Source organism: Bufo gargarizans, chromosome 3 (assembly GCF_014858855.1).
Source record: "Bufo gargarizans isolate SCDJY-AF-19 chromosome 3, ASM1485885v1, whole genome shotgun sequence".
In the NCBI taxonomy this organism is placed as follows: Eukaryota; Metazoa; Chordata; class Amphibia; order Anura; family Bufonidae; genus Bufo; species Bufo gargarizans.
This window is the reverse complement of record NC_058082.1, coordinates 45,101,191-45,168,179: the sequence shown is the minus strand read 5'-3', so window position 1 is coordinate 45,168,179 and position 66,989 is coordinate 45,101,191. Positions and strand designations below refer to the sequence as shown.

At 46.9% G+C, this 66,989-nt stretch overlaps 2 protein-coding genes across 3 annotated transcripts; one reads left to right on the top strand and one right to left on the bottom strand.

The window, feature by feature from the left end:
• Positions 1 to 15,697: 15,697 nt before the first annotated feature.
• MRPL48 (mitochondrial ribosomal protein L48) lies at positions 15,698 to 23,673 on the bottom strand. Its single transcript, XM_044285418.1, has 7 exons — positions 23,578 to 23,673; positions 23,432 to 23,484; positions 19,049 to 19,086; positions 17,906 to 17,991; positions 17,479 to 17,648; positions 16,020 to 16,212; positions 15,698 to 15,919 (listed from the first exon to the last, which is right to left on the bottom strand). The coding sequence occupies exons 1-7, from the start codon at positions 23,671 to 23,673 to the stop codon at positions 15,845 to 15,847; spliced, it is 711 nt and encodes a 236-aa protein (XP_044141353.1). The 3' UTR covers positions 15,698 to 15,844.
• Positions 23,674 to 29,648: 5,975 nt separating this feature from the next.
• RAB6A (RAB6A, member RAS oncogene family) lies at positions 29,649 to 55,687 on the top strand. Of its 2 annotated transcripts, none has more exons than XM_044285999.1 (8): positions 29,649 to 29,861; positions 44,558 to 44,616; positions 49,357 to 49,410; positions 49,859 to 49,964; positions 52,687 to 52,798; positions 52,922 to 53,015; positions 53,335 to 53,401; positions 54,978 to 55,687. In XM_044285999.1, exons 1-8 carry the CDS (start codon positions 29,792 to 29,794, stop codon positions 55,040 to 55,042), a joined length of 627 nt encoding a protein of 208 aa, XP_044141934.1. In that variant the 5' UTR covers positions 29,649 to 29,791; the 3' UTR covers positions 55,043 to 55,687. The 2 variants fall into 2 exon arrangements, with proteins under 2 accessions (XP_044141934.1, XP_044141933.1); XM_044285998.1 differs by lacking the exon at positions 49,859 to 49,964 and adding an exon at positions 50,060 to 50,165 and having other exon boundaries at positions 29,650 to 29,861.
• Positions 55,688 to 66,989: the final 11,302 nt, after the last annotated feature.

Sequence of the window (66,989 nt, the reverse complement as noted above, 5' to 3'; positions counted from 1 at the left end):
CTGGGGAATAACGCGCATAGCAAAGTTTAACATGCCTAACAACGACTGTAACTCAACCTTGGTGGTGACCCTCCTGGTGACAAAACTGCGAATGACTGCCTGGACCCTAGCCAACCTGTCTTCTGGCAACTTGGCTGACATGCTCTGCGTGTCCAGCACGATGCCCAGGAAAGTGATGGTGGTTGCCGGACCATCCACCTTGTTGGAGGAAACGGGGACCCCTAGTTGGGCGAAACATGCCAACAAGCTCTGAAGATCATTGGCCGAGCCCTGTGGAGATTCGATCAACAAAAAGTCGTCCAGGTAATGTATGACATGTTCGCAACAAAACCTGTTCTCTAGTATCCAGTGCAAGGCTTTCGCCAGTTGATCGAAAATCCACGGGCTGCTGCGGGATCCGAAAGTCAACTTAGTTGCAAAATAGTAAAGAGAATTCCACTTAATCCCGTGCCACCGCCAAAGTTCTGGCCTGATTGGCATCAACTTGAAGGCGTCTGATATGTCCGCTTTGGACAAGATCGCCCCAGGGCCTGTGGCAAGGATGAGTGCAATGGCTTGATCGATGGAGGCGTACACCATGCTGACCTCCTCCGCTGGAATGAGAGAATTCACGCTGGGGGTGGATAACCCGTGTGGCGCTGACAAGTCGAATATCAACCTCTCTTTGCGGCTGAACTTCCCCGTAACCACCCCTATGGGGCTGACCCTCCAGCGTTCAAATGGGGATGACAAGAAGGGGCCGATGACGTACCCCTTGTCTAGCTCTGCCTGGAGAAGTCTATCTATGGACCCGGGGTTGAGGGATGCTGACTGCAAGTTCCTACACTCATGGGTGTGTTCCGGTAATGCCACCAGACCTGTGTGGAAACCATGGGTGAAACCTGACACCAGGAAGTCGCAGAAGGAGGCGTCCTCGTGCCCCTGTAAGTATGACTCCAAGAGTTCTACATTTACCACGCTCATGCAATGTTTATCGGTTTTTAATGAGCAGGCGACTTTCGGATGGGCTCGGAAACAGTTTGCGCAAATGTGCAACAACCGACACTGACTATAATTGCAAGTGGCAAAATTGTAGTTGTTGCAGATCTGTGATCTGCCCAGATACTTGATCGGCCGGCCGAGTTTGTCGACCGCCGAATTCTGCTGGATGCCAGCTGACGGACCAGGAATAGGAGGAGAAGGATTGGACCTCGGGGCACTCGCGGCATTATGACACCATTCTCCAGTATGATAGATAGACTGGCATGAAGAGCAAGCCGGTGCTTTCAGCCCCGCGAAATGCCTGCAGAATATCTCAGTGTCAATGTTGGCCCAGTTAGTAGTAAACTGGAATTGACTGAGCGCAGCTGCCGCGTTGGCAGAAAAGGAGCAATGGTAGTCATAGAAGCCGAAGCCTCCGTACTTGTAGCCCAACTCCGTGACCCTGAAGAGATACAGGTCCAACTCTTCCCTCCTATCTGATCGTACCGAACAGATGACATCTCGGTAAAGACTAAAGGCAAGCACAAACTCTGGAATCGTCAACTTTCTACTGAGCCTAAGATCGCGTCCCTTCAGTACAACAGAAACATCGCCGCACGCAATGACCCTATTGTCCGACAAGTCACGAGTAGCAATCAGGAGGGAGGCCAGGTTCACATCTCTACCATCGAGGATGTCCTTCTTGATGTTGGCCGGAATGAAATGAGCTGGAGTGACGTTGGGTACCGTGACAAAGTTACCTGAAGTACTGGCAACGGGTGCCGCTACGACTGGCAACGGAGTGGCGGGTGAGGACAAGCCAGCGACCCTGGCCTCCACCGAGTCCAATCTGGATTGTACCCCGGACACGGAGGAGGTAAGGCTGTTCAGCATGACATGGAGCTGAGTTAGTGAGGTTTGAACTGTGGCCATGGAGACCTCTTGCTGAGACGGTTCTGCGGGGTTGGACACCAATAGCCTATACAACTCTGCTTTCCGGGCCCCAGCCGGGAAAGGAACGCCTCTCTTGGCTAACTCAGACATGAGTTTAGGCACAGTCCAACTACGCAGAGAAGGAATACTGCCGGATTCCGATGCCCTAGAACCCAGATCTTCGCCAGAGGCATCCACGATGTCTGAGCCGTGAGACATGATCGGACTGTGAAATAAGCAAAATGACGGACCGTCACTAACACTAATAGGTGCCAAGATAGACTAACACCCGTGCTCCGACCACCACCGCCACTGCAGAAATCAACATGCAAGAAAATTGACCCTGGTGACCACCTGAAGTAAGAAAAAGAGGGAGGACGTATGATAGTGGATGAATTAGGAGCAAAAACCTTACCAAACCAGACAAGACGCTGTTATGAGAAGAACGCAAGGGATCGACCGTAGAAGTAAACCTGTACGTATGAATGAACAAAATACGATTTTTTTTAATTTTTTTTCTTCCCGCCAGTATACAGATGACCCAGACTGGGCGGCGAGGCACGACTGCCTGCTTGCTGAGGTAAACGCGGGGTTGGCCGAATGGCTGACGAGCCTGTGCCAGAAACGTGGGGCTGGCAAAAACGCGAATACCAGCACCTGAAAACTGCCCAGCTGTGGTGGAACCATGCGTATGATGCCATGCAATGTGCCGGGTCTGGCGTGCCCCGTTTATTGAATGCTTGTAACCGGGGGTGTGTGCCCCCAACAACTCCTCACCACCACACTGCATGGCATAGACCCCCCCCCCTTTTTTTTTTTTTTTTTATTTAAACCCCTGCCTAACTGACAGCACGGCGGCCCGTGCCAGACTTTAACCCCCCCAAAACCATGTTTTGTTTTTTTTTCACAACCAGGCCCAAGATGCTACGATGACAGCCCCCTGGAGATGGCTACGTACAGGTGAAAACCTGTGGTGCTTTGCGATTCCCACCGGACACCATACTACACCTGCCCTGGCCTTTGTCAAACTATACACCAGCGCCACAACAGGGTATATGCACCCAAAGCAAGTGCAAGCAAGTCACATGATACAATTGGTAAAACACATGGTACAAAAGGTGCTCTGTCATGTGACACCACAATCATTATAATGAATCCATTTGTCACATGTGCAACATCACTGAATACAGTGCAGACAGAAGTGTTACGGATAAGCATTGCCAGTGCCTCACTAAACACATGAGCCGGCTGAAAAAGCTCCCGACTGCGACATGCTATGCTCACATCCCCCCCCCCCCCCCTCCACCCCTCTCCCGTGCCGTCGGTCACTTATACTCAGAACCACAACCAGACCTGGAAGGAAAGAAAACCCTGGAAACGAAATCGGAGTCTCGCTGACTCCTGCAACCTAAGTGCAAGTCACGTGGGAGCGGGGCGTGCTGCCAGACTGCCGCTCCGGTGTGGGGATGTCCCTCTCTTACCTCAGAGGGACCGACCGGACTGATCGAACCGATGCTGCGCTGAGGCAGCAGCTACTCACCCGCCGCACCAGGACGCAGGACCGCCGGAGGGAGCGCGAACCGGAAGTGACGTCGTGCTGCCTAGGAAACGCTGATGCTGTCCGCTGTAACCAGGAATATCGCTGCCTTCTGGTGCCACCTGAGGAGCTGTGAGACAGATATAGGCCAGGACGCCCCTCCCACAAATACAGGCCAATAAATCGGCCTTGCTACTAATACTGTTCCTATGTATAAGAATATAACTACTATAATACTGTTCCTATGTATAAGAATATAACTACTATAATACTGCCTCCTATGTACAAGAATATAACTACTATAATACCGCTCCTATGTACAAGACTATAACTACTATAATACTGCTTCTATGTACAAGAATATAACTACTATAATACTGCTCCTCTGTACAAGAATATAACTACTATAATACTGCTTCTATGTACAAGAATATAACTACTATAATACTGCTTCTATGTACAAGAATATAACTACTATAATACTGCTCCTATGTACAAGAATATAACTACTATAATACTGATCCTACATACAAGAATATAACTACTATAATACTGCTCCTATGTACAAGAATATAACTACTATAATACTGCTCCTATGTACAAGAATATAACTACTATAATACTGCTCCTATGTACAGGAATATAACTACTATAATACTGCTCCTATGTACAAGAATATAACTACTATAATACTGCCTCCTATGTACAAGAATATAACTACTATAATACTGCCTCCTATGTACAAGAATATAACTACTATAATACTGCCCCTATGTACAAGAATATAACTACTATAATACTGCTCCTATGTACAAGAATATAACTACTATAATACTGCTCCTATGTACAAGAATATAACTACTATAATACTGCTCCTCTGTACAAGAATATAACTACTATAATACTGCTCCTCTGTACAAGAATATAACTACTATAATACTGCCCCTATGTACAAGAATATAACTACTATAATACTGCTTCTATGTACAAGAATATAACTACTATAATACTGCTCCTATGTACAAGAATATAACTACTATAATACTGCCCCTATGTACAAGAATATAACTACTATAATACTGCTCCTCTGTACAAGAATATAACTACTATAATACTGCTCCTATGTACAAGAATATAACTACTATAATACTGCTCCTATGTACAGGAATATAACTACTATAATACTGCCTCCTATGTACAAGAATATAACTACTATAATACTGCCCCTATGTACAAGAATATAACTACTATAATACTGCCCCTATGTACAAGAATATAACTACTATAATGCTGCCTCCTATGTACAAGAATATAACTACTATAATACTGCCTCCTATGTACAAGAATATAACTACTATAATGCTGCCTCCTATGTACAGGAATATAACTACTATAATACTGCTCCTCTGTACAAGAATATAACTACTATAATACTGCTCCTATGTACAAGAATATAACTACTATAATACTGCTCCTCTGTACAAGAATATAACTACTATAATACTGCTCCTATGTACAAGAATATAACTACTATAATACTGATCCTATATACAAGAATATAACTACTATAATACTGCTCCTATGTACAAGAATATAACTACTATAATACTGCTCCTATGTACAAGAATATAACTACTATAATACTGCTCCTATGTACAAGACTATAACTACTATAATACTGCCTACTATGTACAAGAATATAACTACTATAATACTGCTCCTATGTACAAGACTATAACTACTATAATACTGCTCCTATGTACAAGACTATAACTACTATAATACTGCCTACTATGTACAAGACTATAACTACTATAATACTGCTCCTATGTACAAGACTATAACTACTATAATACAGGCTTCTATGTACAAGAATATAACTACTATAATACTGCCTACTATGTACAAGAATATAACTACTATAATACTGCTCCTATGTACAAGAATATAACTACTATAATATGCCAAGAATATAACTACTATAATACTGCTCCTAGTACAAGAATATAACTACTATAATACTGCTCCTATGTACAAGAATATAACTACAATAATACTGCCTACTATGTACAAGACTATAACTACTATAATACTGCTCCTCTGTACAAGAATATAACTACTATAATACTGCCTACTATGTACAAGACTATAACTACTATAATACTGCTCCTATGTACAAGAATATAACTACTATAATACTGCTCCTATGTACAAGAATATAACTACTATAATACTGCTCCTATATACAAGAATATAACTACTATAATACTGCTCCTATGTACAGGACTATAACTACTATAATACTGCTCTATGTACAAGAATATAACTACTATAATACTGCTCCTATGTACAGACTATAACTACTATAATACTGCCTCCTATGTACAAGAATATAACTACTATAATACTGCTCCTATGTACAAGAATATAACTACTATAATACTGCTCCTATGTACAAGGAATATAAACTACTATAATACTGCTCCTATGTACAAGATATAACTACTATAATACTGCTCCTATGTACAAGAATATAACTACTATAATACTGCTCCTATGTACAAGAATATAACTACTATAATGCTGCTTCCTATGTACAGAATATAACTACTATAATACTGCTTCTATGTACAAGAATATAACTACTATAATACTGCCTCCTCTGTGCAAGAATATAACTACTATAATACTGCTCCTATGTACAGGAATATAACTACTATAATACTGCTCCTATGTACAAGAATATAACTACTATAATACTGCCTCCTCTGTGCAAGAATATAACTACTATAATACTGCCCTCTATGTACAAGAATATAACTACTATAATACTGCTCCTATGTACAAGACTATAACTACTATAATACTGCCTCCTATGTACAAGAATATAACTACTATAATACCGCCTCCTATATACAAGAATATAACTACTATAATACCGCCTCCTATATACAAGAATATAACTACTATAATACCTGCCTCCTATATACAAGAATATAACTACTATAATACTGCTCCTATATACAAGAATATAACTACTATAATACTGCTCCTATGTACAAGAATATAGCTACTATAATACTGCTCCTATGTACAAGAATATAACTACTATAATACTGCTCCTATGTACAAGAATATAACTACTATAATACTGCTCCTATGTACAAGAATATAACTACTATAATACTGCTCCTATGTACAAGAATATAACTACTATAATACTGCCTCCTATGTACAAGAATATAACTACTATAATACTGCTCCTATGTACAAGAGTATAACTACTATAATACTGCTCTTATGTACAAGAGTATAACTACTATAATACTGCCTCCTCTGTACAAGAATATAACTACTATAATACTGCCTCCTATGTACAAGAATATAACTACTATAATACTGCTCCTATGTACAAGAATATAACTACTATAATACTGCTCCTATGTACAAGAATATAACTACTATAATACTGCTCCTATGTACAGAATATAACTACTATAATACTGCCTCCTATGTACAAGAATATAACTACTATAATACTGCCTCCTAATGTACATGAATATAACTACTATAATACTGCTCCTATGTACAAGAATATAACTACTATAATACTGCTCCTGTATACAAGAATATAACTACTATAATACTGCTCCTGTATACAAGAATATAACTACTATAATACTGCTCCTGTATACAAGAATATAACTACTATAATACTGCCTCCTAAGTACATGAATATAACTACTATAATACTGCTCCTATGTACAAGAATATAACTACTATAATACTGCTCCTATGTACAAGAATATAACTACTATAATACTGCTCCTATTACAAGAATATAACTACTATAATACTGCCTCCTATGTACAAGAATATAACTACTATAATACTGCTCCTATGTACAAGAGTATAACTACTATAATACTGCTCTTATGTACAAGAGTATAACTACTATAATACTGCCTCCTCTGTACAAGAATATAACTACTATAATACTGCCTCCTATGTACAAGAATATAACTACTATAATACTGCTCCTATGTACAAGAATATAACTACTATAATACTGCTCCTATGTACAAGAATATAACTACTATAATACTGCTCCTATGTACAAGAATATAACTACTATAATACTGCTCCTATGTACAAGAATATAACTACTATAATACTGCTCCTATGTACAATAATATAACTACTATAATACTGCCTCCTATGTACAAGAATATAACTACTATAATACTGCTCCTATGTACAAGAATATAACTACTATAATACTGCCCTCTATGTACAAGAATATAACTACTATAATACTGCTCCTATGTACAAGACTATAACTACTATAATACTGCCCTCTATGTACAAGAATATAACTACTATAATACTGCTCCTATGTACAAGACTATAACTACTATAATACTGCTCCTATGTACAAGAATATCACTACTATAATACCGCCTCCTATATACAAGAATATAACTACTATAATACCGCCTCCTATATACAAGAATATAACTACTATAATACTGCCTCCTATGTACAAGAATATAACTACTATAATACTGCTCCTATGTACAAGAATATAACTACTATAATACTGCTCCTATGTACAAGAATATAACTACTATAATACTGCCCTCTATGTACAAGAATATAACTACTATAATACTGCTCCTATGTACAAGAATATAACTACTATAATACTGCCTCCTATGTACAAGAATATAACTACTATAATACTGCTCCTATGTACAAGAATATAACTACTATAATACTGCCCTCTATGTACAAGAATATAACTACTATAATACTGCTCCTATGTACAAGACTATAACTACTATAATACTGCCTCCTATGTACAAGAATATAACTACTATAATACCGCCTCCTATATACAAGAATATAACTACTATAATACCGCCTCCTATATACAAGAATATAACTACTATAATACTGCCTCCTATATACAAGAATATAACTACTATAATACTGCTCCTATGTACAAGAATATAGCTACTATAATACTGCTCCTATGTACAAGAATATAACTACTATAATACTGCTCCTATGTACAAGAATATAACTACTATAATACTGCTCCTATGTACAAGAATATAACTACTATAATACTGCTCCTATGTACAAGAATATAACTACTATAATACTGCCTCCTATGTACAAGAATATAACTACTATAATACTGCTCCTATGTACAAGAGTATAACTACTATAATACTGCTCTTATGTACAAGAGTATAACTACTATAATACTGCCTCCTCTGTACAAGAATATAACTACTATAATACTGCCTCCTATGTACAAGAATATAACTACTATAATACTGCTCCTATGTACAAGAATATAACTACTATAATACTGCTCCTATGTACAAGAATATAACTACTATAATACTGCTCCTATGTACAAGAATATAACTACTATAATACTGCCTCCTAAGTACATGAATATAACTACTATAATACTGCTCCTATGTACAAGAATATAACTACTATAATACTGCTCCTATGTACAAGAATATAACTACTATAATACTGCTCCTGTATACAAGAATATAACTACTATAATACTGCTCCTGTATACAAGAATATAACTACTATAATACTGCTCCTGTATACAAGAATATAACTACTATAATACTGCCTCCTAAGTACATGAATATAACTACTATAATACTGCTCCTATGTACAAGAATATAACTACTATAATACTGCTCCTATGTACAAGAATATAACTACTATAATACTGCTCCTGTATACAAGAATATAACTACTATAATACTGCCTCCTATGTACAAGAATATAACTACTATAATACTGCTCCTATGTACAAGAGTATAACTACTATAATACTGCTCTTATGTACAAGAGTATAACTACTATAATACTGCCTCCTCTGTACAAGAATATAACTACTATAATACTGCCTCCTATGTACAAGAATATAACTACTATAATACTGCTCCTATGTGCAAGAATATAACTACTATAATACTGCTCCTATGTACAAGAATATAACTACTATAATACTGCTTCTATGTACAAGAATATAACTACTATAATACTGCTCCTATGTACAAGAATATAACTACTATAATACTGCCTCCTATGTACAAGAATATAACTACTATAATACTGCTCCTATGTACAAGAATATAACTACTATAATACTGCCTCCTATGTACAAGAATATAACTACTATAATACTGCTCCTATGTACAAGGATATAACTACTATAATACTGCTCCTATGTACAAGAATATAACTACTATAATACTGCTTCCTATGTACAAGAATATAACTACTATAATACTGCTCCTATGTACAAGAATATAACTACTATAATACTGCTCCTATGTACAAGAATATACAAGTGAAGGGGGGGCGGAGCCTGGCTGCCTAGCTGAATGGCTGTGTGTCGCTGAGCTCCTCAACCTTTGCCGGAGTTTAACCCCTATATTACGCTTTTAGCACCGCTCTGATGGGCAAAGCGGACAAGGACCGATCCAAGGCACAAGTGGAGTCTACTCCTACAAGATCCAGACAGCCTGACATGGACAAATTTGTAAAAAAGCAACCGAAGCTGCGGCTGACCGAGACCCCTAAGATGGCGGCCGCTCAGGCCCTAGCGTCCGACATGGAGGACGACACTGATGGCGGGAGTGTTTCGGACGCCTCCACTTACAAATCAAAGAGGCATGGAGGGTCGTTCACCAAAGCGGCACTCCTGGAGGTACTGAACTCGGCACTAGCTCCTATTAAGAGCGATCTATCCGAAATCAAAGAGGACCTCCGGAATATGGGGCACCGTGTGGCGGACCTGGAGGGCGCGCAGGAGGCGGCACTCCGGAGAGAAGAGAGGACATACAATGCGGTCAGCTCTCACACTGACCTGATCAATGACGCTCTCCTGAGGATTGAGGATCAGGAAAACCGCAGCCGCCGGAGGAATCTTCGGATCCGCGGGCTCCCAGAATCGTTCGCTAGTGAAGCGCTTGAGAAAGTGGCGCGCGAGCTGTTTGCCAGTCTTCTGGGGCCTGAAAGAGCGGACCGGATTGTTATAGAGAGAATTCATCGAGTGCTCAGGCCGAAGCCCAAGAACAACGAACCTCCACGGGATGTCGTATGCGGTCTCCTTAGTTACCTGGACACCGCTGCACTCATGAGGGCCGGCAGGGAACAGGAGCAGCTGCAATACGGAGGTACGCCGATTATGTTCTTTCAGGACCTGGCACCGTCCACACTTGCTAAACGGCGCATCCTCAGGCCGCTACTAGATGCCCTTAAAGCTGCGGATACCCCATTTCGGTGGTTGTATCCGTTTGGGATCGCGGTCCTCAGGAATGGGCGCCAGATTACCATCCGCTCGCTGAGGGATTTGAGAGCTAGTTGGGCCCAGTTGGGGCTAACCCCATTAGAGATCCCCTCATGGATGCCGGCGGACATGGCAGACCCACTCCTCCCGCCGCCTCAGGCGGCTGAATGGCGGCCGGCCTATACTAAAAAGTCACCCAAAGCTAGAGGAGAGAAGTCCGTTCATCCTCCAACCTGAGCTCCGGAATTCTCACAAGTAATTCTACATTCTGTTCCATGTTTCACCTGAAATGTTCGGGACTTTGTGTTTTTGGAGTCAGAAGATCTGAAGCCTCTTTGTTCCCTGAGGATGACAAGCATGACTCCAGGACAGTCCCGTCCGCCTGTTGAGGTGAAGACGGTTCTAATGTTCAGATGAGGTTCAACTGTTTCCAGAATTTTTCCTGGTTCATTTATAGTCCTAGTCCTTGCCTGCTCCCTGCTCTTTTCTTATTAGCAGGGGTTACCCCGGCGTTACCCACGGGTTATCCCTTTCTTCTGTTTGATGGCCAATTATTGGCCCTCCATAGCTCTGCGGGACCCCCCACCTGACAGACCCCGGCTGGTAGCCGAAATGAGAAAGGGTCGTGTAGTCGGGTGCTCAGTAGAGCTTTATATGCAGAATTTATTTACGCTATTGTTCAATGTCTTATTTGTTTGTCTCCCCACCTTACCTTTTGTGTCTCCCCTCCCCCCCCCCCTCATCCACCATCAGATGTCATATATGTCATGTTTTGCATATTCAATTGCTGATTGTCCGCTTTCTATTTTAGAATGTCGTCTATTGTGATATCTTCCTTTAACGCCCGGGGAATGAACAAGCCTTGCAAGCGGTCCCAAATCCTGGCCCTTTTACAGAGGGATAAAGTGTCTATAGCATTCTTCCAGGAAACCCACTTCCGAGAGGGTAAGACCCCCAAATTGCCCCCCAAACGGTTTTCTCAGTGGTTCCACAGCACGTATAGTTCGGCTAGCAGGGGTGTCAGCATAGCAATCCACAAGCAGCTCCCCTTTAAGCATTCTGCCGTATCTGCAGACCCTGAGGGTCGATACCTGTTTGTTAAGGGCACTATTGCTGACACTCCTGTTACCCTGGCAACTGTATATGCCCCCAACAGAGGGCAGGTTGCTTGGCTCGTTCAGACCCTTGGCCTACTATCCTCCTTTAAGGAGGGAATGGTTATTCTAGGAGGCGATTTTAATGCTACCCTTGATCCAGCATTAGACTCTTCTAATGGGAAGTCTGCCATTACACATGCCCGTTTGCGGCGCCTTAAGCTGGCCCTGCAGAGGTTGGGAGTTCTAGATATCTGGCGCACCACTAACCCTACTGGTAGGGATTTTTCCTTTTATTCAGCTGCTAAACTATCTTACCATAGATTAGACTATTTATTCTTATCCAAATCCTGGGCTAACAGAGTCATTAATTCCCGCATAGGGAACATCACCCTGTCTGACCATGCTCCGGTATTTCTGAACATGTCCCTGCAGGACCTCCCGAAGAGGGAATGGAATTGGCGTATTAATGAGACTATTATCTCGGACCCCTCCCACGCTGCTAAATTATCTTCTATCATAAAGGATTTCTTCACATCTAATACTACAGGCCCTGACGCTCCCTCCCCTGCTATTATTTGGGAAACCCATAAGGCGGTCCTGAGAGGCGAATTGATAGCTTTAGGTGCTCATATCAAAAGACAACGGAATCAGGCTGTGGCGACACTTCTCTCCCAGATTCAGGCTCTAGAGCTAACGCACAAATCCTCCCAGGCCCTTAGCTGTGCCTCAGAGCTTTCAGAAGCCCGTACTAAGCTCAAGAACCTGCTAAACGTCACCTCAGCTAAGCTTTTACTTAGAGCTAAATTCCGTTCGTACGCGCACGGAGATAAAGGGAATAGACTAATGTCCGCTTTAGTGAAGAAACAAAGAACTGACTCCTCTATTGCGGCAGTTAAAGATGACAGAGGCGTCCTTCATAAAGGGACCCCAGATATAGCTAAGACCTTCTGCGCCTTTTATAGGGACCTATACAACCTTAAGACACCAGATCACATGTCACCAGCTCAATTAGGTGAAGCGACAGAGAAATTCCTCTCCTCCCTCCAGTTACCTACTATTACCCCAGCTCAGTCGGCCCAGCTCCTGTCTCCTATCACAGACGATGAAATTTGTAAAGTTCTCTCCTCCATACCCTCGGGGAAAAGCCCAGGCCCTGATGGTTTTACCATCTTTTACTACAAATCCTTTAAGCAGACCCTAATTCCCCATTTTAATACCTTATGTAACTACTTACTCCAAGGGGGTTCCCTCCCTCCCCAATCGCTTTCAGCCCATATCACGGTAATCCACAAGGAAAATAAGGATCCCCTAAATTGCGGGAGTTACCGCCCTATTTCGCTCCTAAACACAGATGTGAAATGGTGGGCCAAAATCTTGGCTCAACGTATTCAGGCGGTTCTCCCTGGCATTATCAACGAGGAGCAGGTGGGGTTCGTCTCTGGCAGGCAGGGAAGCGAAAATACGGTCCGTGTCATACAATTGATCACGCATGCTCGTCAGCAATCAATACCCTTAGCTCTTCTCAGCACAGATGCAGAGAAGGCCTTTGACAGGATCAGTTGGCAATTCATGTCTCGGGCACTGTTGAAGTTTGGCCTTCCGGACCAGTTCATTCAATCCATTTTCTCACTCTATTCGCTCCCCTCTGCCAGAATACGGATTAATGGAACACTCTCCCCAGCTTTTCCCATTACTAATGGGACGAGGCAGGGGTGCCCACTCTCACCTGCCCTCTTTGTTATTGTCATGGAGACCCTGCTGGCCAGGATCCGGCAAGATCCAGACATTAGGGGGATCACCTTGGGGTCGCATACTCACCTGACGGCCGCTTTTGCAGACGACCTTTTGGTCATAACGTCCAACCCTCTAACTTCCTTCCCCAGACTTCAGGCCCTTTTTGAGGAATATGGAGCAGTCTCAAATTTTAAGATCAATTATACTAAGTCACAAGCCCTGAATATTTCTTGCCCTTCCGCTACCGTGGATACGCTTAAAGGTATCGCTGCTTTTTCATGGGCCGCTAAGTCAATCCCTTTTCTGGGCACACATATCTCAGCAAAACCGGAAGACCTTTTCGAGTTAAATTATGTGCCTCTGCTGAAATCCATTAGATCACACTTACAAGCTTTGAAGCTTCCGTTTATCTCTTGGATTGGGCGGAAGAACTTCATTAAAGCTTTTATTGTCCCCAGACTGCTGTACCTCATCCAAACACTCCCTATCTGGCTACCCCATTCCTTCTTTGTGGAGGTCCGCAGGGTCATCTCAACCTTTGTTTGGTCTGGAGGGTCCCCTAGACTGGCTTATGCCACTCTCACTCGGGAGAGGAGGTTGGGAGGCTTCGGCCTACCTGACATATACCTTTACTACAAAGCATCGATGCTGAACAGAGCTTTGAGCCTCATCGCCTGGTGCCCTCTCGGCCTTGTCTCCCGACTGGAGTGTTATCTGCTCTCATATAGGGACAAGTTAGTTCTTTGGGGCTTACGCAAATGTACGGCTAATAATAAGTTTACCTCGCCACTATGGAAGGGTCTGTTATTGGAATGGACCAAACTATATGGGTCCTCTACCCTTAGGTTCCCAAGCTTGAATCTCCCCTTAGATCTGCTGCAGGCGTATGTACACCCGGCCACCTCTGATGCGACAGGAATTTGGGCTATACTAGGCAACCTTAAACTGAAAGACATCATAACTGTATCAGGTGCCTTCAATTGGAGTAAGATATATGAAATCCCGAGGGTTCAAGGAGCCTCTTTCCTATCGCTTATGGCGTTTAAGAAAGACTTGGCGCTTTTGAAATCTCTGCCCAGGCCCACGGTTGATCCCTCTTGGTTGGAGGGGAAAATCGCTAACACCCTTCGCCCCAAGAAACCTCTCTCCACGTTCTACAGGGAGTTACTCTCCTCCGCACCTCCAGATCTGTGGTTCCTTGCAGCGTGGGAAAAGGAACTGTCTCTGACTTTGTCAGAACCTGAAAAGGCGTTCATCCTCACACACTCACATGGTTTCAACCGTTGTATTAAAATCCAGGCAAACTCTTATAAATTACTTACAAGATGGTATAAGACGCCGGAATTCCTTCACAAGCTCAATCCCGCTATCCCAAACGGCTGCTGGAGGTGTGGAGGAGACATTGGCTCTTTGTCTCATATTTGGTGGAGCTGCGAGAAAATCAAACCGTTCTGGGTTGAAGTAGGGGCAGCTATAAACAGGATATGTAACATCCAGATTACCTTAGACGCAAAACTCCTGCTGCTCTGGTGCCCAAATAGCACGCTCACTCCCTCAAAGTATAACCTACCAACCATGCTTATTACAGCAGCTCGACTGCTGATCCCTCTTTTATGGAAAAATGAATCAGCCCCTTCGTTCTTGATGTGGACGGAAAAAATTGACCAATTATATCGGTTCGAAGAATTAGCCCACTGGGAAAATGACTCTAGAGCAGTTTTTGTAAAAATATGGTCTCCTTGGAAGCTATATCGCAATTTCTAAGTTTAGACATGTCTTGACTTAAGATGTTGATTGACATCCAACTCTCCCCCTCCCCTCTATCCCCCCCTGTTTCACCTTCCTTTGTCTTGTTATAATCCCCCCTCGTCAGATATTTGTTCATTTTTGTCACTTTATTATTTGAAGTCGTGTATGCCATCATTTTGCACATAGTGTGCTTGCTGATTATGCACTTTTCCAGCTGCGTCTGGACACAAGATGTATGTTTCTCTACGTGACTGTGTATATCTCTCAAATAAAAAGAAATTTGATAAAGAATATACAAGTGAATTGATTATAAATGTTGCTTAGGACACAAATCATCTAAGGATTTTTTGGAAAAAAAAGGATATTTTATTTTAAATACTGGCATTTCTATTATTTTTGCTATCCTGCGGTCACACGACGTGTGGATTCGGTGGTGACACGTGGAGATGATTATACAGTCTCTACTGTTGAGCAGATGGAGGACGACCTCTCGACGTCTCAGGTCATGGAAGCTCTCAGGTTGTCCAGATCGGGCCGGGCCTTGAATCTCTCCAGGTAGTCCACCTCCGTGTGCTGCAGAGAGAAGAGACCGTGACATGAGAAGGCACATTCTGTGGACAGGCTCCGTATCGCCCCCGGGCGCTGTCACTCTTATCAATCAGCCATTTCTTACCGTTTTAACCAGTAGGCTGACCCCTACCGGTTGATTCAAGGTCAACACTTCGATGATAATCGGAGCCAGAGTGGCGCTGAGACCACTGACCTGGACCACCCTCTCATGGACCGTCAGCACAGAGTCCACAAACATCTTGTTCCCCACGTCCGGCATCAGCAGCACTTCTTTGGTTTTGGTGGGTTTAGCGTAACTACAAAGACACAGACACCCTAAAGTCAGCAGCGATAAATATACACTGATATATTAGGGACCTACAGAGCTGTATTCATAATTCTGCAGACTTCAGAGCTGAAATCTACCAGTATTCCCCGCTGGATTAATTCCTGCACAGAAATAATGTATGTACACAGTGACTGCACCAGCAGAATAGTGAGTGCAGCTCTGGAGTATAATACGGGATGTAACTCAGGATCAGTACAGGATAAGTAATATATGTACACAGTGACTGCACCAGCAGAATAGTGAGTGCAGCTCTGGGGTATAATACAGGATGTAACTCAGGATCAGTACAGGATAAGTAATGTATGTACACAGTGACTGCACCAGCAGAATAGTGAGTGCAGCTCTGGAGTATAATACGGGATGTAACTCAGGATCAGTACAGGATAAGTAATGTATGTACACAGTGACTGCACCAGCAGAATAGTGAGTGCAGCTCTGGAGTATAATACAGGATGTAACTCAGGATCAGTACAGGATAAGTAATGTAATGTATGTACACAGTGACTGCACCAGCAGAATAGTGAGTGCAGCTCTGGAGTATAATGCAGGATGTAATTCAGGATCAGTACAGGATAAGTAATGTATGTACACAGTGACTCTACCAGCAGAATAGTGAGTGCAGCTCTGGGGTATAATACAGGATGTAACTCAGGATCAGTACAGGATAAGTAATGTAATGTATGTACACAGTGACTGCACCAGCAGAATAGTGAGTGCAGCTCTGGAGTATAATACAGGATGTAACTGAGGATCAGTACAGGATAAGTAATGCAATGTATGTACACAGTGACTGGAGCAGCAGAATAGTGAGTGCAGCTCTGGAGTATAATGCAGGATGTAACTCAGGATCAGTACAGGATAAGTAATGTATGTACACAGTGACTGCACCAGCAGAATAGTGAGTGCAGCTCTGGAGTATAATGCAGGATGTAACTCAGGATCAGTACAGGATAAGTAATGTATGTACACAGTGACTGCACCAGCAGAATAGTGAGTGCAGCTCTGGAGTATGATGCAGGATGTAACTCAGGATCAGTACAGGATAAGTAATGTATGTACACAGTGACTGCACCAGCAGAATAGTGAGTGCAGCTCTGGAGTATAATACAGGATGTAACTCAGGATCAGTACAGGATAAGTAATGTATGTACACAGTGACTGCACCAGCAGAATAGTGAGTGCAGCTCTGGAGTATAATACAGGATGTAACTATAATGTAATATACAGCTCTCACCTTTCCTCCACTTTAATGGACATCTGGTTGAAGAGGTTATGCATGTACTGAGCAAAGTGTTCCACGTAGAGCATGTTGTGCCCTGACACTTGGATGTTTAAGGTTCCGTATTCATACTCTGTACCTGCTTTGATCTCCTTTTTTAGTAACTTGCCTTTTTTCTTTTGTTCCTATAGAGTAAAAAATAAAGTTACAGTATATAATTAAAAGGAAAAGGACGTCCATTACGAAGCTGGACGGCCTGATGACCCTGAGAGCAGAGCTCTGGGGGGCCCTCTCACTACAGACGTCTATAGGGGGTCTGTTGGCACAGTGTAATTCTTCCTTCCAGTACAAGGACACTGCGCTGAGACATCTGCTCTTCACATGGAGGTGTCGGCTGTGACTATCAGTACAATATAATCTGCCATATAGGACACGTCCTCACCACTTCTGGGGGTAACAGGAACTTGTAGCGGCCGATGCTATGAGTGGGTTTTGTCCTGTGGGTTCTTCTGTTTTCTATCAGGAAACCTGCGGGACAAGAGGAGAATAATCGGTGAGTGGAAACAGTCAGCGAGCTGAGCTCCTGCAATGCAGAGGGGGCAGGCGACACAGTTCTTGAGTACAGTGTATAGCAAATCGCCTCCGATTTGTAGGGCAGAATCCGCACCACAAATCCCCGGCAGTTCCGCCACCAATGAGGCCAGGTGAGGCGATTGCCTCAGGCAGCACCAGGTGCGGGCAGGAGGGGGGCAGCGGAAGGGCCATGGGCAATTTCATTGTGGAAACGCTCATCTCTACATATTCAACTGCATCTCTGTACTCAGGACAGCAATACAGTTCAATGCCACGACGGGGCACTGGCGCGATGTCTACCTGGCCCACCGTTTCCCTTAATAGGCTTTAGTCCTAGTTCCTGTAGCCTATCAGAGGCCGGTGTCATCGCGCTGCCTGAGCCGGGCTGCATAGAGCTCAGGGCACAGACTAGAAGAGGTCCGTGTCCTACACCGCATCGCCGACAGCAGAATGGAGGTAAGCATGAGTTTATTATTTTTACTTGGCAGCATGCTGTTGGGCCACAATGGGGTGGGGGTTGGAGAACGAAGCGGGGACAGCTCTGGCTGGAGGTCCCCGGATTTTCAGAGGTCTGTCAACCACCAAGCACTGCTCCCATAGAAGTTAATAGGAGCGCACCGCGCATACGCAGCCCATGCTTCCATTCATTTCTATGGGGCCAGCGCTCGGCTATTTTCGGCGGCCCCATAGAAATGCATGGAGTTGCGCAGTGCGCCCTCTGTTCATTTTCCCACTCCGTTCTCATTGTAGGTGCGGGTCCCAGCGCGGGACTCGCACCTATCAGACAATGGGGGCATACCCTAGCGATATGCCCCCATTGTCTGAGATGGGATAACGCCTTTCACAGTGGGGCTGAAGGGAAGGGGTTAGGTTAAGAATTTGGCCGCTTCAGTTTTCTCCTCAGGCAGCAGAAAGGCTAGGTGCCCCCTGGTTCCACCAGGTCTGAATGTGACCTAATGGTATCGGAGGGTAAATCTTCTCTTCCATGGGGCACATTTACAGCTTTACTCACCATTATCTCTGCTCAGGAAGCCGTTGCGTCCTGCAATCCTGGAAAACAAGACATTACACCACAAAGTCATAAAAGCAAGGAGTTATCTGGTAGTTCAAGATGTCATGCTTCACTTCTCCTGCGGAGGCGCTGCGGGGAAATGGAACACAGAATCCACCATAGATTACTGCGGTTTCCAGCAATGAGAAACCTTGGGATCAGAGGAACTTTCTAACAAAAAGTGAATTACATCCATAAAGATGCTGCATTTAAAGGGGTTAAGGAAGATCCCCAAAAATTTTGGTAAAGAGGTAAAGGCAGGGAGTGTGATATAAAAGCAAAAGAAGCTTTAAAACAATTATTTTGGAGAACCCCCCCCCCCCCCCGGGATCGGATATCTGTTATACTGAACTCCCAGAATAATTTTTCATTTTCATTTTTCACCCCCTGCCTTCCCAGAGCCATAACTTTTTTATTTTTCAGTTCAATTTGTTCTGTTTTTTTGCACGACAAGTTGTGCTTTCTAATGGCACCATTTAATATTGCACTATGACTGTAGTGGGAAGCTGTAAGAAAATTTCAGAATGAGACTCAATGGCACCATAGTTTTATGTTTTTTTGTTTTTATGGCGTTCCCTATCCAGTAAAACTGTCCGCTTCCCCATATTCTCCAGGTCAGTATGATCACAGTGATACCACACTGATACATCTTGTTTTGTGTTTTAATACAGAAAAAATAAATAAATAAATATTTGGAAAAGAAAAAAGTAAAAAATTTCAAGCTTACCATCACTGGAATATTCCAATACAGGCCAGCAGGTGGCAGCACTGTACTGGTATAAAGTAAAGGGTGTGTTCTGTGATGGATAACTACCCATGACAGAACACAATTGGCAATCTAACGATTGCTTTTTATAGTCACCTATGGTAACGGGGGGGGGGGGGAAAGAAAAGAAAAGAAAAAAAAAAAGTTTTTAAAAATATAAAAGTTCAAATCATCCCCTTTCTCCAAAATGACAATAAAAATACATAAACAATAAAAAAATAAACATCATGAGCATTGCCGCGTGTGAAACCGCGTGTGAAACCGCTAAACGGAAAAAAAAGTTAAAAAGGCAGATTCGCTGTTGTTTTGTTTCTTCACCAGCCACAATTTTTTTTTTATAAATCGTGATCAAAAAGTCACACACACCCCAAAATGATACCAATGAAAAGTACAGATTGCCCCGCATAAAATGAGCCCTGACACAGCTCCATACATATAACTCCGAAAAAGTTATAGGGGTCAGAATATGGAGATAAAAAAGAAGAAAAAACAACAACTTATTTTTAATTTTATTCAATACTAGCTGAAGGACCTGCCTCGCTCGGGTATATTTCATCTTTCATTTAATGTTTCTGTGTGTCGTTAAAAGATATCAACAGTATTCCCCATAACAGTGACCTCTACAGCACCCCGCCCGCTCCTACAATGACCCATATCCTTAAAATGGGACCTCCACAGCAGCCCGCCCCTTTAACAGCAAGTTCCCCAGCACTCCACCTCCTTGACAGTGACCTCCACAGGGTCCCACCCCCTTAGCAGTGACCTCTACAGCACCCGCCCCTTAACAGAGACCTCCACAGCGACTGCCCCTTTAACAGTGACCTCACAGTACCCCGCTGCCCCTTTAATAGTGGCCTCCACAGTCCCCTACTCCCTTAACAGTGACCTCCACAGTGCCCGCCCCTTTAACAGCAACATCCACAGCACCCGCCCCTTTAACAGTGACCTCCACAGTACCCCGTCTTCTTAAGGCCTAGTTCACACAAACTTTTTTTTTTGCGGGTGTACGGGCCGTTTTTTTGTGTTCCGTATACGGAACCATTCATTTCAATGGTTCCGCAAAAAAACGGAATGTGTACCGTATGCATTCCGTTTCCGTATTTCCGTTCCGTTGAAAGATAGAGCTTGTCCTATATTTGGCCGTAAATCACGGGTCGTGGCTCCATTCAAGTCAATGGGTCCGCAAAAAAAACGGAACACATACGGAAATGCATCCGTATGTCTTCCGTTTCCGTTTTTTCTGAACCATCTATTGAAAATGTTATGCCCAGCCCAATTTTTTCTATGTAATTACTGTATATGCCATACGGAAAAACGGAACGGAAAAACGGAAACACAACGGATCCGTGAAAAACGGACTGCAAAAAACTATAAAAGCCATACGTTCGTGTGAACTAGGCCTAACAGTGATTTCCACAACACCCCGCCCCCTTAACAGTGGTCTCTACAGCAATCTTCCCCTTAACACTGACCTCCATAGTGGACTGTCCCCTTAACTGTGACCTCCACAGCAGCCTGCCCCTAGGGTGGCCAGAGGTCCGGTTTTAGGCCGGACAGTCCAGCTTTCAGACTCCCTGATCTCCGTCTGGCGCAGTGCCTGGACGGACACAGGGATGTCCTTTTGAACAGCTCACTCTCAGACTGCAGCACTGTGCTGTCTGAGCGTGAGCTGGAGAAAGTCACCCTCCCTCCCCTGCAGCTGACAGAAGTTGATTTTTACCTTCATTTTTTCAATCCCAGTCAGCTGCAAAGTGGGAGGGGGCGTGGCTTAATGGGACCTGGGGGCGGGTTTTAAGCCCGTCTTTTGAGGGTGGCCTGAATGGTCACCTTACCTGTCCCTGCCCCTGTGACCTCCACAGCACTCCGCTCCCTTAATAGTGCCATCCACAGCGCCCTCCCCTTTAAAGCTGACCTACAGCAGTGAAGAAAAATGGCTGGGTTGTTATGGAAACCTGGAGTAAAACTGTGTATGTGAAGACTAAGGGCCTGCGAGCTTCTATTGGCTGATAATTGGTTACGTGACCAAGCTTCTATTGGCGAATGCATTTTTTGGGAATATCTCAGGAACGCTATGTCCTAGAGAGCTATGTCCCGGACACCTGTGTGCCAAATTTCGTTATTGTAAATGCGACGGTGCAGATTCCTTTAGCGCACATACAGCTTTATATATTAGATTAAAACACAAATGAACGTGACGTCACTGGCCTACGAAAAGCAGAGAGAAGGCCGCGGTGTTCCTCGGGTGCACAAAGAAAAACTATACATACGTGGTATCACTGTAATTGTACTGACCCGGAGAATGAGGGGAATCAGTCAGCTTTACCGCAAAGGGAATGCCATAGAAACAAAGCCCATAAAACGGTGGCGGAATGGTTTTTTTTTTTGTTTGTTTTTTCCCCCCAATTTCACCCCATTCGGATTTTTTCCTGCTACATCATATGTAATATTAAATGGTGTCATAAGAAAGTACAACTTGTCCCGCAATGTAACAACTTGAACGGAAAAAAAAAAAGTTATGGCTCTGGGAAGGTGGGGAGTTATAAACGAAAACGGAAAATCGCAGGGTCCTCTAAGGGTTAATACAGTAGTATATGGTAAATTCAGTCAGCGCTGCCACCTGCAGAGGAATATAGCTGTGATAGGCTGGAGCCTGTGGGAGGCTACCAGGCCTATCACCATCAATGATCAGTTTTCCCTATATCAGCATGGGGAAGCCGTTCAGAGCCGTGCACCCGAGGAACACCGCGGCCTTCTCTCTGCTTTTCGTAGGCCAGTGACGTCACGTTCATCGGTCACGTGGCCTAGGAGCAGCTCAGCCCCCTAGAAGTGAACGGGACGGAGGTGCAATACCAATCAGAGCCACTATACGAGGTACAGAGCTGTGCTTGGTGAGCAGGAGAAGGCTGCGGTGCGCGCAGGGGGTGTCGGTGCCTTCTCAAACAGCTGATTGGCGGGGGTCCCAGGTGTAGGACCCCCACTGATCAGATACTGATGACCTATACTGAGAATAGCTTATCAGTAAAAAAAAAAAAAAAAAAACATCTTGCAAAAACCTTTTAAAGGGACTGTCCAGTAATATGAGATAACTGGAATCGTCCTGCAATACAGGACAGGTGAGTACTTACCTGGCAGATACCACGTCATCGCTCCAGCTCTTCCGGCCCGGCTGCCGCACTGACGTCACAAACTGGTACAACCCCTTTAAAGTTTAGGGGTCCTAAATAACCCCTTTAAAACCGGCAGCCTAGCAGGACCTTGCACGAGGCTCTTCGTGGCCACCTACAGTCACAGGCGAATGGCTGGATCCATAGAAATCTCACGGCGACCTCCATTATTCTCTATGGGGTTCATAGGTCCACAGGGATGACAGAAGCCACGCTATGAGCCGCCACGCTGCGGTCAGATCATGATTAATAAACTGCACTGTGTGAACGCAGCCTTAGAGATCGGTCGCACATTGGGCAGAACTCTGTGTGATTGGGGGGGGGGGGGGCGATTATAATTTGGGAGCAAAGCTGTAATACCTGTGCACACTGCCTGTCCCACAGCAGCACAGAGGCAATGGCCGGGGCACTTACCTGCAGAGGGCTGCGGTGGATCTGAGCAGGGCGCCTCCCCTGACAGGCAGCATCTGGAGGGGGACACAAAGACAGAGGTGACAACCTGCGACCCCCCAATATCACCGGACACCCTCCCTGCGCCCCTGTACAGTATTCCCAGTCACCTTCTCACCACATGGGGGGCAGTACTGGCAGAGCACGGAATGTGCCACACGGAAAAGCTTCCCCGCAGAGTGAAAGGAAGGTTCCGCTGTAACCATGGAGACAGGAAGTCGTCCTCTCAGATAACTCCTTGTTGTCATATCTGCTTGGGGGCTTATCAGGTGTTGCAAAAACTACAACTCTCAGCATGCTCCAAGTTGTAAAGGCGTGCTGGTGGTTGTAGTTTTAAAACAGATGAGGAGTTATTTACATAGACTTAAAGGGGTTTTCCAGTAAGAATATGTTTTAAAAATAAAGTAATAAAAATCCACAGAGCGGGCGTCAACAGCGCAGCAAAGATTTTATTAACGCTAAACCAATCCTCCGCTAGTGTGTTTGCATTTTTCAGCGCAGAATCGGCATGGTTTTCGGCACCGAATCCGCACTGAAATCTTAAAAAAAAAAAAACATACCCTTACAAACAGAAATATGCACAGATTTCATTGTGTTTCCACAGCAAATTGCACCAAAAACCGCATGCGTTATCTGCTGTTTTTGGTGCAGACTTGCTGCAGATATCACACGTGCATTGCGAAGAGTGAAATCCGCACAAAAAAATCGCCAAGGGTGCAGACAATCGACAGGGTGCAGATTTCAAAATCCACACAGAAAAAATAGCTTTTCTGGTCCTATATCATGTTGTGTTTTTTCCTCATGAAAATGCACACAGAAAAAGCATCAATTAGGGCTCATGTACGTGACCGTTTTTGTTTTGCGATCCACAAAACGCTTGATACCGGCCGTGTGCCTTCTGCATTTTGTGGAACAGAACGGTCTGCCCGTAATCGAACAGTCCTATCCTTGTCCGTAATGCAGACAATGATAGGACATGTCTTATTTTTTGCGGAATGGACATGCAGACGCGGAACACACACGGAGTACTTTTGTGTACTTCAGCCCTACAACCGTGCCGTTTTTCGCGGTCTGCCTGTGTGCCTTCCGCAATTTGTGGAACGGAACAGGAGGCCCATTATAGAAATGCCTATTCTTGTCCGCAAAATAGACAAGAATAGGACAGGACTCATAATTTTTGCGGGGGCCACGGAACGGAGCAACAGATGCGGACAGCACGCGGAGCGCTGTCCGCATCTTTTGCGGACCCATTGAAATGAATGGTTCCGTATACGGACCGTATGCGGAATGCAGAAAACGGCCCGTATACGGAACGCAAAATACGTTTGTGTGAATGAGCCCTAAGGCTGAGTTCACATCACTGTTATTTTACCATTCTTCTGATCCGTCAGAAGAACAGAAAAAAAAAAGAAAAAAAACGATCCTGAGCGTCAGTTATGCACATTTCATTCTAAAAAAACGGATGTCGGACAGAAATGGCTCAAACTGATGCCAAATGTGTAACTAATGCTTTAGGATCCGTTTTTTTTCTTTATTTGTATGTTCTTCTGACGGATCAGAAGAATGAAAAATAACAGCGATGTGAACTCAACGTTATACGTGCTGTGTGCAGCTAGCCTAATAGCCCCCATCTCAGAGTAAGGATACCCCCTTAGTGCCTCCTCACAGTAGTAATATCCCTTTTAGTGCCCCTCAGACAGTAGTGAAGTACTCTACGTGCACTACACAGAATGTCCCCATAAGTTCCCTGCATACATTACAATGCCCCCATAAGTGCCCACCCAGTACAATGCCCCCCATAACGTAGGAGAACCCAGTGATGCCCCCTTATTAACTGAATGCTCACCTACCCCACATTCCCGTGGCGAGCGGTGCAGAAGAGCTCTGGTCTCCGGTCTGCGGCGATGACATCACTGTATCACACCTGCAGCAGAGGGCTCGCTGCTTTACCAATGTCTTCAACTGTATCTGCATCCTCAGGTCACAACTACAGTTGAAATCAGGACATGTGGCAACATAGGACAGAACATGGGACAGATGATGAAATTAGGGACTTTCCTGCTGGATCAGGGACACATGGGAGACATGATCACTGCCCGTAGCCGTCATCCACCTCAGCCCTTCCTGGTATTTCCATTGTACTGAACAGGGATCAGGAAGTGGGAAGCAGCGGGGACCCCATAAGCGTCAGGTTCACACAGGGGACTCACATTGTAAATGGGCGAAAAACGGTCTTCGTGGACTCCACCCCTTTTTATCTTCCTCTCTCACCATCCCAGCGAACCTACATTTACTACTTTCAGGATGGCGTGCTGCTCCAGGCCCTGTTTTTGCAGGCACTAGTTGTACTTCCTTTTGTCATCATCGTTGGGTGCAATTATGTTTCTGGGCCCCATTCTTGAGACAGTAGAGGGTCCCAGAAGTATGGACCGGCCCCCATCGGACCTGCTACGATATATCCTATAGATCTGTCCTAAATGTCAGACCACCCCTTTAAGGCATTATAACATACAGAGGGGAAGGGTTTCAGTGCTGGCACATCCTGGGCTCTGCCAGTACTGTGCCCATGTAATCCCTGTGGAAAGCCCACCTGGGATTGGAAGCCAGACCCCTATTAGTGAAGCCTCTGTTTAACCCCTTAGATTCCTCTGTCCATAGTGATGGGGCATCTAAGTGGTTAAACATAGGCGCTCTCTCTCACCACATCCCACCCTCTGTAATGCGACCACAGGCGGTAAGCAGCCTCATGAAGGCCCCAGACCTGAAATCTTTGTTCTCCTATTAGAGCGGGGTCCTCGTGAATATCAGGACTCATCTGCTCAGTACACACCGCCATTGCAGTTTTTGACGTCCGCCACCGGGACCACCGCCGAGTACTAGAATGGGGGCCCCGCGTTCCTCAGTTAGATTGGTGTGGCGGTCACGCATGTGCGCTGCTGCTCCATTCACGCCTTTGTGTCAGCACGGGCCCCTGTTCTTCTGATCGACAGGGCCCCATCAGCCAAACCTCTGCAGATAGGGGGTAAGTTGTCGTAGAGGGACAACCCCTTAAAAAAATTGCGGAATTCTGGAGTTTTTACAATTTGCCACCTCACACGGCATAATTGTCCATGTTGGAAGCACCCCTTTAAAAAGGCTTTGTCACTAGGATCAACCCTGTTTAACCAGGCATATAGTCCGGTAGGGTTGATCCAGCTGAGTTCAACGATACCTGTATTTTTTTTGTAGGCGTCAGGAGAAATGTAGACTTTTATTTTTATGCAGATGAGTCCTCTTGGTGCTCCAATGGCTCATTTGCATAAAAATAAAAATTTCTCCACAACGCCAACAATTACAAACAAATAATACAGGTATGGTTTTACTCAGCTGGATCAACCCTACCAGGATATACGCCTGGTTTAATAGGGTTGATCCTGGTAACAGAGCTGCTTTGACCCTTTCCTATAGTCCCCAGAGGTACCAAGCCATGTTTACACCCCTTTGATGTGGGGGCCACGGGTTGGGGCCCCTCCTCTAGCCTCATGGTTGTAGGTTTCCCCTCCTGCTGCAATATTCTCCACAGTTTTGACGTCAGACGACCAAAGACTCTGATGACGTCACAGACATTTCGTCCCCTTGAAGAAAATGAATGACAAACGCAGTCACTAAATTAACTATTTATTATAATATGTAAAAATAAACCACACACACACATCCTACACTGCGGAACTACAAGCTCCAGCATGCACCTGTCAGGACAAGGCAGCCACATTCCACAACAACCACCCAAATATCACATGACCCTGCCCCGCCCACTGCTGATGATGGCAGCTCACAGAGCAAAGATCTCCGGTGACATCACCCGGAAGTGACAGCAAGTAACGTGGCGTCCGCACTGCTCACTGCAACCTAACAAGCTCCTACACCCGGAGACCACGCCCTACCCTGCTGCCCGAGAAGGAGGGGCCGAGAAACCAATAGCTGGCGTCCTGTGGATCCGCCTGTCGGCGTGTGACGTCAGGAGGCCAGCGTGGCCGTGTTTCGGCGCCATGTTGGTGGAGGCATCTAGAGATTCTGCACTTTTGTTTTGTTCTTCTGTTCTTGTGGTCAGATCCTAACTGATCGCCACGTGGGGTTTATTATTGGGTGTTCTACGCAATATAAGGAACCAGTAACCTGCAATAGGGTCTGTCTGTGTGCATATTTGCATAAAAAGAGGTATTTGTGGCCAGTGGTTTTTTTTTGGGAGTTTTTTTTTTAAGGTATGCGGATATGCATGTATGTGAAAGTGCAGCGTTTTACAGCATAGCAATGCATTGGATGTATATTTTTTATTTTTGTTTTTATCCAATGCAAACTGTTCAGGATGCATTCCGTTCTGTGACCGCACACGCTGCAAGCTGCGGTTTTGTGTCCGGTCAAAAAAACGGATCAGTCACTGAAAGCAAAGTACGGCTAGTTTCACACTAGCGGCAGCCTTCTCCGACAGGGCATCTGTCAGCAGTTTTGTACCTATGACACCGGCTGACCCGTTACATGTGCTCTCGGCAGCTGAAGACATCTGTGTTGGTCTCATGTTCATATGTGTCCACATTACTGAGAAAAATGTCTTAGTATATGCAAATGAGCCTCTAGGAGCAACGGGGGCGTTACAGTTACACTTAGAGGCTCTGTTCTCTCTTCAATTGCCAGGTCCTCAGCATTATAACAGGGGCAAACAGTGGTCCTGTCAAAGTGCAGAGGGACGCAGCAGTTACAGAGAGAGCAGAGCTTCTAAGTGTAACGGCAACGCCCCCGTTGCTCCTAGAGGCTCATTTGCATATATAAAAACTCCTGAAACCACCTCATCTGCGCATGCGCCAGGAAGAGAAATAGTGCTGACTAGTGTTGAGCGAACTTGTGTTTCAGTTCGGTGTCTAAAGTTTGGGCTTATCGAAGTATCGCGTTATGGATTCCGCTACCACGGACCATAACAGAATTTAGGATCCATAACGCGATTCTTCGATAACCCGAACTTTAGATGCCGAACACAAGTTCAGCTCAACACTAGTCAGCACTATTTCTCTTCCTGGCGCATGCGCAGATGAGGTGGTTCAAGGAGTTTGCGCATGCGCCAGGGAGACGGGTAGTTTGGAAGTAACGTCCCGTCCATAGACCGCATCAGGAACAGACATGATGCTGGGGAATATAGGGTTTTTCCGAAAAGGAGTGCGACATGACCGGATTCCAAAGTAGTATATTGGAAAGTTTCTCCTGCAGGCAAGAGACGGCTAACTAAAGGGGGTGTCCCTTCTGGGACATCGAGGTCCTATCGCTAGGACATGCCCCCAATGTCTGATAGGCGTCCTTAGAATGGAGCCCACAACGTGCCGCGCACCCGCCCTCCATTCGATCCTGTCGGACTGCCGAAAATAGCTGAACGGCGCACTTGGCTGTTTTTGGAATTCCCATGGGTCCGCAAAAAAAAATAAGAATGAAGGTACTCTGTGAGCATTCCGTTTCCGTATGTCCGTATTTCTGTTCCGCAAAAAAATAGGATGTCCTATTATTGTCCGGACGAGGATAGGACTGCTCCTATTAGCGGCCAGCTGTTCTGTACCGCAAAATACATACGGTCCGTGTGCATGAGCCCGAGTGCTGTCCTTGAGCAGCCAATGACGGCCCTGCCTAATTCCGTCACGGTTCTGTGGGGGCCCCAAGTGACCCCCTTTAAATGTTATCAGTGAACGGTGAGAGCCACGGTGTAACGTCACGGTCTGGGGCAGGTTGCCGATCCTAGATAATTTGCATAACCCAACTCCCTCAGGCTCCACAGTCGCCACGTACATTGTGCGTACGCTGCCACATAGCGATTTCATACATTGATAGAGGGGCAAACAAAAATTTGCGCCAGGAGTTGGCTCATGGCGGTCATGCAGCGAGCACGGCGCAGTAAGGTCGCCCCACAGTTTACAATATGCTGTTTCTTGCCCACATTTTTGCATTTTATTATTTTCTCAGAACATGAAGACATATAATAAACATAATCTGAAGAAGCACACACACACTGCTGCCACACTTTCAATGGCGGCCCGCAATGGACGCAAAGCCCCGCCTCCTCCCATGTGATTGGCAGGCCTTGAGCGTTTCCTATTGGCTGCGGTGTTCTGTTGCCGAGGAGACAGGGCTTGGCAGTTGAGCGCGGTAGGGTTGGGCTGTGCGTTGACTGTAGGGGCGGGGCTTGTGTAGCAGGTGTGTGTGAGAGATCACGGGAAGCGGCTCTTCTCTCGGCAGCGACGTCCCCGCTCCCCAGGCCGCCCCTCCCCCCACAGACCCGGCACTGTCCGATCCTGCGCCTCCGCCAACATGTCCTCCGGAGGAGACTTCGGGAACCCGCTGAGGAAATTCAAGCTGGTCTTCCTGGGAGAGCAGAGCGGTGAGTTCTCCCCGACACCCCATTACTGCAGTCACCCACTGCCTCCTGTTTAACCCCTACGTCTTCGTCTTATTCCTCCCGTCACCCCAAAGCACAACAGTGTGCCCTCTAATATTCCTCCTGTCATCCCTAAAATTACCACAATCCTCTTCCTGTCACCCACAGTCCACCCTCTGACATTCCTCCAGTCACCCCACAGTCCTCCCTCTGACATTCCTCCAGTCACCCCACAGTCCACCCTCTGACATTCCTCCAGTCACCCCACAGTCCTCCCTCTGACATTCCTCCAGTCACCCCACAGTCCTCCCTCTGACATTCCTCCAGTCACCCCACAGTCCACCCTCTGACATTCCTCCAGTCACCCCACAGTCCACCCTCCTGACATTCCTCCAGTCACCCCACAGTCCACCCTCTGACATTCCTCCAGTCACCCCACAGTCCACCCTCTGACATCCCTCCAGTCACCCCACAGTCCACCCTCTGACATTCCCTCCAGTCACCCCACAGTCCACCCTCTGACATTCCTCCAGTCACCCCACAGTCCACCCTCTGACATTCCTCCAGTCACCCCACAGTCCACCCTCTGACATTCCTCCAGTCACCCCACAGTCCACCCTCTGACATTCCTCCAGTCACCCCACAGTCCACCCTCTGACATTCCTCCAGTCACCCCACAGTCCACCCTCTGACATTCCTCCAGTCACCCCACAGTCCACCCTCTGACATTCCTCCAGTCACCCCACAGTCCACCCTCTGACATTCCTCCAGTCACCCCACAGTCCACCCTCTGACATTCCTCCAGTCACCCCACAGTCCACCCTCTGACATTCCTCCAGTCACCCCACAGTCCACCCTCTGACATTCCTCCAGTCACCCCAAAGCACAACACAGTCTGCCCTGTGATTTCCCAAAATAACTGCAATCCCCCTCCTGTCACCCATAATCTGCCCCCTGGTATTCGTCCTGTCGCCCATAATCTGCCCCCTGGTATTCGTCCTGTCACCCATAATCTGCCCCCTGGTATTCCTCTTGTCACCCATAATCTGCCCCCTGGTATTCCTCCTGTCGCCCATAATCTGCCCCCTGGTATTCCTCCTGTCGCCCATAATCTGCCCCCTGGTATTCCTCCTGTTGCCCATAATCTGCCCCATGATGCTCTTTACCTGCTGTGGCCCCCAGATCCTCCACCTGAGGCTGACTGCGCAGTCGTCCTCCTGTCTTCCAGATCCTAAATATCTGATTCCAGCCCCAACCAGTCGCCCTTCTACTCCATCCCCCATCATCCACTTGTGAAATCCAGACATCTCCTTAGTTGCCCTTCTGTCTTCCCAGATCCTGAATATCTGTGTGTGTGTGTCCCCCTCCCCCACTGCCCTGGTGTCCCCCCCCCCCCCCACTGCCCTGGTCTCTGGTGCCCCCCCCCCCCCCCACTGCCCTGGTCTCTGGTGTCCCCCCCCCCCCACTGCCCTGGTCTCTGGTGTCCCCCCCCCCCCACTGCCCTGGTCTCTGGTGTCCCGTCCCCCCCACTGCCCTGGTCTCTGGTGTCCCGTCCCCCCCACTGCCCTGGTCTCTGGTGGTCCCGTCCCCCCCACTGCCCTGGTCTCTGGTGTCCCCCCCCCCCCCCACTGCCCTGGTCTCTGGTGTCCCCCCCCCCCCACTGCCCTGGTGTCCCCCCCCCCCCCACTGCCCTGGTCTCTGGTGTGTCCCCCCCCCCACACTGCCCTGGTGTCCCCCCCCCCCCACACTGCCCTGGTGTCCCCCCCCCCCACTGCCCGTGGTCTCTGGTGTCCCCCCCCCCCCCACCACACTGCCCTGGTCTCTGGTGTCCCCCCCCCCCCCACTGCCCTGGTCTCTGGTGTCCCCCCCCCCCCACTGCCCTGGTCTCTGGTGTCCCCCCCCCCCACTGCCCTGGTCGTCTGGTGTCCCCCCCCCCCCCACTGCCCTGGTCTCTGTGTACCCCCCCCCCACTGCCCTGGTCTCTGGTGTCCCGCTCCCCCCACTGCCCTGGTCTCTGGTGTCCCGTCCCCCCCACTGCCCTGGTCTCTGGTGTCCCGTCCCCCCCACTGCCCTGGTCTCTGGTGTCCCGTCCCCCCCACTGCCCTGGTCTCTGGTGTCCCCCCCCCCCCCCCACTGCCCTGGTCTCTGGTGTCCCCCGTCCCCCCCCACTGCCCTGGTCTCTGGTGTCCCGTCCCCCCCACTGCCCTGGTCTCTGGTGTCCCCCCCCCCCCACTGCCCTGGTCTCTGGTGTCCCCCCCCCCCCCCACTGCCCTGGTCTCTGGTGTCCCCCCCCCCCCCACTGCCCTGGTCTCCTGGTGTCCCCCCCCCCCCACTGCCCTGGTCTCTGGTGTCCCCCCCCCCCCCACTGCCCTGGTCTCTGGTGTCCCCCCCCCCCCCCCCCCCACTGCCCTGGTCTCTGGGTGTCCCCCCCCACACTGCCCCGCCGCCCTGGTCTCTAGTGTCCCCCCCCCCACACTGCCCGCCACCCTGGTCTCTAGTGTCCCCCCCCCCCCCCCCCCCACACTGCCCGCCACCCTGGTCTCTAGTGTCCCCCCCCCCCCCCACACTGCCCGCCACCCTGGTCTCTAGTGTCCCCCCCCACACTGCCCGCCACCCTGGTCTCTAGTGTCCCCCCCCACACTGCCCGCCACCCTGGTCTCTAGTGTCCCCCCCCCCCCCCCCCCCCCACACTGCCCGCCACCCTGGTCTCTAGTGTCCCCCCCCCACACTGCCCGCCACCCTGGTCTCTAGTGTCCCCCCCCCCCCACATTGCCCGCCACCCTGGTCTCTAGTGTCCCCCCCCCCCACATTGCCCGCCGCCCTGGTCTCTAGTGTCCCCCCACACTGCCCGCCGCCCTGGTCTCTAGTGTCCCCCGCCCCACTGCCCGACGCCCTGGTCTCTAGTGTCCCCCCCCCCCACACTGCCCGCCACCCTGGTCTCTAGTGTCCCCCCCCCCCCCACATTGCCCGCCACCCTGGTCTCTAGTGTCGTCGTCGTCCCCCCCCACACTGCCCGCCGCCCTGGTCTCTAGTGTCCCCCCACACTGCCCGCCGCCCTGGTCTCTAGTGTCCCCGCCCCACTGCCCGCCGCCCTGGTCTCTAGTGTCCCCGCCCCCCCCCACTGCCCGCCGCCCTGGTCTCTAGTTTCCCCCCCTTACTGCCTGCCACCCTGGTCTCTAGTTTCCTCCCCTACTGCCCGCCGCCCTGGTCTCGTGTGTCGCTCCTGCCCGCCGCCCTCGTCTTGCCCCAGGCGATGCCGGATCATTGCAGTGTGGTAATGTACAGATGGATCGTTATAATGCAGTCAGTCTGGGTTTTATTGTGTGTGATGCTCTGCAGCCAGGGGTGTCAATCTCGCCCGTCCAATCGGTGTCTGGTTGATGGCAGCCGTTCATCATACATGCAGTAATCTTCCTGCGATGACGCGGACCTGTCACCTGGGTGCGAGGCGCTGCAGGCTGTCACCCTCTGCAGCCGCACAGACACAATGAGTCTGCAGCACCCGGCCCCGGGACTACTCCCAGGATTCATCATTCCTGTTGTTTGATGCTTTTCTCTGATCAATATTGGTTTACTGCAACAATCAGCGCTGTGTAAACAGTGACCAGTCAGTGCCCCCGGCGCCCGCCATGTGCAGTCTGTGGGCATTGTGTGTACGGGCGGATGATGAGACTCAGATTATTACCACAGGGCAAGAGGAGAGTCTGATTTCCAGTGTGCAGCGTCTGAGAGATGACACGTGCAGCGCTCCACAGGATTATCCCCTTCTTTTATATTTGTGTCAGGGTTTGATGGACGTCGTACAGTGATCGCACTCCGGACTGGAGCGTTGTATGTGTGTGGGCTGCAGTGGTGGAGTCACTGTGTATTATACCCCAGAGCTGCACTCACTATTCTGCTGGTGCAGTTACTGTGTACATACATTACTGATCCCGAGCTACATCCTGTATTATACCCCAGAGCTGCACTCACTATTCTGCCGGTGCAGTCACTGTGTACATACATTACTGATCCTGAGTTACATCCTGTATTATCCTTCAGAGCTGCACTCACTATTCTGCTGGTGCAGTCACTGTGTACATACATTACTTATCCTGTACTGATCCGGAGTTACATCCTGTATTATACTCCAGAGCTGCACTCACTATTCTGCTGGTGCAGTCACTGTGTACATACATTACTTATCCTGTACTGATCCGGAGTTACATCCTGTATTATCCTTCAGAGCTGCACTCACTATTCTGCTGGAGGAGTCACTGTGTACATACATTACTTATCTTGTACTGATCCTGAGTTACATCCTGTATTATCCTCCAGAGCTGCACTCACTATTCTGCTGGTGGAGTCACTGTGTACATACATTACTTATCCTGTACTGATCCTGAGTTACATCCTATATTATACCCCAGAGCTGCACTCACTATTCTGCTGGTGCAGTCACTGTGTACATACATTACTTATCCTGTACTGATCCTGAGTTACATCCTGTATTATCCTTCAGAGCTGCACTCACTATTCTGCTGGTGCAGTCACTGTGTACATACATTACTTATCCTGTACTGATCCTGAGTTACATCCTGTATTATACTCCAGAGCTGCACTCACTATTCTGCTGGTGCAGTCACTGTGTACATACATTACTTATCCTGTACTGATCCGGAGTTACATCCTGTATTATACTCCAGAGCTGCACTCACTATTCTGCTGGTGCAGTCACTGTGTACATACATTACATTACTTATCCTGTACTGATCCTGAGTTACATCCTGTATTACCCTCCAGAGCTGCACTCACTATTCTGCTGGTGCAGTCACTGTGTACATACATTACTTATCCTGTACTGATCCTGAGTTACATCCTGTATTATACTCCAGAGCTGCACTCACTATTCTGCTGGTGCAGTCACTGTGTACATACATTACATTACTTATCCTGTACTAATCCTGAGTTACATCCTGTATTATACTCCAGAGCTGCACTCACTATTCTGCTGGTGCAGTCACTGTGTACATACATTACATTACTGATCCTGAGTTACATCCTGTATTATACTCCAGAGCTGCACTCACTATTCTGCTGGTGCAGTCACTGTTAATACATTACATTACCTCTCCTGTACTGATCCTAATGTACATCCTGTATTACCTCCAGAGCTGCACTCACTATTCTGCCGGTGCAGTCACTGTGTACATACATTACCTCTCCTGTACTGATCCTGAGTAACATCCTGTATGATACTCCAGAGCTGCACTCACTATTCTGCTGGTGCAGTCACTTTGTACATGCATTACTTTTCTGAGTTACATCCTGTATTATCCTCCAGAGCTGCACTCGGTATTCTGTGATGCCACTCGCCCATGATGTCTCTGGGATCGGACGCTCTTTGAATTCCTTGTGGTTCTGCCCCAGATGAGGTTTCTCCCTGTGAGTACAGCTGTTCTTCTGCAGAAATGTAAGCTGCGAGAAGCTGACACGGCGGGGGGTGCCCCTGTCACTGAGGTTCACCTCCCGCTCCCTTATCAGGGTGATTCTGCCAGTTCAGAGTTATGGGAAAGCTGTGTGCCGACCCCCGTGGCACACGATGGAGGCCCAAATCTGTCACCTGTGCCAAAGGGGGACGCCCCCATGCCACCTTCCCTCCTACCCCTTATTGTGTCAGGGGTGCCGCCTTCACACAGCAGTTCAGCAGCTTTCTAATCGACTTTGTGTTACCATTCCTCACCATTTTCAAGATCTCTGCTTGCTGACCTGAACAGACACATCCTCATTTACATTTAGAAACTGAAGTGGAGTAACTTCTCCCAGCTGAGGATTTGCTACAGTTGTATCCAGTCTGGGACACCTCAGGTAGAGCAAGAGATTGTTGCAGTGTATCAGTTCGGACTGTGGCTTGAAACAAGTATCAGTTTGTTGGCAGCAAGCAGAGGTTTTGAAAATTGAGACTAATTTAAACGCAAAAATGAATTATTTTCCTACAGCTGGAAACTTTAGATCGGCTTACAGTAGGGTCAAACAACCTGCGGCTCTCCAGCTGGTGCAAAACTACAACTCTCACCATGGGCATGCTGGGACTTGTAGTTTTGCAACAGCTGGAAAGTCAAAGTTTGGGATGACAAAGGCACAAGAAGATAATCCTGAGAGCCTTCCAGGAACCCTAGAGGAAGAGGATGTCTCCTCCCCGGCAGCGTCGAGGGACCCCCCCCCCCCCCCCACCCTGTGTGGTGGGCGCATTAGCCGCTCCGGCCCAGTATAACCATTACACTGACTCCAGGACTCATGGGGCAGGAAATGGAATCTCTTGGCAGGAGCGCGGGAGGCGATCAATAATGATAGATCTGCGCTCAGTGGCCGGGCAGGTCCGTAAATTACTGCCTCCCCTGGGGACGGTGCTGAGCGCTGCGTTACAGTGTGCCAGTGCAGTGGACTCTGCTCAGTGATTTATCAGACAGGGGGCGCTAAAGAAAAATGAAAAGCAGAGGAACAGCGGAAACGCACTTGTCCTGTGATTTGCTTGAAACGCGCTGTGTCGCAGTGATGCGCTAGGACTGCCGTATACTCGTCTTCTCTTAGGCCAGCCAATCGGGTGCTCTCTCGGATCAGCGGACACCTCTGGCTGCGGCTTATCTCTACCAGAACAGAAGGATCAGGCATGTTCAAATCCAACTGTCCAATCCTTATCTCCCCGACGTCCATTTCTGGAAGCCATATATATATATGTCAGCCGGGGATCCACCAATGGGTATTAAGTATTGATTACCTTGCCCCTGGGGGATCCACCTTCCATCACCCCCTCCGATCAGTGGTTTGAAGCGTGCACTGCCACGTCAATTTTATAAAAAAAATTTAATATGCCTTTGATATCGCAATCATCGGTGACGTGGCCCTTCTGCTGCTCAGTCCCATTCAGATGAATGGGATTGAACTGCAGTACCAGGCATGCCCACTATAATTGGATGGCGCTGTGCGAGGCATACATGTAAACAGACCGCAGCACTGAGAGTCAGACTTATTTCTATTTTCGTCAGTGGAAGGCGCAGTCTTAAAGGGGTGATCTGGCAGTTAAATATTGCTGACGTATCCCTATGATGGATAATATCAGCTCGGCGGGGATGCGAGGGTAGGTGACAAATATTTACAGGCACTTCTGTATTGATGGCCGTCCTCCGCATCTGACGCCCCCACCGAACTGAGCTGTGTAGTTCTGGAGCTAGCTGATCAGTGGGGGCGTCGGACGCGGAGGACGGGCCATCCATACAGAAGTGCCTGAAAACCCCTTTAAATATTCGCCACCTACCTTTCGCATCCCCGCCGATCTGATCTGATCTGTCACGGGGATAAATCAGCGGTAAGGAACATTCCTAAGAATGCACCTTCCATTAAAGTGAATGGAAACTCTAAGATGAGGAGTTCCGTTGTGAGCCTCCGTGGCGTCCCCCTCCATCGTCTAACCCGTCGCGTTACAGAGAAGAGCGGGGAAGGATCTGTGTAGACGTGTAGATCGGTGGGCGACCTCTTCCATAAATGGCTGACTATGGGTACAACTTCCTGTCCACAGTTACAGTAGGAAGTGCAGCTCTGGAGCACAAACTGATGCTCTGACAGGGACTGTGATATACCAATTTCCTCCCCCCCCCCCCCCCAAAAAAAAAAAGACCAGAAAGCTGTGCCCTCCATATGGAGAATTAGTCCCCCATCCTCCATCGTGGTGGGTACAGCAGATTACAAGCATGGATCGAGCGCTGCTCTGAAGCCCTTGTATGCAGGTTGTACCGGAGAGGTCGGCCATTACTTGGGATGTGTACTGGCTGGTCTTCCTGTGATGACACAATGGCATGTAGCAGTAACGAGGACGTGTGGGTGCACCCGCCATGGACGCGGTTCCTCCGCAGAAATGGATGCGTCTGAAGTAGTGAATCGACTTTCAAGTAGAAGATGATGGCGCTTTCCTTTTCCTCTCCTTTGATCGTGTCACCCATTGTGCTTGCTCTGGGGTTGCCATATCAGCAGCGCAACGCTGTCCGTCCACCAGAAAAATGTCAGTCCGACGAAAGAGAGGGGAGCACGCTGCAGGTGGCGCGAGAGCAGAGGATCGGGCATGTCCGAATCCAGCAGGCCCGACTGTCTGGGAAATACCTCTAGCACTAGTCATCCTGAGCTGGCATGTTCTTGAATAGAATGCCAGAAGTGCAGTGCAGTGAAGACTGACACATGGCATGTTTCTTGCAGTCTACAAGATCTCTGCTTGCAGTCATTGAATAAATTGAAACATTCCAGACTAAAGATCCTATTAATGCTTCTCGCGGCTGAGGGTTTGCTACAGTGGTATCCAGTCTATTGATGACCTGTCCAAACACAGCAGCACTCTCTCCTGTTCGTTCCAGTGTATCAGCCTGGAGTCCAGAGGACTGTCTAGACCCGATACAGTTGTAGCAAAGCCTCACCTGTGAGAAGTACGGGGCTAGTACAGGTTTTCTGCTTCTGTATGGAAAACTAAAATGTTTGCATTCAACGACAACAAGCAAAGGTCTTGAAAATGGCGAGGCATTGCAACTGAAAGCATATCACAGAGGGGCAGAGCTTGTCTTTGCTGACTTTCCCAGGCGGCGGTCTGTGCCACCGGTGTCTGATTGGCGATCACTTTGACCCCTGCCGATGGCGCTAGGACGGCCTTGTGGGTATAGCGCCTGTCCGCGGAGCTGCATGCGAAATGGCGCAATCAGCGGAGTCAGGTAGCCTTCGGTGGGGTCACAGCGGTCAGACCCCCACCAGGTAGCGTTCTAATAGATGAGTTTCAGTTCCTCACCGATTTTTTTATTATCTCTGCTTGCTGTCAACGAATGGAAGCATTTCGTAGCATGTTTGCAGTGGGGATATGTCCAGAGCCCTTCCCCCCCCCAGGTACCGGCAACTTGTCATGCACACTAACGAGGCTGCTCTTAAAGGGCCGGTAAAATGTTTGCACCTTTTGCTATGCACCCAGGGTAGCGGTAAGTTGTGGCTCGGAGGGTAGCGGGTGGTCAGCAGGTGCCCAGCGCGGTCAGGATCCATCACTTACACGTAGGCAACTGAGGACAAAGCGTGATGAATAATTAACAGCAGTAATTTTAGAAGGTCGGCGCTCTCCGGGGCTCAATTCTGTGCAGTAAACGGAGGGCGACCATGAGGGGGGGGGGGGGGGGGGGGTCGTTAAAGGGTTAAATCATTTCAGGGTCCGTCATCAATTTGAGGCCTGATGGTCGTTGCTCGTCGTCTGGCTCCACAAGATTCTCCTCCCACTTTCCTTCCAAAATGTAAGGGTGCCAATACTTTTCCTGCCCCATTGTCGGGGTGCCCATCCTTTACACTGCAGGACATGGTTTTTGTCATCCTTGCACCCACACTAGGGTTGCGTCCACCTCTCGACTCCGGCACATGATCTAGAGATCTTTCCCCTCTCCTGATGGGTCAGTTTGTAATAGAAATTCTGGAGCATCTGTTCTCAGGGCTCAGTGTTGTGCCGTCCCTCCTATTATTCCTACTAGAATCAATTTATGAATCGGTTGCCAGCAGGTTGGAAGAAAGGTCCATCTGGGTTTCACACCGCACTCATTCGATAAAGTCAGACCGGGCAGGGACCCCCAGACGTTCCTATATTGCAGACTGCTGTCATATAAACTTCTAGCAGGAATAATAGAGGGACAACACAATGTAGACTCCTAAGAATCGATGCGGGCGGATCGGGAAATGCGAGTAGTTACTAAGGAGACGCGTCGGGAGAGGTGACGGCTTCTCGGTAAGATTCTCATTCGTTTTCTTCCTGAGGAATAATGAGCTGAACCTTCCGGGACCCAACGCTGTAACCGTGTTTGTTACATAGAAGCTTTTCAGATGTGGGGGGGGGGGGGGATCACGTGTACAGGTGACCCACTGTAAAGATCGCCCCACGGTGGCGAACCAGACGCGTTATTTGCTGCATGTCGGGGCACCCATAGGGTCTGATGACTCGCGAGCCTGGATCCTCGCCACATCCATCCTGGGTGGAGCTGGGAAACAAGTTCAGACCCGGTCCGGATCACGTCTCCTGCGAGCGCCCATCCTGACAGACTGTCGGCGGCATGGCCCGGGCGCGTCTGACCACCTTTTATGTGGCTTTATTCCCTGAATCCAGGATTTTTTTTTTTTTTTTTTCGATCTGCATTTTTCAAGCTCTTTTTAATCCTTTATTGAAAGCAGGGAGCAAGCATTACACTGCCACCCGCAGGGAGTTAGGCGTATTACACCCAAATAAATAATGTGGGAATGCAACCTTACAGGAACGAGTACATTGCGACAAACTTCAGCTGTGCGAGCAGGGCGGGTTTTCAGCCTGTGCCTACTAATATCATCTAATGAGGGGTCAGTGACCTTCCACAAGCTTACAGTCTCCCCCTTCCCCCTCCTGCCCTGCGGCCATGTTTCCTGCATCTCGGGAGAATATCTGCCATTGATCCTCGAGAAGTAGATCTCCATCATCCGCTGCTGATCTCGCACGTATCGTTATTGATGTTTGCTCCACCACCACTGCTCACATGATCGCACTAGTCTGCAATGTAGTTGACGGGGACAGTAGCATGCGTTTTGCCTTTTTGCTGTGAAATCAGCTGAGCCTTCCCCTACTATGACACCTGTATACCCTCATAAGGTAGCGGCCTGTGGCGCCATCATGTAGTCACAGAGTCCTCTGGGCTCCATAGAAATGCACAGCCCCTGCTGCGTCCTCCTATTTCCTCTGGCGCCTCCTGCTGGAGTCTGCACTGAATTGAATGCAGGGAAAGACGGAAAATGAGGCGGTATTACAGACCGCGGAGGACGCCTCCGCATGAGGTTTGGGCCCCATACACACGACTGTGTATTTTTGCACTAAGCAAAATAGATGATCTCCATGACGTCCGCGTTGCATTCGCTTTTCTGCGGACCCATTGACTGGACTTTTGCGGACAAGTACAGGACATGTTTTATCTTTTTGCAGAACGGATCTGAGTGCTTTCAGCATCCGTATGTCCGTTCGAGTACGGAGGAGATTTGTCGAGACAGGCGCTTTCTTGGTCTTTGTATCCCCTGCACTTTCGGAGGGTGCACCACGTGTATGACGAGGCGCATCCTTCGGCAGTCCACGCGCCAAATCAGAAGTCTACGACATCTCATTGCTGCCGTAGATTTCTGGCTCCATTTGCACCTTTTTTTTATTTTATTTTTTTATTTTTTTTTAAACTTGTGACTTTTTAAAGACACTTTTCTGGCGCACATAAGATAATAAATCTCCCCCCATCCATAAAAGGAAATATGGATAACACGGATTTCCTCCGTATTTTGAGGATCTGCGGACTGCAAAACCGGCACAGTCGTGTGTATGAAGCCTTATAGCGATATATAACACGATTGCAGGGTATTAATGATTACTTGCTTTATTAGTCACCGGGCAAGTTCAGGACTGGTTCACATGATTCTAATCTACTAAATCCGGAGGGGGTGAAGACTTATGCACACAGGCCTTTTGCCTGGTTTTTGGGGTCTGTTGGTTTCCATTAATTCCATATAGGCCTCACCAGTGGTTGGACCTCCGTGAAGCAGGTTGTATGGTCAGACTGCTCCCCGTATAATCTGCAGCAGAAATGATTGCTCCCCATAGACATCATGGGGTCAGATCCAGCGGCCGCAGCGCGTTGTGTGCCATTATATGTAGAGGAAACGGCTTCTACTCCCCCCGAGTAGATAAAGGCCAAAGAGACCGCTAATGCACATAGAGCTGCCTCAGCAATCTGCCCGGCAACTGCTCAGACTAATTATATATTCTTCCAGATATAAAACCGCCTACTATATGGAAGCATCCCGGTGCCAGCAGAACCAGACATACCGCGCTCATTATACATTATTATTAACGGGCACCAGCGCTTTACTGGGGTTGTCCAAGCATGTTCAATGTCTTCTAGGTCCCCCGACGCCTAACAACTTCTTGGAAAACAGAATAGGTAAAGCTCAGCCGATCACCGGCCATAGCACTGACTCTCCTCAGCCAGTGGTTGGCCGAGTCGTCGCATTTCCATGTCAGCGTTGTGTTCCTTCTTATATTCAACCGTTCTTAGCTTCTTTCTTAAAATTTTTATAATTAGACAACTCCTTTAATACTGCCTCCTATGTACAAGAATATAACTACTATAATACTGCTCCTATGTACAGGAATATAACTACTATAATACTGCCTCCTATGTACAGGAATATAACTACTATAATACTGCTCCTATGTACAGGAATATAACTACTATAATACTGCCTCCTATGTACAGGAATATAACTACTATAATACTGCCTCCTATGTACAAGAATATAACTACTATAATACTGCCTCCTATGTACAAGAATATAACTACTATAATACTGCTCCTATGTACAAGAATATAACTACTATAATACTGCTCCTATGTACTATAACTACTATAATACTGCTCCTATGTACAAGAATATAACTACTATAATACTGTTTCTATGTACTATAACTACTATAATACTGCCTCCTATGTACAAGAATATAACTACTATAATACTGCCTCCTATGTACAAGAATATAACTACTATAATACTGCCTCCTATGTACAAGAATATAACTACTATAATACTGCTCCTATGTACAAGAATATAACTGCTATAATACTGCTCCTATGTACAAGAATATAACTGCTATAATACTGATCCTATGTACAAGAATATAACTACTATAATACTGCTCCTATGTACAAGAATATAACTACTATAATACTGCCTCCTATGTACAAGAATATAACTACTATAATACTGCCTACTATGTACAAGAATATAACTACTATAATACTGCCTCCTATGTACAAGAATATAACTACTTTAATACTGCTCCTATGTACAAGAATATAACTACTATAATACTGCTCCTATGTACAAGAATATAACTACTATAATACTGCTCCTATGTACAAGAATATAACTACTATAATACTGCCTCCTATGTACAAGAATATAACTACTATAATACTGCCTCCTATGTACAAGAATATAACTACTATAATACTGCTCCTATGTACAAGAATATAACTACTATAATACTGTCTCCTATGTACAAGAATATAACTACTATAATACTGCCTCCTGTGTACAAGAATATAACTACTATAATACTGCCCCTATGTACAAGAATATAACTACTATAATACTGCCTACTATGTACAAGAATATAACTACTATAATACTGCCTCCTATGTACAAGAATATAACTACTTTAATACTGCTCCTATGTACAAGAATATAACTACTATAATACTGCTCCTATGTACAAGAATATAACTACTATAATACTGCTCCTATGTACAAGAATATAACTACTATAATACTGCTCCTATGTACAAGAATATAACTACTATAATACTGCTCCTATGTACAAGAATATAACTACTATAATACTGCTCCTATGTACAAGAATATAACTACTATAATACTGCTCCTATGTACAGGAATATAACTACTATAATACTGCCTTCTATGTACAAGAATATAACTACTATAATACTGCCCCTATGTACTGGAATATAACTACTATAATACTGCTCCTATGTACAGGAATATAACTACTATAATACTGCTCCTATGTACAGGAATATAACTACTATAATACTGCTCCTATGTACAGGAATATAACTACTATAATACTGCTCCTATGTACAAGAATATAACTACTATAATACTGCTCCTATGTACAAGAATATAACTACTATAATACTGCTCCTATGTACAAGAATATAACTACTATAATACTGCTCCTATGTACAAGAATATAACTACTATAATACTGCTCCTATGTACAAGAATATCACTACTATAATACTGCTCCTATGTACAAGAATATAACTACTATAATACTTCCTCCTATGTACAAGAATATAACTACTATAATACTGCTCCTATGTACAAGAATATAACTACTATAATACTGCTCCTATGTACAAGAATATAACTACTATAATACTGCTCCTATGTACAGGAATATAACTACTATAATACTGCTCCTATGTACAGGAATATAACTACTATAATACTGCCTCCTATGTACAAGAATATAACTACTTTAATACTGCTCCTATGTACAGGAATATAACTACTATAATACTGCTCCTATGTACAAGACTATAACTACTATAATACTGCCTACTATGTACAAGAATATAACTACTATAATACTGCTCCTATGTACAAGAATATAACTACTATAATACTGCCTTCTAATGAGTTTGTACATATGTGGTTAGTAGTTGAGCCCTTGGATCACTTTGTTGGCCGTTCTTTGATCTTCCCGGTTGAGTGTCTTGCGGTTGTCACCCGGCTCATGTACACACGTGGCAGAGTAAATTTGCTTTCTGGATTACCGTCACCTCTGCCTGTGCCCAGGGCCTCTCCGCTCTAGTGCTCCTGGTCCTATGTAAACACTTCCTGCACTTTCTCCCTACGTTTCAGTATTACGGTATTATTTATTATTAAAGCGCCATTCATTCCATAGCGCTGTACATACATAATACAGACATAATGGTGAGATTGGTGCACTCGGTCCTGTGTACGCTCACATGTGTGCGGTATACGTTATCACTAGTACACTGATATATAGTCACATTACATTATATACCGCTATTCATGTAACATCTTCGTCTTCTTTTCTCTTCTAGTTGGAAAGACGTCCCTCATCACGAGATTCATGTATGACAGCTTCGACAACACTTACCAGGTAATATACCAGGATGCACCTGATGGCGGAAACCTTCACTGGAAAGGGGTCATGGGGACACTTAAAGGGGACATGCCAATATTGATGTAACAGGATAAAACGCAGACATTATGGCGTACATGACAATCTATTGCCAACAAATGTAGATTCAGCCCTGTACTGCACATGGATGCAGAGGTCTGCAATTGTTCTGGCAGCTGAGGGTGGGCGTCTTCTTTCTCAGGGGAGTGTCCTTCCTGCTGCAGCTCTTTCACTTTAATTATCACAGCTCCTTACAGAAAATATGGCGGGTGGCAGTTGAAGATTTAAACTAAGCATTTGCGACCAACTCAGTGAAAAAAAGGGTTAATTTGAAAATAAAACCGCAATTCCCCATTGTTTTACTGGTTTCTGTTGCCTCATCGTTCACTGTGCTGTAAAAAATACGCCTTTTATTATCTTTAATACTTAAAAAAATATAAAAATGTGAAAGTAAGTGTTTGCATCGCCATATTCTGCCTCTAGTTTACTATTTTGGGGTATGTACGCGTTATTGTTCACTGTTAAAAATTTAAATTTATTCATATTTTAGTGGGGGAGGGGGGGAACATAAAGGGGTGACTTGAATTTTTATTTTAATGTTTTTACTTTTAAGGCTTCCGGACCTGCCATAGTAAAGTTCCTAAGGGAGGAATATGGCCATAAGTGATCTGATGGTCGCAAGTAGAGACCCCCCCCCCCCCCGGAACTTTACTATGGCCTATTTCAGAAGCCTTCAGTGGGCCTTTGGCTGCCATAGCAACCGAGCGTCTCCCCCCGATCTCTTCATTGGGGCGCTTTGGCTGTTGGAGTCAGTCCCATCAATGACCGCTTAGATTCTGCGGCATCTAAATGGTTAAACGTCTGTGATCGGAGTTGTCAGCTGTGTAAAACAATCGGGCACCCACAGGCTGTGGCACCCGCTCAGCTCCTGAGCCAGCACCATCTTTAGGGACCCGTCGTCGACCGTTCATGTATGGCACATGTCACGAAGGGGTTAACGTAGCTGAAGTCTGTTTGTCATCTCCCCTCGTATCGCTGGTTCTTATTCTCCAGCTCGGTGGGTCACCACAGCAGTGATTTGTCCATTGCGCCTGCGCTGTACTTTTGGTGTCTAGGTAACAATAGTCTGATAATCCTGCAGGCTGATGAGCAACAACATTGTATGGCCAACTATAGGGAGGACAGTCAGAGCTGATGCATGTAGGTTCCTTAGACGGTCACCTAAACCTTCCTCATTACAGAAGTCCAGTAATCCGCCATATATGCGTGCAGGGCGCGGTGTCAGGGTTACAGTCATGGCTGTCCTGTAGGTAGGTGGTCCTTAGTGGACTCTAATACTTTATTGCTTTGCAATGCATTTGAAGGAGCCGAACAATAACAATGCTGTTGCGCAGGCGCTGGTCTTCAAGCGGAGTTGTCTGGCGCATGCGCAGATACAGGGAGCAGAATCTCCTGTACTTGCCCAGACATTGGCCAAAAGGACCCTATAAAAGCCATCTGGGAAGCTGAGCCCGTATGGGTTTATGGTGGGCTTCACAAATGACCCTTGTACCTGTCAACAAGGGTCCAAATATCCTACCGAACACCCACTATGTAAGGGGCGAGCGCCACCTTGTATTCATATTTAGTTCCCCTATAAAAAGTTTTTTCAGCCAGTCTCAAATAATTATCGCATCATCTATGTATTTGGCCGACCCTCCCCCAGTTTGGAAAGTATGGTGGACTGGTCCCAGAATGCCATATAGATTATGGGATAACTAGGGGCGGGCGTGGTGCCCATGGCGGTTCCTGTTTCTTGTTTGCTATATTTTGTACCATAATTGAAGCGATTTATGGGTTTAGATAACGTGAATACGATCTATCAGAACGTCCGTCTGGTTACGTGTCCCCTGTATTGGCGATAGTCTTGCTGCTTCACTACTTGGGGACCGATCTAGCAGTTAATAATAGTACCGCTCAGTAAGGCGAGGCATCCGCAGAGATTGTATCCTCATCCATTACAGCTCACACCGCATTGTGTGATTACAGGCCTGTCCCCTCCTGACGTGTCTGTCTTATGAAGTAATTAGAGTATCTACTCGCAAAGCTTTATGTTGTTTTGTACCTCTATTATTCCTACCAGAAGTTTAGGAATGTATCTGCAGCTGGTTGTTCAGGTGGATTTAGACAGCTCGTTCCTGACTATCTGCCCGTCTAAAAGTGCTGCTGATCACCTGCTGAGCAAGACGCTTGTTCTTTGGGTGTTTCTGTCGTTTATGCAAGCGCATCAGTCAGCTGTACGGGGACGATCGATCTCTATAGCGATCCTTCTTCCTCATACTGTGAAGGAGATAGCTGCATGTAAATGAGCAGTCCCCTTCACTGGACGAGCAGCCTACCTTCCTTCCCGACAATCGGCTTTAGCTCAGCCTGTGTAAACCCGCCTTTACCAGCTGGGGATGTGTCCCTGCGCAGTCTGACACTGTCAGACTCTGCAGGGACCCCCTTCCCACCCAACTGGGAACACCCAGCTGCCTGGTAGGAATATTAGGGAATGCAAGTAGCTACTAAAACAGACATGTCAGGGGAGGGGCAGGTCCTCTTTATATAGCAAATTATATGTGCATTATATAGCGGATTTATAATATAACTGGTTATGGAGGGACAGTTAACTGTGGACATACTGCTGAAGGACACAGGACCGCATTGGCTAAAACCACTACCTTAGTCGTTGTGGCGGTATTATTTGGAAATTGAATTGCAGTATTTATGCGAGGACTATATGGCAATAATGTGGGGGTACTGTAGGGCGGTATTATGTAGGGACTAAAACCCGGTAGTCTCCATGCAATGCTGCCATAATTGTGTGGGGACTATATGCCATTATTATGTAGGGGCTGTATGACAGAACTATGTGGGGACTATGGCAATGTCATGTGACACTATTTTACCTTATGGCAGTATTTGTAGACTGCATATTATATGCTAGTATTATATGGACTGTATATGGCAGTATTATCTTGGCACTACAGGGAGTGCAGAATTATTAGGCAAGTTGTATTTTTGAGGATTAATTTTATTATTGAACAACAACCATGTTCTCAATGAACCCAAAAAACTCATTAATATCAAAGCTGAATATTTTTGGAAGTAGTTTTTAGTTTGTTTTTAGTTTTAGCTATTTTAGGGGGATATCTGTGTGTGCAGGTGACTATTACTGTACATAATTATTAGGCAACTTAACAAAAAACAAATATATACCCATTTCAATTATTTATTTTTACCAGTGAAACCAATATAACATCTCAACATTCACAAATATACATTTCTGACATTCAAAAACAAAACAAAAACAAATCAGTGACCAATATAGCCACCTTTCTTTGCAAGGACACTCAAAAGCCTGCCATCCATGGATTCTGTCAGTGTTTTGATCTGTTCACCATCAACATTGCGTGCAGCAGCAACCACAGCCTCCCAGACACTGTTCAGAGAGGTGGACTGTTTTCCCTCCTTGTAAATCTCACATTTGATGATGGACCACAGGTTCTCAATGGGGTTCAGATCAGGTGAACAAGGAGGCCATGTCATTAGATTTTCTTCTTTTATACCCTTTCTTGCCAGCCACGCTGTGGAGTACTTGGACGCGTGTGATGGAGAATTGTCCTGCATGAAAATCATGTTTTTCTTACCTTGCAGACTTCTTCCTGTACCACTGCTTGAAGAAGGTGTCTTCCAGAAACTGGCAGTAGGACTGGGAGTTGAGCTTGACTCCATCCTCAACCCAAAAAGGCCCCACAAGCTCATCTTTGATGATACCAGCCCAAACCAGTACTCCACCTCCACCTTGCTGGCGTCTGAGTCGGACTGGAGCTCTCTTCCCTTTACCAATCCAGCCATCTGGCCCATCAAGACTCACTCTCATTTCATCAGTCCATAAAACCTTAGAAAAATCAGTCTTGAGATATTTCTTGGCCCAGTCTTGACGTTTCAGCTTGTGTGTCTTGTTCAGTGGTGGTCGTCTTTCAGCCTTTCTTACCTTGGCCATGTCTCTGAGTATTGCACACCTTGTGCTTTTGGGCACTCCAGTGATGTTGCAGCTCTGAAATATGGCCAAACTGGTGGCAAGTGGCATCTTGGCAGCTGCACGCTTGACTTTTCTCAGTTCATGGGCAGTAATTTTGCGCCTTGGTTTTTCCACACGCTTCTTGCGACCCTGCTGACTATTTTGAATGAAACGCTTGATTGTTCGATGATCACGCTTCAGAAGCTTTGCAATTTTAAGAGTGCTGCATCCCTCTGCAAGATATCTCACTATTTTTGACTTTTCTGAGCCTGTCAAGTCCTTCTTTTGACCCATTTTGCCAAAGGAAAGGAAGTTGCCTAATAATTATGCACACCTGATATAGGGTGTTGATGTCATTAGACCACACCCCTTCTCATTACAGAGATGCACATCACCTAATATGCTTAATTGGTAGTAGGCTTTCGAGCCTATTCAGCTTGGAGTAAGACAACATGCATAAAGAGGATGATGTGGTCAAAATACTCATTTGCCTAATAATTCTGCACGTAGTGTATATTATGGTTTTATGTGGTCTATAAATGGCTGTATTTTGCCTCTAGCCCATGGTTACTGGCCCCGGCTTCCGATTTGTTGTTAGATCGAATATTGTTAGAATTTTGTCCTTTTTCTATAGCGTTTTCCATCATAACCTCCTGCGGTTCATTTCTTTACAGGCAACGATTGGCATCGACTTCCTATCAAAGACAATGTACCTGGAGGACCGAACAGTAAGTATCGACCAGAAGGGGCGCTCTTCCTATAGGAGTGGACACATGATGTGAGTGTACACGGGGGGGCGCGCATCAGCAGGACTGCAGCACCTGCCACTGATGATGGCCTCCGAGCTTCGTGGGGCTGTGGCTCCCCAATTTAAAGGGATCAGTGGTGGCACATGCCCTTTAACGCAGATTGTATTCCCCTATTAAAGTCCCCATTGACCTTCAGTAACATACACGCAAGTCCACACCCCCTGCTCCCATTAACACAGCACAGGATGATACACGATGGCGGTGACTCCAGGTGAGTGGCGGTAATAATACTAGTGTGTCATCCTTTATGATACTCAGGAAGTGATGAGTCTCCTGGAGGCCCTTCAGCATAGCAGGTGGAACAACCCCATCTCCCAACCCCCTGTCGATTGTTGCCCCCTCTTTCTGACTGTCTTCCATCCCACAGATCAGATTGCAGCTCTGGGATACGGCGGGACAGGAACGATTCCGCAGCCTGATCCCCAGTTACATCCGCGACTCTGCAGCCGCTGTAGTAGTTTACGATATAACAAGTAGGTATTCCCGCTGGCGGCCTTTTGACGGTGTGTTTTTTTTTCTCTCCCCCCCCTCTCTTTGCTGTGCCGCCGGCTCGCCCCCCACTTGTTAGGTCCGGCTGCAGCTCTGGGACACAGCAGGGCAGGAGCGGTTCAGGAGTTTGATCCCTAGCTACATCCGAGACTCCACTGTGGCTGTTGTTGTTTTTGATATCACAAGTGAGTGTGGACGAGGACGTCTTCGCCTTTCCTATAATGTCGTCTGGTGGCCGTCACCGCAGCGCGGCCCTGATTATAACGGACCACCCCCCTCCTGCCCCTTCGTGTGGAGATCCAGCTGCTTCGTGGGAAAATATGCAATTTAGCTCCGGAACGTCTTCTAATGTCACCTGTAGGTTTCTTCCTTCTGGAGGAGAGCTGATTCCAGTATTTCCCCTCATGAAGCATCTGGTTCTCCAGAACTAGTACCTTCTGAAAACCCAAAAAAGATCATGACTGCGCGTTCTCGTGCTGCACCCCTTAATCTGTGGTGGGGGAAGGGGGTGTAGGAGTTCACTGTAGTCACCCCCGAATCTTCTGAGCGTTCGTCACCCTTTAATCCTGCGTGTCGCCTTTACTAACGGTACTGGTCCTGGTTCTGAAGTGTCCATACTCACTACGTCACTGACTTGCCCCTGTTTGGGGGTAAGCCAAGGCGTTTAGTATGGGGCATGGACCTGTTCTGAAAACGGCACCACACCAGCCTACAGGTTGTATGTGGTATTGCAGCTCAGCCCCATTTGTGTCACTGGAGCCGAGCTGCAATACCAGACACGGCCATGGAAAGGTGTGGCGCTGTTTCGGGAAGATTGCAGCAAGAATTATGGATTTTGTGTACCCTGAGTGGGGGTCCCTGACCTCGCCCCCTCCATGTGACCTTTATTACCCCAAAGCCATAAGTTTAGTGACATCAGGAGGTATCGCCCTTTCATGCCCTTTAGGGGCCTGGTTATCGCGTCTTGTATATACCCCTCCCCCTATTTTATGAGGAGTCTAAAGTCCAGTTGTCAGGATACATTAGCGCCCCCTAGTGTATGTGTGATGGGGCATTTTACAGATACCATAGACTTTTTTTCGTGAGACGTTCCCTGCAGCCCCTCTCTAACCCTCAGGTCCATTTAAATCCCTAGCCATGGTCCGTTATAAGCGGAGGGCGTCGCGCGGTGCGCGCATGTCGTGTGCTTGCTCTCTGTGCCTCCTCGTGTCTTGCACGTCTCACTGTTGTGTCTCACTGTTGTGCATGTTTTGCTCACAACCCTGCAGTGTGCACTCTGTACTGACTGTCCATGTGTCGTCCTGTGTTTCATTTGTCTGTAATCTGCTGTTAAATGTCACCACATTATATCACGTATACAGAGAAAAATGCAAAACATCTTATGAATTTTATATCCACTTTCAGAAAAGCTGGATAATTTCCTTAACACTGCTATTACATCGTAGGGCCTCATGGGGGCGGCAGAGAGTACGGTCCTAATCAGAAGATGTGCAGGGGCCCTTCTTGTGCTAATTAATCCCAGATCATCTCTGTAACTAATGAATAGACCGAGAGTTGTGAGAAGGGCGATCCCCCAGCATTCCCTGCTTGTTCAGTGTCTGATCAGAGTTTACTCTGGTGACTTGAATTCTGGGAAAGTGTCTTCCCACTAGACTCAGTACGGTCATCTGATGCAGAATAGTGAGTGCAGCTCTGGAGTATAATACAGGATGTAACTCAGGATCAGTAATGTATGTACACAGTGACTGCACCAGCAGAATAGTGAGTGCAGCTCTGGAGTATAATACAGGATGTAACTCAGGATCAGTACAGGATAAGTAATGTATGTACACAGTGACTGCACCAGCAGAATAGTGAGTGCAGCTCTGGAGTATAATACAGGATGTAACTCAGGATCAGTACAGGATAAGTAATGTATGTACACAGTGACTGCACCAGCAGAATAGTGAGTGCAGCTCTGGAGTATAATACAGGATGTAACTCAGGATCAGTACAGGATAAGTAATGTAATGTATGTACACAGTGATTGCACCAGCAGAATAGTGAGTGCAGCTCTGGAGTATAATACAGGATGTAACTCTGGGTCAGTACAGGATAAGTAATGTAATGTATGTACACAGTGACTGCACCAGCAGAATAGTGAGTGCAGCTCTGGAGGATAATACAGGATGTAACTCAGGATCAGTACAGGATAAGTAATGTAATGTATGTACACAGTGACTGCACCAGCAGAATAGTGAGTGCAGCTCTGGAGTATAATACAGGATGTAACTCAGGATCAGTACAGGATAAGTAATGTATGTACACAGTGACTGCACCAGCAGAATAGTGAGTGCAGCTCTGGAGTATAATACAGGATGTCACTCAGGATCAGTACAGGATAAGTAATGTATGTACACAGTGACTGCACCAGCAGAATAGTGAGTGCAGCTCTGGAGTATAATACAGGATGTAACTCAGGATCAGTGCAGAATAAGTAATGTATGTACACAGTGACTGCACCAGCAGAATAGTGAGTGCAGCTCTGGAGGATAATACAAAGTGCAACTCCGGATCTCTTAATTTAGCATTTTCAGGCTTCCTCACTTTTTCGTATTGGGGACCCCCACCCACCCCTTAGCATTGTGTGGCACAGGTGATGCTCCTGGCAGTCGCCCAATCTCAGAGTCTGTGTATTCATTCATGAACCCTGCTATTTCCCATCAGATGTGAACTCATTCCAACAAACGACAAAGTGGATCGATGACGTCCGGACGGAGAGGGGGAGTGATGTCATTATCATGCTAGTGGGGAATAAAACAGACCTTGCTGACAAAAGGTAAGTGGCCCCTTATGATTTCTGAAATGTCAGTCCTACGAGGCGCCGCTCTGGACGTGCACATGTTTCACCTTCTGCGGGACGATGTCCAGGATTCTGTAATATCCTGTGTTCGCTCTGCAGGCAAGTGTCCATCGAGGAAGGAGAGAGGAAAGCCAAGGAGCTGAATGTAATGTTTATCGAGACCAGTGCTAAAGCCGGATACAATGTAAAACAGGTGAGGAGTTGGGTTCAGCCAAGGATATAGTTTGTGTTTGCTGTTCACGTGCTTTTTCCAGACCTAGGGTCTGCCCATTGGAGCCACCATCTGTCACAGACATTAGATGCTGCAGTTGCTATCGACCGCTGCATCCAAGAGGTTCATTGGTGGTTTCTCTGATACCAGCCGTAAGATTGTCCTCCTCCCCACAGCAGCTGAAGTAGCGCTGTATCAGAAGCTGTGGTGTATACAGCTTGTATGTGCGGTGTTACCTCTTCATTTACTCCTCCACATGGGACCTTCAGTTCTCACCTGTCTGTCTCCCTGTGTCTTCCAGCTCTTCAGACGTGTTGCAGCCGCTCTCCCTGGTATGGAAAGTTCACAGGACAAGAGCAGAGAAGACAGTATCCTTTTATTTACCTGTAGAGGGTGCCAGTGACGGGTCATTCTGCACTGGACAGTTAAATTATTGCTGGGAATCGGGACCCCCCCCCGCATGCAGTGCAGTTTATAACTACTATAATACTGCCCCTATGTACAAGAATATAACTACTGTAATACTGCTCCTATGTACAAGAATATAACTACTATAATACTGCTCCTCTGTACAAGAATATAACTACTATAATACTGCTCCTATGTACAATTATATAACTACTATAATACTGCTCCTATGTACTAGAATATAACTACTATAATACTGCCTCCTATGTACAATTATATAACTACTATAATACTGCTCCTATGTACAAGAATATAACTACTATAATACTGCCTCCTATGTACAGGAATATAACTACTATAATACTGCTTCCTATGTACAAGAATATAACTGCTATAATACTGCTCCTGTGTACAAGAATATAACTACTATAATACTGCTCCTATGTACAAGAATATAACTACTATAATACTGCTCCTATGTACAAGAATATAACTACTATAATACTGCTCCTATGTGCAAGAATATAACTACTATAATACTGCTCCTATGTGCAAGAATACAACTACTATAATACTGCTCCTGTATACAAGAATATAACTACTATAATACTGCCTCCTATGTACAGGAATATAACTACTATAATACTACCTCCTATGTACAAGAATATAACTACTATAATACTGCTCCTGTATACAAGAATATAACTACTATAATACTGCTCCTATGTACAAGAATATAACTACTATAACACTGCCCCATGTACAAGACTATAAGTACTATAATACTGCTCCTATGTACAAGAATACAACTACTATAATACTGCTCCTATGTACAAGAATATAACTACTATAACACTGCCCCATGTACAAGAATATAACTACTATAATACTGCCCCATGTACAAGAATATAACTACTATAACACTGCCCCATGTACAAGAATATAACTACTATAATACTTCCCCATGTGGTCATGTATATGGAAATAATGGGAAGAAATTAGAAGTTGTGGCCTTTATAATTATTAGTTGAGGACATTTCCTGTGTGGTTAGATGATCAGGCGTTTGGTGCGGGGATAGCAGTGGATTTTCTTGGAGACATAGATTGCGGTCAGACTGATATGTCGTCTCTGATGAGAGGAGCTTGTTATGTGGCAGTAATTGGGGGAGCTCTGTTCGGTGTCTGAAGCCTCTGTAGCTGGAGCACATTGATCTCTTGCTGTCTGGGGTTTTCTTGCTGTAGATTATAATCCTGTAATGGATCAGATCTGATCACTGGGGGGGGGGGGTGTGAGAGGAGAAACGTCTATAGATCCGAATGTGAACAGGATAATTGGGGGGTCATTCTGTTATCATTCCCCTTTACAATAGCTAGGAGTTTCAGTGGTCGGGTACCAGCAGGTGGCGCTGTTCCAAAGTCGGCATGTAGCTGCCTGTGCTGAAGGGCGATCGTCCCCGATCTGAGTTTGGGTTCCCCCATAAATTTCTTGTTTTAGACCCTAAGTCCTTGAGTTTTCTTTAACCCTTTCCTCTACAGTGATCGACATCAAACTGGAAAAGCCTCAGGAAGCTCCTGTCAGCGAAGGCGGCTGCTCCTGTTAATCCTACGGTTCCTCCATGTGTCCTTCGTCAGAACCTTCACTACTTCTCCTCCTCCCCCTCCCCGCCCCCCTACCCATTAACTCTTCATTAACTGCAGCGTGAATCTGGGCTCACCCTTCTCACCTGTCCATCGCTGGCTCCACTATATATAAATCTATATACGGTGTCTTCATTATTTAAATGAAACTAATGGTATCAAGAAAGCGATCTGCCTGTTCTTGTTCACATGGTCCCCGGTGAATGGCGCCATCTCAGGACACCCGAGATTCTACCGCTTCTGGCCATGAAGACTCGCCTTGACGGGATATGGCTTGTGTACGCAGCCTGCACACAAGGGGCGCTTCCATTTTATGGGCTGACCAGTGTGTTACATTTTTTTCATAGGAAGCAAGGGCCTCACCAAGGCATGAGGCACCAACAGCCTCGTGCCTCAGATGAGACGACCACACACACACTAGTAAGGTTGACAGGCTCCTCCCACAAAATGGCTGCTTCCTCCGTTCACGGGTTTTGGGGTTGTGGTCATACTCGCCACTGTTTTATATTGCAGCATGTTCCTGCATCCGAGGTGTGAATTGCTGCTTTGAATAGTTTTCATTTTATTAACTTTTTTTTTTTTAAATAAAGTTTAAACAATGCACTTTGTAATGTCGTCGAGCGGAGTCACTAAGTATTGCGCCTACTGCGTCTGTCCGGGGATCCTGCCACCGCTGTAATACCGTATTCAGGGGGAAGCTGCCCAGATCCTGCAGCTGGGGGTGAAGGGTGGGCACGGAGGCGACAGGTGGGTGGTATTCTTGGTTAAAGGGGGCGGGGGGGTTAAAACTTTCCTTAGTTAAAGCTGTTGAGTTACAGGATGGGTCACTGGTTTGGCTAATCGTCACATTTCAGGGGTCAGATTTTCATTTACAGGCTGTTACCTGTAGGTGGCACTAGAGAACTAATTTGCATACTCTTTTCCCATGAAGCATTGCTTGCAGCATCTCCTTAATGAGTGCCTAGTGCTCCCTTCCCATTAGTTTCACGAAAAAAAAATAATTTGTTTTTAATTTGGGCAGCATTTTCTAAGTTAGTGGGTGCAACTTTTATTTATAGACGTTTTCATTCTCCCTTTTAGTTCCTGCTGCCCCTAGCGGTATACGGGCGGCACCGGGCTAGGGTTGGCGCAGTACAATGTCTTCTATGCCACTGACTATGTTATCTCTCTTGGTATTAATAAACGTTTGGTTTTATCTCATGGGAATATAATAATGTCCGTGCTCATCTCTTCCCGGTGGTGACATAGTGAAGAGGAGGAAGTAAGCGGCTCCTCTTAAAGGAACACGCACATCTATAAAAAAAAAAAATTACACCTTTACTTCTCCTGTGTTGACTTTAAGTGACCTCAGGTCTTATACTCCAGATACATCCAAAGCTTCAAATACAACTGTGGTTCCGTTTTCTTCTAGCTCTGCTGCTGATTCAGTGTCTGTGCTGTTCATGTTCTGATCTATTAAAGACAGTTTTTGGGGTGGGTGCAGCCTGCAGTGTAAAGAATGGTGGTCTCCTTTCTGGTTTCCTTGGACACTTGTAAATACACTCCCCTCCACCCATACATGGATACTATATAAACTGCCGCTACAGAGAACTGGAGACTGGGGCAATATAGATGCAAGGCTTATATGATCCGACCAATTTTGAGAAACCCGTTTTCAGCTCCTATTACGTACACTGGATACATCTGGTAAATGATTCCTGGATAGTTTAAGCGGCAGAATATTGCAATTTCTTAATACATCTTCTAGCAAACCTCCCTGCGCCTTCCCTACGCGCTGTCTGTTTCTGCTCACAATCTCTGCACTCACTGAAAAATCGCAGTTGTTGTGGTGCGGTGCGGTGCTACTGAGTTTTGCACAACAGGTAGTGCGCATAAAGTGGTGATCAGTCTTAGGAAACCTGACATTGAGACTAAGGTCAGACAGAAGAGTCCAGAGGGAGACGGGGGTCGGGAGGAAGATGGGGATGGCTGGAAGGGGACAGGAAGGTCCAGAGGGAGACGGGGGTCGGGAGGAAGATATGGATGGCTGGAAGGGGACAGGAAAGTCCAGAGGGAGACAGGGGTCAGGAGGAAGATATGGATGGCTGGAAGGGGGACAGGAAAGTCCAGAGGGAGACAGGGGTCAGGAGGAAGATATGGATGGCTGGAAGGGGGACAGGAAAGTCCAGAGGGAGACAGGGGTCGGGAGGAAGATATGGATGGCTGGAAGGGGACAGGAAGGTCCAGAGGGAGTCAGGAGGAAGATAGGGATGGCTGGAAGGGGACAGGAAGGTCCAGAGGGAGTCAGGAGGAAGATAGGGATGGCTGGAAGGGGACAGGAAGGTCCAGAGGGAGACGGGGGTCAGGAGGAAGATATGGATGGCTGGAAGGGGACCGGAAAGTCCAGAGGGAGACGGGGGTCAGGAGGAAGATATGGATGGCTGGAAGGGGACAGGAAAGTCCAGAGGGAGACGGGGGTCGGGAGGAAGATATGGATGGCTGGAAGGGGACAGGAAAGTCCAGAGGAAGATGGGGGTGGCTGGAAGGGGGCAGAAAGGTCCAGAGGGAGACAGGTCAGGAGAAAGATGGGGATGGCTGGAAGGGGACAGGAAAGTCCAGAGGGAGACGGGGGTCGGGAGGAAGATGGGTATGGCTGGAAGGGCACAGGAAGGTCCAGAGGGAGACGGGGGTCGGGAGGAAGATATGGATGGCTGGAAGGGGACAGGAAAGTCCAGAGGGAGACGGGGGTCGGGAGAAAGATGGGGATGGCTGGAAGGGGACAGGAAAGTCCAGAGGGAGACGGGGGTCAGGAGGAAGATGGGGATGGCTGGAAGGGGACAGGAAAGTCCAGAGGGAGACGGGGGTCAGGAGGAAGATGGGGATGGCTGGAAGGGGACAGGAAAGTCCAGAGGGAGACGGGGGTCGGGAGGAAGATGGGGATGGCTGGAAGGGGACAGGAAAGTCCAGAGGGAGACGGGGGTCGGGAGGAAGATGGGGATGGCTGGAAGGGGACAGGAAAGTCCAGAGGGAGACGGGGGTCGGGAGGAAGATGGGGACAGGAAGGTCCAGAGGGAGTCAGGAGGAAGATGGGGATGGCTGGAAGGGGACAGGAAGGTCCAGAGGGAGACGGGAGTCAGGAGGAAGATATGGATGGCTGGAAGGGGACAGGAAAGTCCAGAGGGAGACGGGGGTCAGGAGGAATATATGGATGGCTGGAAGGGGACAGGAAAGTCCAGAGGGAGACGGGGGTCAGGAGGAAGATATGGATGGCTGGAAGGGGACAGGAGGAAGATATGGATGACTGGAAGGGGACCGGAAAGTCCAGAGGGAGACGGGGGGGTCAGGAGGAAGATATGGATGGCTGGAAGGGGACCGGAAAGTCCAGAGGGAGACGGGGGTCAGGAGGAAGATATGGATGGCTGGAAGGGGACCGGAAAGTCCAGAGGGAGACGGGGGTCAGGAGGAAGATATGGATGGCTGGAGGGGGACAGGAAAGTCCAGAGGGAGACGGGGGTCAGGAGGAAGATATGGATGTCTGGAGGGGGACAGGAAAGTCCAGAGGGAGACGGGGGTCAGGAGGAAGATATGGATGGCTGGAAGGGGACAGGAAAGTCCAGAGGGAGACGGGGGTCAGGCGGAAGATATGGATGGCTGGAAGGGGACAGGAAAGTCCAGAGGGAGACGGGGGTCAGGAGAAAGATATGGATGGCTGGAAGGGGACCGGAAAGTCCAGAGGGAGACGGGGGTCGGGAGGAAGATGGGGATGGCTGGAAGGGGACCGGAAAGTCCAGAGGGAGACGGGGGTCAGGAGGAAGATATGGATGGCTGGAAGGGGACCGGAAAGTCCAGAGGGAGACTGGGGTCAGGAGGAAGATATGGATGGCTGGAAGGGGACGGGGGTCAGGAGGAAGATGGGGATGGCTGGACGGGGACAGAGGAGGATAGTAGTCTGGAACGGGACAGGAAAGTCCAGAGGGAGACAGGAGGCTGGAATGGGACAGTAGCTTGGAGGCGGACAGGAAAGTCCAGAGAGAGAGCAGTCTGAAAGGGGACAGAGGAGGACAGTAGTCTGGAAGGGGACAGGAAAGTCCAGAGAGAGACAGAGCAGTCTGGAAGGGGACAGGGGAGCCCGTCAGTGCAATATTCTCCTCTCTCTACTGCAATGATATAGCCGCAATGGAGATGGGAAAAAGTGCTAAAAAAAAAATATGTGCATCACCCATCTGCCATTGTGGCCTGGAATACTGATGACTCCAGTCCGCGCTAGTGACTCATCCTCATATTCGCCTGGAGCGATAGCTTCATATTGGCAAATGAACTAGAATATAAAAAAAATAAAAATTTTATAAACCAGATTCTTTTTTTCCCCAGTAATTGACTCCATAATAACTCCGGGGTCGCATCGTCTCATCTGGCTCAGTGCTGAGTGCGTCCCTCCGCGCAGGAGATAAATGAATTACGCAGCAGCAAGGGGGAAGGTATTAATGCCTGCGCCTCTTGAGCAGACACTTCACAGAGCGCGGGGCGGTGAGCGCTGATTACTGGCGTCCCCGCATGGCGAGAGCCGAGGACGGTTAATACAGAGAGATTAATGACGGCGCTGCGAGGACGCCCATCACCATCGTAATATTATTCAGAAAGAATCGCCCTGCTTCAGCCAGTATCACATTTCTAATCCAATTACAGAGAAACTGGATCAGTCGCCCACGGCAAGCGGTCCGACCGCATCTTTCACTGGAAACATAGACGCTTTTATTAGATATCTATCTTCTCCGTGTAGCTGTACTCACCTGCCAGCGCGATCACCAATAGCAGGTGTCACATGCACCGCGCAGTACTGGACGTGGTCGTGAATGCAAGGGCTTAGAATTCTATTATGTCCATGTGATTAGCCCTTAGCTGTGGATGGTATGCGGGACCAGGATTGGCTGTGCCTGCTCCTAGGTGCGTTGTGTAGTGGGGGCTCCGTGACTGGTATCAGGCCATGTGCTGTAGTGGGCGAGCCGAATAAACACAGGGAAAAACATCTCCAGGTTACTAAGGGAACTGGGATGCCGTGAATGTGAGGCGAGTGCGCAGTGTGTACTGGTTTAACCAGGAATCGGAAAATGAGAACTGAGCAAGGAAAAGAAAGAAGCGATGGATCAAAAGGTATAGACCAGGGATCAGCAACCTTCGGCACTCCAGCTGTTGTGAAACTACAATTCCCAGCATGCTCCATTCATTTCTATGAGAGTTTTTACAAGAGCAGGGCAAGTATGCATACTGGGAGTTGTAGTTTCACAACATCTGGAGGTTGCCTACCCCTGGTATAGACTATACTATAGAGGATTAAGGGCTAATGTACACGAAATAATTTTGACTCCGTGTGCATTCCGTCTCCGTATGCCCGCATGTCCATTCCACAAAAAAATAGATCATGTCCTATTCTTGTCTGTTTTGTGGAAGACAGGCATTGTTACAATGTTTCCGCAGAAAAAACGGATGCAATACGGATTTCACACGGATCCGTGTTTTGCGGACAGCAAAATACATAGTTATGTGCATGAGCCCTAAAGAAAGGGAAGGGTATAATAGGAGGGAAGGAGGTTGGCAGGATGAGGAGGGAGATAGACACCAGGTGGAGGGGTTATGGGTGACGTCACCATACAAATATCACAACAAGTATATATTATGGATTGTTGTGCCGCCAAGGAATATCGCAAAACGCAGTGTTCGAGGAATGTACCTGCACCGTCCCAACCAAGTGAATGGGATCGAGCTGCAATACCAAACACAGCCACTACACGGTGGATGGCGCTGTGCTCTGCTGTGTATGCTATGATGAGGCTGCAGTGAGAGTCTGAACTCCGTCATCCCCTTTAAACAGCCGACCAGCAGGTGGTGACGGGAGTCGGACCCCCAGGGACGCGGATAGGTCATCAATATCTAACTCCAAGAACAGGGGAAAAAATGTTTAGTTCAATGATGTCTTTGAAAAACATAAAAAATACACACATCCCACGGTCATTACAGCCAGAGCCATCAGCATGGCCCATCAACAGTGAATGAACACTGGAGCCTGCAGAGCCATAGAAATCAATGAGAAAATTCTACCAACCTGCCACCAGGGGGCGCTCACAACATATAAATGTATAAAGCAATGGGAGCAATTTAAATAGATATGTAGTGGGCTCCCCCTAGTGGCCACTGCAGGAGAATTGTCCCATGTGTCAGGAGAATCAGATACAATATATACACATTTGAGTGGTCTCCATCCTTTGGCTCTCGTGCTGTAGTATAACTACAACTCCCAGCGTGCTATGATGGCCTGTGGAGTTGTAGTTCTGCCCCACACATCGCTCTGTCACTGACAGCATCGAGGAGCAGCAGGAAGGAGTGATAACGCTCATCATTTCCCATCATACACCGCAGGATTATTTGGTCTAGAAAGCGTTAACTGCAGAATAATGGTGTCATCATGGGGCGACCACTGACGCCTGACAACCCTGTAACAATGTATAGCCCTCCTTCAACGTCTCCTGTACAGACCTAGTGCTTCTCACAGCTGAGGGTTTGTTACAATAGTATCCAGTCTGGACAATCCTCTGTCAGGTAAACACCCTGGACTCCAGACTGATACATTGTAACAGGTTTTCAGGGCACCTCCTATAGCTACGGCTCTGGTATAGATATTATGTAGACCAGTTCTGCTCTGCATCAACCACTGGGGGGGGGGGCAACGTCATGTGTTGTGTCTATGGAAATGGCCAGCAGCCTGGAGTGTCTCCAGTGGGGGAGGAATGGTGAAGAGGGGGGCTCTCTGCTTCATCATTATAGGCAGCTGTCTCTGCGTCCTATGGATGGAGCGACGGCTGCCTGAGAGTGGGACATACCTTCCCCGCTCTGGGACCACCGGATAGCTACTGAAATCCGGGACTGTCCCACCGTGTCCGGGACTGTTGGGAGGTATGGTAGTGATAGGAGGGGCACTAACAGCTCAGCGATATGTGTTCCTCTAATGGCAGGGCAGGTGACTGGCATTTCTCTGCAGGATAATGCTCGCCCACACACATGAAGGGTTTCCTAGCAATGTCTCCTCCAGATTACAACACTTACTCTGCTCCCGGTCACCAGATATATCACCAATCCAACATTTATAGGACCAGCTGGGACGTCGGCTTTACTAACCTACAAGTGTGTAGGATCTCCAGGCCCAGCTGTAACATCTGTGATCAAATGTGCCACAGGAGGCCAGGAACCTGTATGCCTCCATGTGTAGTGTCCTGGAGCCGGGGTACATTGAAGTCTGGTCATTTGTGGACATTTTCCTATTTCCACCATGCACAGTCATCAACTCTTTACTTTATTTCATGTTAAAGGGTTAACTTGCACTGACATATACTGTAACTGCATTTTATATGTACAGTATGTTGTCGTATATATGCTGTTCCTTTGCACAGCACTGTGGAAAGGGTTAATGAATACTGAGAGACTTTCGGGACTTTCTAGCTAATAATGAGAAGCTGGTAATTTTCCACAGCTACGGTAGGTTTAAAGAAGAGCATGTTTTGGATGGAAAAAGCGAGATGTTGTTTACCACCAAAACCAGACAGACTGACCTTTTGAATGTCTAGTTTAGCTCTGTTGTTATGTCTGAAAACCTATTTTTGTCAGGAAAATCTGCTGTGTCATTGACACTGAGTATCGCTGAAGCTCTAATGTAAGTCTGTGAGAGACAGGAGTTGTAACAATGTATCTGTTTGTGCTGTGTTTCTCCACCCCTCCCACTAGAAGGTTCTAGTTCAGCTAGAAACTGAATATAAGGAGAGCGGTCAGAGCCCCTTGTGTTCTGCAGTTAGGGACCAGTGCTTGGAGGGAGAAGACTCTGCCAGTCTGTACAAGTGACCAGAAGAAGACGCCGAGACAGGGATACTCTGCCACAGACCATGGATCACCAGCCTTTGGCCAGGGTACCAGCCTTCTGAAGAGAGATGAACAGGTAGCTCAGGCCTTTCCTTAGCATCAAACCCTTCTTCTGCCAGGGAGGAGACTGGAGAAGACAGCCCTATGCCTCGCCTGTATTGTTTTGTACCTGAATTCCTCCAATAAAGAAGCAGACTGGTTACTGCAGACCCTGACTCTCTGGACGTATTGCCCATTGGGGTGCACCACGCCTTACCATCCCTTCCAGAGAGCAGCAACACGTGGTGACACCTCGACCGTGTCCGGGGGACCCAGCGTAGCGTTTGGGCCTGCTGCACATATACAACCATATCTCATATTGTAGAGGCCGTATCTCATCTTGTCTCAAGGCTAGTGGCTGTATCTCATCTTGTCTCAAGGCTAGAGGCCGTATCTCATCTTATATGAAGATTAGAGGCTATATCTAATGGATCTCATCTTGTATCCAGGCTTGAGGCTGTATCTCATCTTGTATCAAGGCTAGAGGCCGCATCTCATCTTGTATCCAGGATAGAGGCCGTATCTCATCTTGTATCCAGGCTTGAGGCTGTATCTCATCTTGTATCCAGGCTAGAGACCGGATCTCATCTTGTATCCAGGCTTGAGGCCGTATATCATCTTGTATCCAGGCTAGAGACCGTATCTCATCTTGTATCCAGGCTAGCGACCGTATCTTATCTTGTATCCAGGCTAGAGACCGTTTATTCTCTTGTATCCAAGCTAGAGGCCATATCTCATCTTGTATCCAGGCTAGAGGTTGTATCTCATCTTGTATCCAGGCTAGAGGTTGTATCTCATCTTGTATCCAGGATAGAGGCTGTATCTCATCTTGTATCCAGGCTAGAGACCGTATCTCAGCTTGTATCCAGGCTAGAGGTTGTATCTCAGCTTGTATCCAGGCTAGAGGCTGTATCTCATCTTGTATCCAGGCTAGATGCCGTATCTCATCTTGTATCCAGGCTAGAGGCCGTATCTCATCTTGTATCCAGTCTAGAGGCTGTATCTCATCTTGTATCCAGGCTAGAGGCCGTATCTCATCTTGTATCCAGTCTAGAGGCTGTATCTCATCTTGTATCCAGGCTAGAGACCGTATATTCTCTTTTATCCAGGCTAGAGGCCATATCTCATCTTGTATCCTGTGACAAACTCCCCTCTTTTGAGGTTGCCATGAGTGCTTGGAGAGGACTACGTGCCAGCCTCTTACCATGTGATTATGGTCCCATGTTGTATGCACCGGTTTTATGCAATAGCGGCATAGTTATATAAGTTCATGTATTTTTCTGTCTTTGGAATTTTATTGTATATGTGAGTAAGTGATGTCTGTCCTATTGTCTCCCCGTGTGTATTGGCGATTTCCCTTTGTCCTGAGAGATAGTGGAATTACACCTCGGTTGTCTCCAGGACAGAGGACATTGTGTATTGTCCTGCCTGGGATAATTATGTTAACCATGGTGTACCATAATTATATCACAGGCAGACGGGAGGATGTTATGTGGGTTGTAACCTTTGTGTTATTGGTTAATGTATGTTTGTTGTGGGTGTCTCCCTTGCATGGGAGCAGGGGATAAAAGAAATTGTATTTTTGAATGTAGTTGCTTTCCAGTAAAGTATTTCTAGCATTCAGCTTGGGCTCATGTATAGACTTATTTGGCGATACTAGCGATAATAGCAATTTATTGCTCTGTGGATTACTTGGCGGTGCTATTTCAAGAGAAGAAGGGAATACTAGACGGTGACACGAATGATACCGTCACATATCCAGGCTAGAGACTGTATATTTTCTTAATCCAGGCTAGAGGCTGTATCTCAGCTTGTATCCAGGCTAGAGGTTGTATCTCATCTTGTATCCAGGATAGAGACTGTATCTCATCTTGTATCCAGGCTAGAGGTTGTATCTCATCCTGTATCCTGGCTAGCAGTATCTTATCTAGTATCCAGACTAGAGGCCGGATCTCATCTTGTATCCAGGCCAGAGGCCGTATCTCATCTTGTATCCAGGGTAGAGGCCGTATCTCATCTTGTATCTAGGCTAGAGCCCATATCTCATCTTGTATCCAGGCTAGAGGCCGTATCTCATCTTGTATCCAGGCTAGAGGCCGTATCTCATCTTGTATCCAGGCTAGAGGCCGTATCTCATCTTGTATCCAGGCTAGAGGCCGTATCTCATCTTGTATCCAGGTTAGAGGCCGTATCTCATCTTGTATCCAGGCTAGAGGCCGTATCTCATCTTGTATGCAGGCTAGAGGCCGTATCTCATCTTGTATTCAGGCTAGAGGCCGTATCTCATCTTGTATTCAGGCTAGAGGCCGTATCTCATCTTGTAGCCAGGCTAGAGGCCGTATCTCATCTTGTATCCAGGCTAGAGGCCGTATCTCATCTTGTATCCAGGCTAGAGGCTGTATCTCATCTTGTATCCAGGCTAGAGGCCGTATCTCATCTTGTATCCAGGCTAGAGGCCGTATCTTATCTTGTATCCAGGCTAGAGGCGGTATCTCATCTTGTAGCCAGGCTAGAGGCTGTATCTCATCTTGTATCCAGGCTAGAGGCTGTATCTCATCTTGTATCCAGGCTAGAGGCTGTATCTCATCTTGTATCCAGGCTAGAGGCTGTATCTCATCTTGTATCCAGGCTAGAGGCTGTATCTCATCTTGTATCCAGGCTAGAGACCATATATTCTCTTGTATCCAGGCTAGAGGCTGTATCTCATCTTGTTTCCAGACTAGAGGCCGTATCTCATCTTGTATCCAGGCTAGAGACTGTATATTCTCTTGTATCCAGGCTAGAGGCCGTATCTCATCTTGTATCCAGGATAGAGACTGTATATTCTCTTGTATCCAGGCTAGAGACTATATCTCATCTTGTATCCAGGCTAGAGGCCGTATCTCATCTTGTATCCAGGCTAGAGGCCGTATCTCATCTTGTATCCAGGATAGAGACTGTATATTCTCTTGTATCCAGGCTAGAGACTATATCTCATCTTGTATCCAGGCTAGAGGCCGTATCTCATCTTGTATCCAGGCTAGAGACTGTATATTCTCTTGTATCCAGGCTAGAGGCTGTATCTCATCTTGTATCCAGGCTAGAGGTTGTATCTCATCTTGTATCCAGGCTAGAGACTGTATATTCTCTTGTATCCAGGCTAGAGGCCGTATCTCATCTTGTATCCAGGATAGAGGCCGTATATTCTCTTGTATCCAGGCTAGAGGTTGTATCTCATCTTGTATCAAGGATAGAGGCCATATTTCGTCTTGTATCAAGGCTTGGACTGAGGCACTTCCTCTACCAGGCAGCATTATATATTTCCCTTACGTCCTAACCAGCAGCACATGTGGGGGTTTATCTGCCCCAGTGAAACTGGTAGGACAGAAGGAATGTTTAATGAAGTCAAGTAACTTAACGCCCCCATTACCTCACTATAAGAGGCCAAACCCCCCATACACCAGTGTGGTTTTTTTCTGTCCTTTGGGACTGTAGGACAGACGGGGGCAGCCATTTGGCTGCTGTACACTTAGATTACATGCTAACCTTTTGTTTGCTACCTTTCAGGTTTACTGCTATCTGATCGCTGGTACTGCCGTGCGATGGTGGAGGCATCCTAGCTCGTGTTCTAGGCATGGAGCTCCTGTATTCAGCTTCCTCTCAGGTTTGGCTTCCTCTGTCACCTGCGGGAGCTAGTGCGCCGGCCTCTTTGGTGGTTGTCGGTGAACACAATGATTAAAGTTTGTTCAAGCCTGGCGTCTGACATCACTCTGGGCGCCAAATTTGAATATAAAAGCTTCCAGTCCTTCCGGGCTGTGCGGTATGCAGCCTGGGTTGTTACTGAGGCAAATTACTTTAGTTTCCAACTTTCTCTGATTGGTAGGTTCTCTGCTGCTTTGTTTATCTATTGAATAGACATTGTTCATTCATTTTAACTCTTTCTTTGCAGATAATGTCTTCTGCCGGTGGGGATCAGTCTGGGCGCAAGACGTCATCCAAGCGCAAGCA

Coding starts and splice junctions, on each gene's coding strand:
- MRPL48 (XM_044285418.1), bottom strand. CDS start 23,673: ATGGTTACAGCGGAACCTTCCTTTCACTCTGCGGGGAAGCTTTTCCGT. Junction 19,087..23,431: donor TCCACCGCAGCCCTCTGCAG/GTAAGTGCCCCG, acceptor CTTGTTTTCCAG/GATTGCAGGACGCAACGGCT. Junction 16,213..17,478: donor TCCATTAAAGTGGAGGAAAG/GTGAGAGCTGTA, acceptor GTGTCTTTGTAG/TTACGCTAAACCCACCAAAA.
- RAB6A (XM_044285999.1), top strand. CDS start 29,792: ATGTCCTCCGGAGGAGACTTCGGGAACCCGCTGAGGAAATTCAAGCTG. Junction 29,862..44,557: donor CTTCCTGGGAGAGCAGAGCG/GTGAGTTCTCCC, acceptor TTTCTCTTCTAG/TTGGAAAGACGTCCCTCATC. Junction 49,411..49,858: donor TGTACCTGGAGGACCGAACA/GTAAGTATCGAC, acceptor TCCATCCCACAG/ATCAGATTGCAGCTCTGGGA.